This window comes from Garra rufa, chromosome 9, assembly GCF_049309525.1.
Source record: "Garra rufa chromosome 9, GarRuf1.0, whole genome shotgun sequence".
NCBI lineage: Eukaryota > Metazoa > Chordata > Actinopteri > Cypriniformes > Cyprinidae > Garra > Garra rufa.
In genome coordinates, this window is record NC_133369.1 from 25606701 (window position 1) to 25678331 (window position 71631).

The window sequence follows — 71631 nt, forward strand, 5'->3', positions numbered from 1 at the left end:
GGCGTTCTCTGTAGTGGACGGCGCCGAGAGTAGAGGTTACCTAGCGATACCTCCGGTGGAAGAAGCAATCGCGGCCCACTTATGCCCGCCCTCAGCTGGACGGCGTGCTAAGCCGGCGCTGCCGTCTAAGGCCTGCAGACAGACGTCGAGTCTGCTACACCGAGCTTTCACCGCGGCGAGACAGGCCGCCTCAGCGCTGCACACCATGGCCACGCTGCAGATCTTCCAGGCAGACCTTCTCCAAAAGCTGGATGAGGAAGGCCCTGACGCGATCTGCGTACCGGATTTGAGGAGCGCCACGGACCTCGCACTCCGTGCCACCAAATCGGCAGCTCAGGCCATAGGACGCAACATGGCGGCGCTGACGGTTACAGAAAGGCACTTGTGGCTCACGCTCTCAGAGATGGCGGAGTCCGAGCGCACAGCCTTTCTTGATGCGCCGTTTTCCACGGCTGGTCTGTTCGGCACGTCGTTGAAGGACTTCACTGAGCGGTTTGCAGAAGTTCAGAAGACCTCTCAGGCGATGAAGCACTTCCTGCCGAAGCGGTCTAGCTCTACCGGTCGCCCAAAGCCGCCAGCGCAGAGCTCCAGACCCCAGCCTCAGCCCGCTGCAGCTGTCTCACAACGCCACCAGGAGCAGGGAGCGAGACCTCGTTCCCGCTCTGCAGGCCGCCGCCACAGAGCGCGCGCTCAGAGACCCAGGGTTGAGTTGAAACCTAACCCCCCGAAGCAGGCCTAGTACAGCTAGGAAAACGCCGGTGCGCGAGTCCCGCGGCTGCCAGACTCCCACCAAAAGTATTCGCTCGCTCAGTTCCAAGAAATGTGGCTGTTCCAGCATCATCCGCAGTCATCAGGCCGGCGCTGCAGCCCGCCCGTCTGCACTCAAAAGCCGTTCTCACGGCTACCCAAATAAATCCTCAAAAGAGTGTATTCTCGGGTGTCCCGGCCACAGCCGAAGGTGTTTTGTGTGTAGCACGCATGCCCACTGTCCAGTGCCCATCACTACACATAAGCACATCCTGTCATACAAACCCCGCGCACATAAAGTCGACCCAAATCGACTGCGCTTCACATGTGATATATGTGCCCACCCAAAAGTGCCCACACATATCATATCAGGCAGGTCTTAGGGTTTCTGTAAAAACGAAACCGGATGACGCCCCGTCTTCACGACTAAAAGCTGCATTGAGTGTGTTAAATGTGCCCGTTACTACGCAACCACATATACACACAAAGATAGCAGTCCCCCCGCGGTCAGCGTACCCCGAGCCTCGCATGTCACAGACACGTGTGTGTCAAAACGCACCGAAGCGGCCCCGTTATTAACAAATCGGAGCGCGATTCGCACCCACCCCCTTGCATTACATGCAAATGCATTGGAAAAGCTCCCGGGGGTTTCACAATGGGTGCTGGACATCATAAAAAGAGGCTATTCGCTCCAGACCACTATACAGGCAGATGCAGCACACCTGCTACGAGCCGAAGTGACCACATTATTGAGCAAAGGAGTCATAGAACCCCTGTCTCAAGGTCAGAGCGAAAGAGGGCTATACAGCAAATACTTCCTGATACCGAAAAAAGACGGGGGAGTCAGGCCCATACTAGATCTAAGACAACTGAACAAAGCGCTGGTGAAGCGAAAGTTCAGAATGCTCACGACCAAGAAAATCCTCGCGCAAGTGTGCCGAGGAGACTGGTTTGTGTCAGTGGATCTGAAAGACGCGTATTTTCAAATACAGATAGCGTCGCGTCACAGGCGATTTTTGAGATTCGCCTTCGAGGGCCAAGCTTATGAGTACACAGTCCTGCCATTCGGTTTGTCCCTAGCACCCCGTACGTTTACGAAGTGCATGGACGCAGCGCTCGCCCCGCTCAGACTGAAGGGAGTGCGAATACTGAATTATTTGGATGATTGGCTGATTTTAGCGCAATCTCGCTCAATGCTTAGGGAGTATACGACCATGTTACTCGATCACCTTGAGAATTTGGGTTTGAAAGTCAATTGGGAGAAAAGCTCGCTGAACCCCAGCCAGAATATCTCCTTCCTGGGCATAGAACTGGATTCGCAGTCAATGACAGCGAAGCTATCGCAAGAGCGCGCGCTGAACATTCAGAGAGCAGTGAGCGCGCTCTGCTGCAGCACGTCTGCCCCGCTCAAGACCTTTCAAAGAGTGTTAGGTCTTATGGCCTCAGCATCATCAGTTCTACAGTTAGGGATGCTCTGCATGCGCCCACTGCAGTTCTGGCTGAGAGCGCGAGTGCCGCGCCGAGCGTGGGCGTCCGGTCGACTCCGTCTCACGATCAATCAGAGATGCGTTACAGCCCTGATGCCGTGGAGAACAGCCGGCTGGTACCAAACAGGTGTCACTCTAGAGAGACCCTCGAAGGTGAAAGTAGTGTCCACGGACGCGTCCACCTCGGGATGGGGAGCGCTGCTAGACGGCAGACCGTCGTTCGGCCAGTGGTCAGAACGCGAGAAATCGTTGCATATCAACTGCCTCGAAATGATGGCAGTGGAGAATGCGCTGACATATTTTCTTCCCTTATTGAAGGGAAGTCATGTATTAGTCCGCTCCGACAACATATCGGTAGTAGCTTACATAAATCGCCAGGGCGGTCTCAGGTCCAGAAAACTACATGCACTTGCAGAACGCCTTCTGGTATGGGCTCATCGCAACCTGCGCTCGCTGAGGGCAGCGCATGTGCGGGGGACCCTAAATGTAGGACCAGACAGACTGTCCAGGAACAATGTTCCGGCGGGCGAATGGTCGCTGCACCCTCAGACGGTGCAGCTATTATGGAAAACATTCGGCAGAGCGGAGATAGATCAATTTGCATCTCAGGACAACGCTCATTGTCTAGAATTCTTTTCCAAAGCCAAGGACGCGCTAGCCCATGCGTGGCCCCGCCGTCCTCTTTATGCTTTTCCCCCAGTCTCTCTCCTACCTCAGGTGATAGAGAGGGTGAAGGAGGAAGGGTGTGCAATACTGCTAATAGCGCCGTTTTGGGGGAACCAGCCTTGGTTCCCAGCGCTGATGCAGATGACGAGCATCGCACCGTGGCCAATACCTGTGAGGAGAGACCTCCTCTCGCAGGCGGGCGGCGCGATTTGGCACCCTCACCCCGAGCTGTGGTCCCTTCATGTATGGGTCACCAGGGAATATATGATGAACTCCCCACAGGAGTGATATCAACGATCACACAGGCTAGGGCTCCATCTACTAGACGGCTCTATGCCTCGAAGTGGTCGATATTTGCGGACTGGTGCACAGCCCGCGGATCTTCACCCACAGACTGTGGAGTGACAGATGTACTTTCCTTCCTACAAGAGCTGCTGGACAAGGGCAGGTCCCCGTCCACGCTCAAAGTTTATGTGGTGGCCATAGCAGCGTTCTCGAGGACAACGTTAGGTCAGTCAATAGGGAGGAACGATTTAATCATACGCTTCCTTAGAGGAGCTAAGAGATTAAATCCACCCAGACCGCCTTCAGTCCCAACGTGGGACCTTTCTGTGGTGCTGGACGCTATGAAGGGCGGACCATTCGAACCACTACAGGCGGCTGAATTAAAATATCTGTCTCTTAAGGCTATATTCCTCCTAGCGCTCGCTTCAGTGAAGCGCGTAGGAGACTTGCACGCGCTCTCCGTGGGCGCGACATGCATGGAGTTTGGACCTAACGACTCTAAAGTTATACTCAAACCCAAGCATGGATATGTGCCAAAGTCTATTAACACACCGTTTCGAGCACAGGTCATCGCACTGTCTGCTCTGCCGGTTGTGGATGAAGAGGCTGACGCGAGACTCTTATGTCCAGTGAGAGCGCTAAGAGTCTATGTGTCTCGCACGTCTGCTTTTAGACAGACAGAACAGCTGTTTGTCTCGTTTTACGGGCATTCTAAAGGAATGGCTGCGTCAAAACAGACTTTATCCAGATGGATAGTGGATGCTATTGCACTGGCGTCTGAGTCCAAGGGCTTGCAATGCCCGCTGGGTGTCAGAGCACATTCCACGAGGGGCGTGGCCTCGTCGTGGGCTTGGTCGAGTGGGATTAACTTGCAAGACATTTGTACGGCGGCAGGCTGGGCCTCTCCGTCTACATTCATAAGATTCTACAACTTGGAGATTCCCGCCCTGCAGGCCAAGTTGCTATCGGTCTAGATATTAACAGATATCTAGACCCATGTTCCAAGTTTATCCAGGTCGTTTACCTGCCCGGATACACCAGGAGCCAGTGTTTCTAGGGTCCTAATCCCCTTATACGTTCAAGCACGTTCAAGCACTATATGAACCCCGGGCTATCGCCCTAGGGTCTATGGTATCAGATCTTGGCATGCACGGCGTTTTACATGGGGTCCCCAAGCAGTACGAGAGACCTCTCGTAAGAGAACGTACTCGGTTACTAACGTAACCTCGGTTCTCTCAGAAAGGGAATGAGTACTGCGTACCTTGCCGTGCAAGCGCGTGCTCTGGGCGCTTTTATGATGAAAAAACCAGAGTGTAGCTGCCTTCGAGCGATATTTATAGGCTTGGATCACGCCACTTTCGGCGGGAGATGACGTATTAGGCGCGAAATGCCCTCATTGGAGCTGGTTTCGCGCCAAGCCTCGCTCGATAAGTGCTGCAGTTGCTGCAGAGCAGCCAATAGGCACGCAATGGCCTCGCCTATGTCTGCTCACTGCGGCAACGCGTTTTACATTAATACAAAATTAAGGATAATTTTTTGGCTTCAATATCTCTCGCGGAAAGGATTTTCCCCCAAGCGTAAGCTTACGCTTACGCAGTACTCGTTCCCTCTCTGAGAGAACCGAGGTTACGTTAGTAACCGAGTACGTTTTGTGTATCATTCTGATAGCGCCTCCTGCTGGAAGAGAATGATCTGACATTTTTAATCAGCTCGTAGGTCTACGTTGTCAAAAAGACCAATGTAAACAAATCAGCCCATTGTTTTAAGCACCAAACACGTTGAGTTGTAAATGTTATCTGATGGATCGACAAGATCATGTGTTATACAAATTTAAACAATTAAGGCAATAAAATGTATGTTAATTAATATAATACTTGATTGACAATAATTGTTTAAATTAATATAAGAATTGATACTTTTGACTCTTGAAGGCTGGAATGCGAATTTTATAATTTAAGAAATCTTTTTTGTTTTGTGAAATCTGCATCTCAATTGTAAATCATGCTTTTTACAGTCATTTTAATAATTTATTTATTAAATTTTGTTCAGGTCTTTAAAAAAGTATTTAAATGTGTAGAATTTAAGATAAAATATGCTGCAGATACCCTGGTCTCGCGAAAAAACTAAACATAAATAGTTTTTTATATATAATTGTCTGGACCTCTGCTGGTGCGTAGGGTTCATTTACTGGACCTCGAGCTGTTTTAGTTGAAGACCCCTGGATTAGATGATCGATTTTGAGTGATTTTCTACTATGGCAGGTTGTTTAAGCTGCATTAACATTAACTTACTTGTATTTGCTAGCTATTAGGGGGGGTTGATATTAATTTAGTCCCCTTAATATGTTTCTTGTGCCCTGAACATGGTGGGGGAAAAAAAATAAAAAAGAAACGTATTTTGTGTAAGGAAAGACTTAAATAAAGCTCTTAATTTTCATTGATGACTACAGTTTAATTTAGGGGCTAAGAAAGTTCTTAATTATGATTTCAGGTGGTCTTAAATGTGGGGACTGAAAGACAAGAATTGCGATGAAACTATCCATTGAATAAATATGAGTGCTGCACGTTTCAAAGTCATTTGCTGCGCTGCTATGTGTAATATTATTCTGAAGCGCCTCCTGCTGGAAGAGAAGCGCATAGAGTTGTGAATGTGAACTGATGGATCCACAAGATAATGTGTTATAAAAATTTAAACAATTTAAAAAATATATATGTATATGTCATTTAATTAATATAATATTTGATTGATAACAATTGGTTAAATTAATATACAGTAATTGATTTATTCTTTGAAACTTTAATATACACCGCGTTCGGTATTTGGCCTTCGGCCTTCGGCCAAGCATTTCATTATTATTCGGCTTCGGCTTCGGCCAAGAATTTCATTTCGGTGCATCCCTAACACTAACCACTAGTTTACTATGGTTTTACCACTGTAACAGTAGTTTTACTGTGGTATTTGTAGTATATGTACAGAGCAATCCGCGGACTCCTCGTCTAGTGTGTGTCGTAGTCAAGTCCAAGTCAGTGGTTGTGTTACGGTGTGCATGTCTACTTGTGTATATACCTGTAATATGTACTTCTGTGATACAGTTGAGGTTAAAAGTTTACATACACCTTGGGGAACTTGCAAAATGTTAATTTATTTAACTAAATAAGAGAGATCATACAAAATGCATTTAATTTTTTATTTAGTACTGACCTGAATAAGATATTTGACATAAAAGATGTTTACATATAGTCCACAGGAGAAAATAATAGTTGAATTCATAAAAATGACCCTGTTCAAAAGTTGATTTTTAATACTGTGTTGTTACCTGAAAGATCCACAGCTGTGTTTTTTATATATTTTTTTTGTTTAGTGATAGTTGTTCATGAGTCCCTTGTTTGTCCTGAACAGTTAAACTGCCCACATTTCTTCAGAAAAATCCTTCAGGTCCCACAAATTCTTTGTTTTTTTCAGCATTTTTGTGTATTTGAACTCTTTCCAACAATGACTGTGTGATTTTGAGATCCTTTTTTCAAGCTGAGGACAACTGAATGCTCACTGATGCTTCAGTAGGAAACACAATGCATTAAGAGCCAGGGGTGTAAACTTTTGAAGACTTTTCCTAATTTGCCTAAATATCTTTTTTTCACTTAGTACTGCCCTTCAGAAGATACTTACATGTTTCTCAGAAGATAAATAATTCAAATTTACCCTGATGTTCAAATTAAAAATGTTTTTTACAAATTTAGAGCATTGTTTTTCCTTCTGGAGCAGTTGTCCTCAGTGTGAAAAGATTGATCTCAAAATCAAAGTCATTGCTGGAAAGGGTTCAAATACACAAAAATGCTTATAAACCATAGAATTTAGAGTACTTAGAGGATTTTTGTGAAGGACAGTGGGCAGTTTAACTGTTCAGGACAAACAAGGGACTCATGAACAACTATCACTAAACAAAACACAGCTGTGGATCATTCAGGTCCCATCACAGTACTAATCAAGAGTATGTAAACTTTTGAACGGGGTCATTTTTATAAATTCAAGCTATTACCTTGTGGACTGTATATAAACATCTTTTATATCTTATTCAGGTCAGTTCTAAATAAAAAATAACATACATTTTGTATGATCCCTCTTATTTTGGTAAAATAATTAACATTTTGCAGAATCTGCAAGGTATATGTAAACTTTTGACCTCAACTGTATATACAACGGTTTGGAATAATTAAGATTTTAATTAAGATATTATAATCTTAATTATATATAAATAAACTTGAGGAATGTGCCCGAATAGTGAATCCATATTTGGAAATGCATGAAAAATGAATAACGCATTCTAGGGAGCCACTAAGGAGACATGGTTAGCTGCTTACTAGCGGTAGCCTAAGAGTAAGGAGTCCTGTTGTAAGTCCTGTGATCTTGAATCTCTAAAGTGAACGTAAAAAGTAAGCACGCATTCAAAAGCGATTTCAATGCCCCACATATTAATAGCGGCTCCCTGATTCCTGCAATTTATATACAGTATAATAACCAAACAATATAATTGCATATATTTTTTTTCCCTTTAGGGGGTTCCGTAGTACATGTCATTTCTTTTCCAAACATGGTATTCAGATTCGGACACATCTCTAGTTCTGTGATATATTCTAATCTTCCTTCAGTCAAGTGTTTAATACGTTTTTGTAAATGTTCAGGTGTCTGTCTGTCAGGAGATGTTGACAGAATTCCGTAACGCCGTTTCCTGCAAGAAAAGTTCTCGTCTTCGTCGGCGCCGACCTCTGTCTAGCTCTCTGGCCCTTAGACACCCCACCCGCAACACTTTAGGGGCCCCGCGGCCCCTGCGCCTGGTCCGAGAGATGCGCCTTAGCAACGGCAAGCTCTACAGCGGTACCGGACCTTTAACAGGAAGCTCAGGGCCAGGAGGAGGCCCCTCAGACATGGGTCCCGGCCCCCAGCGACTCCTAGAGGACCCGTTAGGTGCCAACAGCACCCCCACAGTGGCCCTGGGTCCACCCGCAGTGACAGTGCCTCTGCCGCGGGGCTGCACTCATGTGCGCATTTGCCAGGAGTGCCGGCGTATCCAGAGTCTCCGCACAACCTCTTGCACACGTATCCCTCCCTCCTCGGCCCCCCTGCCTCGTCTGGCCCCGCCCCCTCCACACTCATCCTCCAATACAGACAGCGAAGGCGGCGGTGGGCCTAGCCCGTGCCGGATAGGCCACTCCCCACCGACAAAAGGCTGCACTTTACCGCCACCTCAGTCTGGCAACAACACAGACCTAATGGGAGAGCAGAAATGAGAACAGAGAGACTGACGAAAGGTGGAGACAGAAGTGTGACATTTTTGCAATATTTGCCCTCTTGATCAAAGTCACAGACAAATGCGCTATCCATCTATTATTTGGTATGGGACAATTATCCTTTTCTTTTGGATAGCCATGTGTCACATCAATGATTCTTTTGTATTACTGAACGATGTACTATAACATTGACCTTGAAATGCGAGGGTAAAGATTTAACACCGTCAATCTGAGGATTTTGAAATGCTACACGACAGGCAGCAGAAATATTCAACTTCCCCGTGATTCTGATCTCCAGGCAGCACACAGACGTCTGCTTGCAATCAGAGGCAGACGGCGACAGATTCGCTTTTCCTTCACTGACTGAACTCGGTCTCTATTTTACGATAGAGGTCACACACAGGAAGTAGCACAGAGACAATGATACCATAGAGATCAGAGCCAGATCGTGACAGAATGAGAGCACATGCGTTAATGGAGGACAATGACGCTATGAAACACAAACTTGTTAATTAAAAAGATATTTATATTCTTACTTTTCTGTACTATACTTATTTTTAAATTCACTGTCTGTGTAATTTAATTCTGGGGTTGTGTTGTCTGAATTGGAAATTAAAAATAGAGATACTTTATTGACACCGAGACGATCAACTCTGACTGAAAATGTATGTTATTGGAAATGAGGAGCTGTGTGTTCATTAAAACGTGGACTTTGGTCTGTCTGCAAGAACTTGTGAGTTCGTAACCAGTGCTGGAAGTCACACCACATACCTCAACCCAAATTTGCACATTTCAGAGTTTTTAGAAACAGACAGTCAGACATCAACATCTGAATGTTGCGGTTCAGCTTAAAAAAAAGTTTCACACACATATCTATTCTCAGAAAATGACTAATGGAGGAAAGAAGGAAATAGAAAAATCACAAATGTTTCAAAATGGCACTGAACCTCTTTTTTATTATTATTTTTAAAAATATTTCAAAAAAAAGTGTATTGCATATAAAATGATGGTTATTTACATTAATGTTACATTACATCTTGAGGTACAGAGAATGTTTTAAATAAATGTATCGGCAGGTCAGTTTTATGGGATGAGGGGCTTTTCCAACCAGGTGATCATGTGATGTTAAAACTATAGACAAAGAAAATCCTTAGGAATAAAAATAATATATTATTTTGTCTCTAACAACATGCATTTTTTATTTTACTTTTTTTATTTTTTAAATTGTAACCCCTTATGCTGTGTACAGACTGGATTGTGTTTTTCTGCAGACAATTTTGTTATTCTAAATCTAAATCAAAGCCCACAAAGAGATGAAAATAAAGGGACAAATAGGAATAAATGTTCACAGTGAATATGTATTGAAATTGAAATGTATTAAAATCAGCTCATTTCTTTCATTTTAAGAAGTACTACGATTTGTGACTTTTTGCATAGACCACATACAGACTTAAAGAGATAGTTGACCCAAAAATGAAAATGTGATGTTTATCTGCTTACCCCCAGAGCATCCAAGATGTAGGTGACTTTGTTTCTTCAGTAGAACACAAATGAAAATTGCAACAAGAACCATTCTAGTATGTAAGTCATATAATGGCTGTCAATGGGACTCACGGCTTTGAGAGTCTTAAGACACAAAACAATCAGTTTGTGAAAGAACCTGAAAAGTATTTGCCATTATATGACTGACAGACTTTGTTTGTGCTCTACTGAAGAAACAAAGTCACCTACATCTTGGATGCCCTGGGGGTAAGCACATAAACATTTCATTTTTTGGTGAACTATCCCTTTAAGTCTATCTCTTAAAAGAGAACAAGCAAGTTTTTTAAAGTTTTTTAAACACTGTCAGTTTTGTGACCATTTTTGTTTGTTTTTAGTTCATTTTTAGTTCCTAATGCATTCATTCAAAGTGTAGCAGATGTGACGTTTGTACTCAAAATCAGTCTTTTTTCACCTGTGCGTACACAGTTTCCTGCTCTGCTGTGTGGAAATCCAAAGCCAGCTGTTTGGCTTGCAGTGATGCTGATTTTGACCGCCCACTGAAGGAAACTGCGGCATATTCAATCTCCCCCGATGACGAGGTGCTTCTGTTAGCTTTGACAGGTTTCCGTATTGTGACATCAGAATATGTGACATCCTAAAACAGGTAAAGAGAAGTTGAGTTATTTACTGAAGCTCATGGCCTGTTTGACACTTGTGAAATATCATATGACTTGTATGAATCATTCACTAAATAACTTTTTCTCCCACAGATAGGATATTATTCTCAGCAGCAGGAAGTCTCACCTGTTGTAGGTCACTGGGGCTCTGAGTTGTGTCTAGTAAAAAAGTAAAACACTGGTCAAACAGTAGTATGATACACGATTTCACAGAAGAGAAAAGGAGTTAAAGGTCTTAAAGGTGTGACTTAATAAAAGTGTAAGAGCAAAGAGGAAAGTAAAGAGCCCCCTAGACGACCATCGACTGAAAGTCCGTCCCCATGACGCTCAATTTTGCAATTTGTACTTACAGGTCATAAACTGCATCCTCAGGTTTGTAAAAGATTAATTAATTAATTTAAGAAATCTGTTCCTATTTACATTTAATCATTTAGGAGATGCTTTTATCTACAGCAGTTATAAGACTTATTTATCACGGAAGAATCTGCAACATGTTATACTTACAATAAAGGATGGTGCTGCTGGCTCGTCTGGCATGTGTAGCAAAACATAAAAAGAGAAATATCATAAAAAAAGAAAACATAATTCACAAGTGAAAATAATAGCTGAATTTATAAAAAATAAAGTTTACATACACTTGATTCTTAATACTGCTTTGTTACCTGAATGATCTACAACATTTTTTTTGTTTGTTTGTTTGTTTTGTTTGTTTGTTTAGTAATAGTTGTTCATAGAGTCCTATTTTTGTCCTGAACAGTTAAACTGCCTGCTGTTCTTCAGAAAAAATCTTTATGTCCCACAAATTCTTTGGTTTTTCAGCATTTTTGTGTATTTGAACCCTTTCCAACAATGACTGTATGATTTGAAGATCCATCTTTTCACACTGAGGACAACTGAGGGACTCATGAAAAAATTACAGAAGGTTCAAACGCTCGCCAATTCTTCAAAAGGAAAAATGATGCATTAAGAGCTGGGGGTGTAAACTTAAGCATTTGAACCTTTTGTAATAGTTTCATATGAGTCCCTCAGTTGTCCTCAGTGTCAAAAGATGGATCTCAAAATCATACAGTCATTGTTGGAAAGCATTCAAATACACAAAAATGCTGAAAAACTAAAGAATTGTGGGACCTTAAGGATTTTTTTAAAGAACAGTAGGCAGTTTAACTGTTCAGGACAAACAAGTGACTCATTAACAACAACAACAACAAAAACTGCTGTGGATCATTCTGGTAACAGCACAGTATTCCGGTCAGAACTAAGTGAAAAATAACATGCATTTTGTATGATCCTTCTTATTTTGGTAAAATAATTAAAATTTTGCAGAATCTGCAAGATTCTGTAAACTTTTGACTTCAACTGTGAAGTCAATTGCTAGCATATTATGTTGGTTTTACCTGTATAGCATATGTACAAATGCTTGATTAGTCATATGAATAAAAACAATACAAAGGGATATTAATTACTTGTATGAAAAAATACAGAACCTTTGAAAATAGATTGGATCATTTCAAAACCTTGTGTAATATATTTTGATGTTTTTGGTAATTGCTAAACGTTTTGTTGTGACATACCGTCTGTTGCGCAGAAATAAATACCCCACAGCAGCTATAATCACAGGGATGAGCACTACAACAGTCACAATCCCTACAGACTCAACGGTGGACAGAACAGGAGGACTGCCTGTGAACAGATCATCAAGAGGAGCATGTAATAATCCAGAAATGAAGAAAATCAATAGTAAGTTTGGTAGTGAAACACTGTTCATGACTGTAATGTCCACTTTCTATTTTTTATGCTTATTTTGTGCTTTCATTCACTTTTTTGTAGTAGTCAAACCTCACTATTACTTATGGTTAGGAGTTTGTTCTAGAACATTAACTCAGAGTATTAAACTTTGGTGACTCACACTACACCATTTGTGATACTAACAAGAATGACACCAAACAAGAATGATTAATTACGTACCTTCTAAAACTGTAAAAATGGTTTGTCCTTTAAGACTGCCACTAGGGAAGGTTGTGTAGTCACAGCTGTAAACTCCCTGATCATTCATCTTCACATCTTTGATGATGATTGGAGGCCTCATCGATCAAAGGAGAGCTCTTACTGAAGCTGACTCTGTCTTTCAGGAATGTGTCATGCAAAAAAAGTCCATGCTCCACGTTAAAGACCATGATTTCATATTTACTAGACTCGTTCTGCCATGACCACTGCACTTGTGTTATTTTGTCTTCTGTTTCCATTCATATATTGGCACAGTAGTGTGGCATCATGACCCTGATACCCAGTAACCTTAACATCAGTGACAACTTTCTGTCCATGCAGTACTGGAAAAAAAGAGAGCTAAATATATATAAGATACATAAGCAGCCATTTAGCCATCAATTGTACAAAATATGCCAAGATCGTAAAAGGGTCTAATTGTAATATGTTTGCGAATTTCATGCAAGTTAGATTTATTAGTTTAGTCTGTCTGTACAAGAAATTTCTCAAGAAAGCTTGAGAGGAAGTGCTTCATAACAGTAAAAAGTAGGGCACAAAAAGTGTTTAGAGCCAGCTTTCCTTATCTAATATACATAAAATGTCTAATATAACAAAAAAATTAGTTTAAAACAGCAATATTTGTAAAGATATTCTGTAAATGTTACAAGAGATAATGTAAATACTGTATGACAGCTGTTCTTTTAGCACTAATTAATTCACAAAGGATTTTGAGCTTTTAAATATATATTGTATTTGCAGTCAGGACACAAAAAAATCTGCATTAAACTTACTGCATAATTTCTCTACTGAATATTTAGGAGAAACAAAACTGCAGTATATGACATTAATTCAGTTTTTAAAATGTGAAAAAGAGGTAAAAATGCACTAACCTGTAAACATAGAGGTGCAAGACAGCAGTAGAGGAAGAAAAACGTCTCGGGTTACGTATGTAACCTTAGTTCCCTGAGGGAACGAGACGCCGCGTCAGGAACGCTATGGGGAACGCCATTGGCGGGCCGCACTCTGAACTATGTCTAACAACCAATGAAATGACGGGAGTGACGTCACAGGCGCGGTGACGTCATCGACCGGGAAGTATAAAGCGCGTGCGTTTGAAGCCGGCGGCAGCTCTTTAAGGAATGAAGCGAGCGCCGCAGGGTGCGGGAATTATGGTCCGAGACGCGGCGTCTCGTTCCCTCAGGGAACTAAGGTTACATACGTAACCCGAGACGTTCCCTTCCGGGAACTCGAGCCGCGTCAGGAACGCTATGGGGAACGAGACTACCAACGCCCCCATAATTTCCGAGCCCTGCGAGTGTCTGCTCAACCAGGGTGGAAAGGAAAGAGCCCTTGTCTAGCATTTCGCGGACAAGAAGGCCCTGTAGTCCTCGGCCCTCGGGCACACGAGGAATGGTAGTCTTCCTCTGTCTGGTCGCCAGCCAGAACGAGAGGTACTCCGCGGCCCTCAGGCACACGCAGAGTCTTAGTCCTTTGTCTGGGGGTTAGCCAGAACAAGAGGGACCGAATGACCACTGTCTAGCACTCGGCGGACAGATGGTGTAGGTAGTCCTTGGTCCAAGAGGACAATGCACTCGACCTCGAGAGTGCTCCCCGGCCCGCAGGCACACGGGGAATGGGGTTCTACCTCTGTCTGGTCTCCAACCAGAGCGAGAGGTGCTCCTCGGCCCTCGGGCACACGAGGAGTCTTAGTCCTTTGTCTGGGAGTAGCCAGAACAAGAGGGACTGCAACGACCACTGTCTAGCACTCGGCGGACAGATGGTGTTAGGTAGTCCTCGGTCCGCAGACCCACGAGGACAGTGCACTCGACCCCAAGAGTGCTCCTCGGCCCGCAGGCACACAAGGAATGGAGGTCTTCCTCTGTCTGGTCGCCAGCCAGGACGAGAGGTACTCCACGGCCCTCAGGCACACGCAGAGTCTTAGTCCTTTGTCTGGGAGTTAGCCAGAACAAGAGGGACCGAATGACCACTGTCTAGCACTCGGCGGACAGATGGTGTGGGAAGTCCTCGGTCCGCAGACCCACGAGGACGGTGAGCTTGACCTCAAGGCTCCTCGGCCCTCGGGCACACGAGGAGAGGGTGATCCTTTGTCTGGGGGTTCAGCCAGAACAAGAGGGATCCAAGGCTCGGCCTGGAGCTCCGCCAGGACGCGAGGGAATAAGCCATTGTCTAGCATTACGCGGACAAGAGGGCACTGCAATCCCCGGCCCTCGGGCTCACGGGGAAGACAGTAGGTGCCTCCGCCTGGTAGCCAGCCAGTGCATGAGGCACTCCTCGGCCTTCTGTGAAGGCAGACGAGGAGTCTTAGTCCTTGGTCTGGGGAAAGCCAGAAACCAGAGGGACCGGAGTACACTCGGTCTGATAGCATCCTGCGTCAGAACACGAGGAGAATTAAGCCATTGTCTAGCATTCCGCGGACAAGAGGGCTGTGCAGTTCTCGGCCCTCAGGCACACGAGAACAGTGACCTCTGCCTGGTTCGCCAGCCAGTGCGAGAGGTACTCCTCGGCCCTCTGGCTCACGAGGAGTCTTAGTCCTTTGTCTGGGGGTAACCAGAACAAGAGGGACCGGAAGCTCGGCCTGGTAAGCATACCGGGACGCGAGAGTATGAGCCTTTGTCTAGCATTACACGGACAAGAGGCTTTTAGGTCTGCTCCTCGGCCCTCAGGCTCGCGAGGATGCAGGGACACTCCTCGGCCCTCGGGCACACGAGGAGCGTCGTGGCGAAAACGACTTCTCTTCTTTCCGCAGAAAGAATGCGCCTTGAGAAGTCTCCTCCTGGCTAGGGAGGTGGCTAACCCTCTAGGCCTAGCGCACTAGGCCGAGAGTACAGCCGAGCCTGGAGCGGCTCTGAGGTCAAGCTCATAGTACCTGACGGATGTCAGGGGCGAGGACCAATTGTCAGGGGCGAGGACCAACCCGCAGCATTGCAGATGTCCTGGAGGGGGACACCTGCTGTCAGAGCTTTTGGAGGCAGGCAGCCTCAGAAGGAGTAAGTCTTGGCTCCCCATGGAGCTGGGAGACCAGAGGACTTGGAAGTAGTAGGAATGGCATCTGTGATCCATCTACTGATAGCTCTGAACGTGCCACATGCTTTCTTTGTGGCCGTATGTGCCCAGTGCGCATACTGGACAGATATACTTCCCATTGGTCGCACTCCAGGAATGGAGGTAATAGAGGCTTGAGACCCCTCAGGGTCTCAACCTGAGTGCACCACCGAGGAAACCATACCGACGAGCCACCACGAGGGGCGTGGTAGGCCAATAAGCCGCCACGAACACCCTCCGGATGGAGTGAGCTGGTTTTGTGGGTTTGCGAGGACTCAGCACTGTACCAACGGGTAGTAACTTGGTCTAGATGGTGTTCGTGACACCATGAAGCAAACAGGTTCCACTTAAGGTTTCCTCGTGAAGGGAGCTCTGGATAGGAGCAGGGTCTCAACAACCTCGGTTGAGAGACCCGAGTCTGGTGCACTGTGATCGGGAGAATGTGTACAGACGCAGCCTCAGCCATGTCTGTACTATGGCGTCCAGTCCGGGCGGACCTGGAGGCACTAAGGAGAACCAGAGAGAACCTTGCGATATCTATCGATTCGCCAGAGGTCCCAACTTCTGAGTCTCCATGCTTCATTACTTCCTGATGAAGCCTCGATCTCCCGACCGTGGAGGAAACGTGTGACCAGGGGGTACTTGCCCACTGAGAGGCCACCTAGAGGGGCGTGGAAGGCGTTTATAGCCGCCACGTAACCCTCAGGGTGGAGTGAGCTAGCCCTGCGGAAAGGCGAGACTGTAGGAACTCCAGAACTGTACCGACCGGGCAGTTGACTGGGTCCAGGTGGTGCTCGCGGCACCATCTCGCGAATAAGTTCCACTTAAGGCCATACAGTTTCCTCGTAGAGGGAGCTCTGGATTGGAGAAGGGTCTCAGCAACCTCGGTTGAGAGACCCGCTCCTATGAGTTGTGCCCCCTCAGGGGCCACACCCATAACCTCCACTTCTCTGGGTGGGGGTGGCATATTGCGCCCCCAGCCTGAGACAGGAGGTCCCTCCTGACGGGAATCTCCCACGGAGAGCCGTCTAGGAGAGATACCAAGTCGGAGAACCATACTCGTGCCGGCCAGTACGGGGCTACTAGTAGCAGCCGCACTTGAAACCGACGGACCCGTTCCAGAACTCCCGGGAGCAGAGCGATCAGGGGAAAGGCGTACAGACGCAGCCTCGGCCACGTCTGTGCCATGGCATCCAGCCCCAGTGGAGCTGGAGGAACTAGAGAGTACCAGAGGGGACAGTGCGGTGTCTCTTGAGTCGCAAACAGGTCCACCTGTGCCTGGCCAAATGTTCTCCAGATCTGCTTCACCAACTCTGGGTGAAGCATCCATTCCCCGGGCCTCAGCCCCTGCCTGGCAGGATGTCTGCTCCCACGTCCAGAGATACTGGACTGCTCTCTCAGGGAGAGAAGTTTTTCCTTAAGACCATAGGAGAATCCGGTACGCCAGCTTATATAAGGGGCGTGAGCGGATACCTTCTGGAAGGAAACACTTCAGGGCGTGGAACACGGCTAGCATCTCTAGGCGATTTGTGTGCCAGGAGAGATGGGATTGCTCCACAGGCCTTGGGTTGAGCGGCCACTCATGACCGCCTCCCCATCCGGTGAGGGATGCGTCCGTCGCTAGCATGACGCGGCGACGAGGAGCTCCCAGAACCGGACCCTGAGAGAGAAACCAGGGTTTCTTCCACATGGCCAAGGCACGTAGGCAGGGCCGCGTGACCTTGATCTTGCGAAACGGGTTTCCCCTCGGGGAGAACCGCCTGGTTTGAGCCACCACTGAAGTGGTCTCATAAGCAGCAGTCCAAAAGGAATCACGTTGGAAGCGGCTGCCATAAGACCTAACAGTACTTGGGACTGTAGACAGTGGGTGACGGGCCTAGCTTGACCGCATTTACTGCAGTAAGGATCGACTCGAACCGAGCAGGTGACATTCGTGCCTGCATCGTGGTCGAATCCTAGACTACACCTAGGTAAGTGGTTTTTAGAAATCACACCCTTCTTGGTGTTGAGTCTCAACCCCAATTCTTTCATGAGAGCGAGGACAACACCTCGATGTTGAGCCGCTAATTATTCTGAGCTGGCCAGAATCGACCAGTCGAGTATGCGGATGTCCTGGAATCACGGAGGAGCCAGAGCAGCATCCACACACTTCGTGAAAGTTCGGGTGAGAGCTAGGCCGAAAGGAAGTACTCTATATTGGTGAGCTTTGCCCCCGAAAGCGAGCCTGAGAAACTTCCTGTACTGACTTCCTGTTCCAGACCCTGCTCGGGGTTTACCCCGCTGAAAGGTGTCGGTTTAGCGCCGAACTGAATAGTGTAACCTTTCTCTACAGTACGCAGGACCCACTTGAAACATTTGGCAGTAGTTTCCACGCTGCCAGAGAGTTTACTTAGGGTACCAGCCTCTCGAGACTGGTGTCTGGATTTACTCGAGGAACTAACTCGGAGACCTGTAACAGCAAGCTGGCAGGAAGCTCCTGAACTAGCTCCTCGGAAGACCCCCGCGGGGGCTGCGAACTCTCCAGGGCCGCTACGTTTCCGGGCGGGACAGCTAGAGGATGTTCGCGGGAGATCGCCACGCCCTGTAACACTAGCAGGGTTAGCTGACTCATCTCCTGAGGGCCACGAAGGGGTCTGAAACCCGCACCCGGAGGTACGGTGCAAACCCCCTCGCGAGGGGCTGCCCTCAACGGCCCTGAGCCGTTTAGCCGAGGACTTCCTAGATTGGAGGACGACCCTCAGGTTGAACCTCTTCTTTTTCTTGGAAGCCCCCGACTTAGAGCGTTGCTTTCCGGGTCCTCTAGGCATAGCCGGAGGAACGCGGGCGGCAACGCTCTGTTTCTGCGCCTCTGATGTGGAGAGCTGGTACACGGCTGGGGTTTAAATCTTTCCCGTCAGGAACCCCAACACGTGTTCATTTGCTCATCAAACCTGATTTTTAGTTTTATTAGGCGGCCTGAAGAGCAAAGATGGAGCCTTCAAAAATGATGCCTAGACCGGGGAACAGAGGCTGATAGCGTCTGTTCAACACGCGGCGTCATCTTTACTTTCTAGTTTTTCCTAGATCTAAAACTCAATGTAAATCGGGAAGGACAGAAAGCTCCGTTTGGAAGTGCTGACTTAGTCCGCAGGAAGCAAAACGTTTGCTTTTCTGCGGCTCATGTTTGCTTATTTAGCTAATGCACAGTCAGCACAACCACCAGCTCATATACTGAGGCGATCAGGGGGGGGCGGTTGAATACTTTTGACAACGCACTTCACATCAACCTCCTCAGAGGAAGATATGGAAAGCGTTGGAAACCTTTCCTGGAGGGAAGTAACCGCATTGCGGGCTTCCTCATCCAGAAAAAAGGTTTACCGATCCACCAGATAGGAGAGGAGATAGGGTATTTTTATAACACCCGTCTCCAGTCCCTTTAATAGATCGAGCCGCGATCCCAGCGAGTGAAGCAACCGCTCCACCTCGGCGGAAGCGGGGCCAGACCCGCGAGAAACGCTGGCGAAGACTCTCTCCTTGAAGAGAGCCTTCTGTGGAGCACCCACAGTGGAGACATTTTTAAGCTCACACTGTGGACAGTCAGCCTTTTCGAGGGCTGACTGTGCGTGCTCTACACTCAAGCAGACCACACATAGACTGTGTGTATCCCCACCAACAATGATGCTTTGGCAGGGAGGAACACACTATCTATAGCCGCTTTTCCACTATCGGGCCGAACCGTTCTCAATGCGTAACCGTTCTGTTCCGTGCCGATTCGGGCCAGTCGGCACGGATACGGTTTGATTTTCCACTGCGGTGCAGATAACGGAACTATTTGGAATGTAAATACAAATGCGTCAGTCGTTGCCTTGGTAATGCAAGCCCCGCTTCTACTGTTATTGTCCTTTTGGACGCGATATGTATGTCTGAGGTTTTTTTTTTTTTTTCCCGACACTGTTTTGAAACTTTTCTTAATGCCCTTCTCTGAAAGACACTGCACTATAATAAAAAAAAAATAAATAATAAACTTTTTCGTTTCTCTTTGCACCCTCCAGCTGTTGTTGAATTTTTCTTTCTTCCCAAATATCAATATTAGAGCAAATGTTTCATCCACAGACCAAAGTGTCTCAGCCATTTGTATTTATATTTACCATATCTGTACCATACTGCGCTCCCGCTTTGCCATAGAGAAACTGGTAGCCAAGCAACAGAGTGGCGACGCCATGCAAACGCATTTTATCAGCCCGGTTCAGCACGGTTGTCTAACCGTGCCGAGAATTCCGGGCCGAGAACGGTTTGTAATCGTTCCGTGCCGTACCAGGCTCAGGTGGAAACACAACTGGAACTGTACCCGACCGTTCTAAGAACGGTTCGGCCCGATAGTGGAAAAGCGGCTTATGTGGCTGCTTGTACCGCCTAGTTTCGTAACACTTCTTTCCCCCATGGTTGCATTTTAAAGGTCATACTACTCAAATAAAAGCCGTGCAAACTGGCACGAAAAAACAGCATGACCGAGACAGACACAGAGCGCTCTCGCTGAATGACAAAAGCTGCCGCCTAGTGATGTCCGGTTCGCGAACGAATCGTTCTATTTAACCGGATCTTCTTAGTGAACCGGTTGAACCAGTTCACCAAATCGAACTGAATCGTTTGAAACGGTTCGCGTCTCTAGTAAGCACTAATCCACAAATTACTTAAAGGTTTTTACTTTTTAACGTGTCTGACACTCCCTCTTGAACGGCTGTGAAAAGAGAGCTGATGATGCGCATGAGCAGAGCAGCTGCCAGAGCGGTTGTCGTTCTCGAGACGAGTCATGAATCGGTTGCAGCGGTTGTCGGATCACCAGTACACTGAACGAGAACCGGTTTCTTTCGGATCACCGGTACACTGAACGAGAATCGCTTTCTTTCGGATCACCAGTACACTGAACGAGAACCGGTATCTTTCGGACGCGTCCGATTTGAGAATCGATGAGCTGATACTGTGCCCATGCGTGTCATTTTTCAAGCGGATGAAATGAAGCACGTTAGTCAAGTTGGTCTATTTTGTTAAACGTTTTGTTAAAAGTTTACTTAAGGATTCTGTTAGGTTATTGGCTAAAAGGGTTTTTATGATCTTGGTCAGGGAAGTGTGGTACCATAATAAATGAGATATTTGATTAAAAGAAAACATGTGATTTATGAAATAGCTGCACTGTAATAAAAGATAATGATGACATGCAAAAATTGTGTTTGTATTAAATAAACAATGTTTTAATGAAACTATACACAACTATAATTTGAACCATGTTCAAACCAAAATTATTATTAAAAAAATGTATTTAACTTTTAAACGGTGGTATAATGATAAAAATGACATAATCAAACTACTGCACAAGCAAACCAAGCGGCACGTTTCAGTCACTCTCTGTGTGAGTTCCCGAATCTCATTCTCAAGTCAAGAATCGGTTGCAGCGGTTGTCGGATCACCAGTACACTGAACGAGAACCGATTTCTTTCGGATCACCAGTACACTGAACGAGAACCGATTTCTTTCGGATCACCAGTACACTGAACAAGAACCGGTTTCTTTCTTTCGGACGCGTCTGATTCGAGAATCGATGAGCTGATACTGTGCGCATGCGTGACTCCTGCAGCTGCCAAACAAACAAGCTCCTGCTATGACTGACTCCATCTGAACCGAACTAGTTCTTTTTTTACCACTGTCTCTGTGCTAATACTATGAGCAGTTAACTGAGGACTTGAATGAGGGGATCTGGTGAAACGTATGGATTGTGCATGTTCAGTAAGCTGATCGTGTTTCTGATTAGAATTAATTTATTTTATAATTTATTAAATCAAGACTTGTAAAACTTACTCATATGATCACTGCATGTAACTGTATATGGGTGCGTGACGATAGTAATTACGTTAATGACGTCATTACGTCATAGCGTAAAAGAACTGGTGAACCGGTTTTTTGAACCGGTTCTTTGAAACGAACTGTCCGAAAGAACCGGTTTGCGGAAAAGAACCGAACTTCCCATCACTACTGCCGCCGGCTTCAAACGCACGCGCTTTATACTTCCCGGTCGATGACGTCACCGCGCCTGTGACGTCACTCCCGTCATTTCATTGGTTGTTAGACATAGTTCAGAGTGCGGCCCGCCAATGGCGTTCCCCATAGCGTTCCTGACGCGGCTCGAGTTCCCGGAAGGGAACACTATGTATGTCCATCATGAGCTTTCATTTATAGAGCAATGGCACACTGTGTAACACCAGTTCATCTTATAAAAAAAACTGTTCAAAGTTCAATCACATATAAAGGGAAGTTAAAACAGCTGTCTACTACCCTGACAACTTGTATGTGAAGTTGTTTCAAAACAGAAGCAAAAAAAGCAGAAATGATGAGAGCAGATATATTTTCTAAAGCTATACAATGGTGCAAAATGGTGATTTATACAATGCATTTATACAATAGATTCTGGTTCTGGTTTCACTTGTGATGTTTTGTTTTCCATTTGTAATAATTCACATTTAATAATTGAAATGTTATATATATATATATATATATATATATTAAATTAATTGAATACAAAAAATATTTTATCTTTGTGTTTTATCATTAAAAAATAGCATTAAAGAATCTTTATTTTTACATTAGAAAGTTGAATTGATTGGTTTGACATCTTAAGTCGTTAATTTTGAAGTTGATGGACACTTGTTAGATTTCACAAGATCAAGGGTTTACAGTAATGAAATGACCAAGGAAAATAAGTAATAAAAGAAGTGGAAAACATTGGCTAGTAAAACTATAACTAATCAAGTATAATTTTAGATTTCCATCGAGTTGCATTTTTTTTCTTTACCTTGAATAAATCCGTTTAATTCAGAAGTTACGTGATTGACATGATCAAATGTGAGTCTTGACTGGTGTTAATATCGAGCGCTAGGTGGCGCAGTGAACTCTCCACATTCTATAACACTCGTTTATTATTTACTGAAAACTGATGTAAATAGTTCGGATAATTTACGCAGCAGCTCCTGGCAGATGAGAGCTCGATCATGGTTTCTCATGGTTTGTACTGGACACTGTGGATGTTGTCGTGTTTTGGTGAGGCTTTTTAGAAATTCGTTTAGGGTGTTTTGGTGTTAAGTTTCTGTATAAAAGAACTAGTTAGTTGAGCATATTTCAATTATGTAATTGCAGAAAAATTACAAAATACAAATATAAAACTAAAAAATTAACTACAGTAAGTTAAATATTTATAGCTGAAAAACTGAATATTCCTCTTTTTGTCTTTCTTTCTTTGTCATAGGCCAGTATTTAGGTGAAGATCTGCAGTTTTCTGAGCTGACTAATGGAGCTGTAGGAGGAAGTGTGGTGTTTGCCCCTGATAACCTGCCCTCCACATCAATTGATACAGTTCAGTGGCATTTTGGAACAACTATTATATTGACAGCACTGCCTGATTCAACTATAATAGCCTCAGCATACAAGGACAGAGTCAGTTTAGACATAAACACTCTCACTCTGGAGCTCCGGAACCTGAGACTTAATGATTCTGGAATATACAGACTGACTGTAGTAACAAGTGCTGGAAATCAACTTACAGGAGAAACTTCACTACAATTGTTCGGTAAGTGTGTTGCTAAAAATGCTTCAGTATAGGCTATATTCTATATAGGCCTAATATATTTGTACAAAATTATTTAAATACATTTGTGAAAGGGAGAACAATAATTTAATATGCTGTAAATTAAATGTGTGTGTAAGTGGCATGCACAAGTACTAAAAAGAATGTAATACTGATAATAGTAATACTACAAATAATACTTATTTATGTAACGATAGGCGCATATCTGATGTTATTTGCAGTGATCTGTATGGATTTTTCTATTAAACCAGCTTTGCACAAATATTTACTAAATGTTAAGGATTCATTTTTAGATTCAGTGTCTTTGTTTTGTCTTTCATTTACACAGAAAGAATATCTAATGTCAGGCTTACTGGTCCAGAAGAATCATTAATAGAGGAAGAATCATCTGCTAATATCCTCTCTGATGGAACTGGCATCATCACCTCTGTGCAGTGGATGAAAGATAACAAACCTATGTCTCCAAGCAACAGCATCATCTTCTCATCTGATAACAGATCAGTGTCCATCAGTCCAGTGCACAGATCAGACACTGGGGAATATCGGTGTACATATACAAACCCTGTCAGCTCTGGGACGGCAAAACTCAGCCTGATCATCAACTGTGAGTGTAAAACATTCAAACATCAAGATGATTTGAGCTCAAACCTGATGAAATACAGACATTATTCAGTGCTCAGTTTGTTCCTCTAACAGTGAGTCTCTTGTCTGTGTTCTAGATGGACCAGATGATGTTTCTATTCAGGGTGAGGATGTGGTGGATTTAGGGGTTCGTGTGTCGCTTTCTTGCTCTGCAAAATCTCAACCTTCTGCCTCATTCAGCTGGAAGTTAAATGGATCAGACACTGGTGTGACCACAGACACATTCATCATAGATCAGACTGATTTCACACACAGTGGAGATTATGAATGCACAGCCTGGAATAATGTCACTTGGAGAAGCGCCACACGAAAACATACTTTACTAGTTAAAGGTAAGAATAGTTAAAACTAACCTGAAATGAGTTCTCAACTTTTGATTACTAATGGCTTCACCTTAATTTACTATAACAATTTACTGTAATATACTATTGTTTCCTGTGTCTTTGTCATAGTAGGTGGAGGTGGAAGTGGTGGAGGAGGAGGAGGGCTGACATCAGGGGCGATAGCTGGGATTGTCATTGGGGTTTTGGTGGCAGTTGCAGGCATTTGTGGCTTGATTGTCTATTTAACAATAAATAAGATGTGAGTAACCTGAAACCTTACAGATTTAACAACAATTAATAAATGAGCGTGAGAGTCACAGCTTTTATCAGGTTCCAACAGGTCTATGTAGGTCAAGATCCATGTGACCTGAATGATGAAAATCTTTTGAGACTACTGCATATCAAGTCTCTGAATTGTGTCAAGTTATGGTCTTTTTCTCTTAAAATATGTGTAAAATACATTTTGTGATATTTCATACATAGAGTACTAAAAAATGACCATAATCTCAGTGAAAAATACAACTGCCTATTCATGAGAAACATCGAGTTGTAACACAATGTCTGTCTTTATACTACAGTCCAGAACTAAACCTACGGCAAAAGAGACCAGCAAGTGGAGGTATGTTTGTTATTTATTCATAATTACATGAATATGATCTGATTGAACAACCCAACTTCAACATCAACAGTTATAACAAGATGATGATCATGACAATCTCATAATAGATTTCAGAACTGAGTGTTTTTTTCTTTAAACAGCAGCACAACAAGGACAAGAGTCTGTGAGTGACTTTCAGTTTTTGTTACCTTTTATTTCTCTGAATAACTGAACTAAAACTGTAAATCTGATGTCAAATTACACATTTGAAAGTAAATTTGCTTTTTAGTGGTTTTAACTGAAATTTAGTTTTTTAGCCTCTTCTGACTCATGATCTTTTATCTCATAAAAGGTAATTAAAGAGTTTATGGCTTTCTGGAAGGTGGCATGAGTTTACAGTCAGCTCAAATGGACTTTAATCTTTCAGATATTACTGCACAAAGACATATTTTGAAGTTTAAAGATTACATTTGAGCTACAGATACTGACAGATATCCAATCATTATGATATTTGGAGCTATTGACAAAGTTTAATAAAGGACTTTTTGTTTCACCATTTAAGCACTTTCAACCGATCATCATTGTGATGACTTTGTAAATTAACAAAAACAAATCACCTTTTGTAGGTCTATGAAGAAGTAAACAATTTCCAGAGGACTAATGGAGAGGGATCAGTTTTAGGGAATATGAGTGAATCTAGTCTTTATGTGAATCTCTATGAAAATGTAAGACATGGAGTTTCAAACAGGCCAAGGGCTCCTACTCCTCCTCAGGTGAGCAGTTTCATAATATTTAAGTCAAGTTTATCCCATTGTGGAGATGTATATGTGTTTTGATTGCATTACAAAATAAGTTCTATTTATTATGTTGTGTAGTTTAGCACTAAATCAATGAAAAATCATTATGGTTGGTTTATTTTATTACACACTGTGTAACTCCTCCATTCAAGTATCAATCCCTCCTCCTGTGCGCAGGTGATGAAGTGAAGACACTGAAATACTGATATCTACCAAACTGAGTCTTCCTGCATATTGCACATTTCACACATATTTGTAATATTTCTGTTCTTTATTTACATATCTACAGATCTGGTAATAACATGTTTATGTGCAGGTCCACATGGGATCGGTGCACACAGAGTCAGTAGAAAGTAGATATTTTGTCTAGTTTGATTGCTGTCAGTTCCAGTTAGCCCTGTTTAATACACATTGACCATTATTAAACCCATTCTGCAGATGCTCTCCTGAAATTACAACAAAAACTCTGACAAACATCCACAGATTCCAATTGGTCCTAATAATGTATAAAATATGATCTGTAATATCCAAGCAGTCCATGCACTCGACTCTAAATGTTTTCAGTATTTTTTTTTGTAACTGTTCATATTGTTCTCTGTTGCAAATGTGATTCAGCCAAAGGGTGTTTTTATATTTATAAGCTAATGTTTGATCACATACAGTCTACACATCCTCATTCTTTCTTTCCTGAACTGGGCAAACAGAAGCAGATAAAACTGTGATAGTGGGTGACACAAAACTACCTTTAGACCTGAACACCATGTCACTCAGGGAAAAGAAATGAGGAAGTGATATTTTGTTAATTTTTTCCAAAGAATTTGATACAGCTATTGCTCTGCCTTTTTTTTATTTTTATTTTTTTTATAAACTTCAGTGACAGATGAATATAATTTTTGCCAAATAAAGAGTTTATTACTGGTTCTGTTTTTCAGCTTATTTGTAAATGTGTTGTGTGACATTGCCAAGTCCCTGCAAAAACTCACTTCTCTTTGATTTTCAGTAGATTTGTAAAAGGACACTTCAAATATTTGTTTGTAGGCACCAAAATACATACAAAATATCACACTTAACTTGCAAAACAAAGTTTTCATGTAAATTATTTTAAATCTTAAAATTGTGCTTGCATCATAACTCTACACACAAACCATCAAATGATTATCCATAGAAAGAGTAACGTGGATGTGACAAATGTAAAACACTTCTATCTTGCGTCTTGTTTCATGTTAAGTGTACAGTGCAGTCCATAGCACAGCATTTAGTCATAGCACTCAAATGTACATGAACGTGCAGAAAGACTATATAGCCTCGTTATTCACTATGCATATTCAGTATGTATTTATATTATGATTAGAAAACATAACAATACATAATAAATAAATATCAACAACTTGTGGCATTTTATGTCCTAAATATTTAAAAATGCTAATAAATACACAAAATCAGACGATTAACTAGTATTTATTATTGACGTAATCAAATGCAAGTCATGATTCGTGTTAACATTCAGCCCTAGGTGGCGCAGTGAACTCTGTTATCTATATCATTACCTGAAAAGTGCATTTTAACAGTTCAGGTGAATTGAGGTGCAGCTCCTGGCAGATAAAACTCGATCATGATGGTTTTTAATCGTTTGTACTGGATGCTGTGGATGGTGTTGTGTTTTGGTGAGCCTTTAGAAAGAAATTAAATAATCTTGTGTGCTGATTTTCTATATAAAATAACTACAAAGTTTGTACAGTAGTTAATATTTAATGTCAGACTTTTTAAATGCAGAAACAACATGTCTGGTACTGCAATTGTTGTTTGTTGTTTATAATTTGAGTAACTGCAGGAAAAAAAAGTGTTTGGTCAATTCGTTTTCTTCACTTATTAATTGATTTATTGTTTGATTGACACAGGACAATATTTAGGTGAAGATCTGCAGTTTCCTGGTCCAGCTAATGGAGCAGTAGGAGAAAGTGTGGTGTTTGCCCCTGAAAACCCGCCTTCCACATCAGTTGATTTAATACAGTGGCATTTTGGAACAAATCTTATTGGTAGCACAGTCTGATTCAATTATAATAGCCTCAGCATATGGAGACAGAGTCAGTTTTGACAGAAACACTCTCGCTCTGGAGCTCCGGAACCTGAGACTGGATGATTCTGGACAACCCAGGCTCATTGGAAATACATTTCTGCAGAACCTGAAATACGTATCTCCAGGTGCAAATCGCTGCACTTTTCGGGTGAAACGTCCACTAGAGGCGCTGAGTGGTTTATTTTTTTTAACACGTTCTCATTCAAACTCGTCACATACTGTATTGACGTTTTGTCAGGACCCTTCACCCCTTCAGCGTCATTTTTCGACGTGCAGGGTCCTCCACACCTGATACGCGTACACCTTCAAGCAGGTAAGTGACCGCAACAATCTTTTCTTCTGTAATGAGATCATTATTTTAATTATTTTAGTGTTTCTGCATCACGATGTTTTACTGTGGTATTTGCAGTATAGACCAATTATCTGTTTGTAAACATCCGGGATGCGCGCGCATCTTGGTTGCAGAAAACCCGGGAGACATAGCGTTTACGAATAGGAAATTACACGGATATGGTACAAAACAGTTAGATTCTAAATTATTATAGATTATTTTGATTAATGTTATTTTAAAAATGTTTACCGCATATTACAACAGCTTGTCACCCAACGATAAGAATGGTTATTCAACGAAATTAACGTTAGTGAGTGGGATTGGTCTGACAGATCCGTTTGCCATAGAGGTAATCGTGTACCCAAATCAAGTCAAGTGCAAATTACATGTATAAAGCATGCCTCAACAGGCTTCACAACACAATGCAGACATACAAAAACGATCAATGTCTAACAAATTATCTTTACAAACACGATGTGACATTACTTGCCATAAACTCTCTGAATTTTGATGCCTGCAATTTAATCCCTCTTAGCAACTAAAGAGACAATATTTACCTCAAATATTTAAGTTTTGCATTGCTTTTGTTTATTTCACACTGGGTTGAGTAGGAAAAGACAGAAGTGACGAATGGATACCTCTCCCGTACAAAAAGTGTATTCTAACGTTAGTGATTGACAGTAGGATAGTTCGCTATAACTTATTAAGGTTACTAGCCAAGCTTACGAGACTAGCCAGTAAGGGCTGGCTCAAACTGCGGCATCGGCATCTCGCAGCGGCATCTCGCAGCGGCATCTAGCAGCGGCATCGGCATCTCGCAGCGGCAGCGGCATCTAGCAGCGGCATAGCAGCGGCATAGCAGCGGCATCGGCATCTCGCAGCGGCATCTAGCAGCGGCATAGCAGCGGCATCGGCATCTAGCAGCGGCATCTCACGCCGGCATGTCCAGCAGGCGTACTTTCTTCTTATTAAAAAAAAAAAAATACATTTCAACAAAATAACATAATATACTACAGGACTGTCATTTCTTAAGTATTTATCATATAATGTGTAATACTGATGCTGGATCAGAGCATGTGTGTGTGTATAGGACAACCCAGGCTCATTGGCAATACGTGACTCTGCCTACATTTCTGCAGAACCTGAAATACGTATCTCCAGGTACATTTGGCTGCACTTTTCGGGTGAACCGTCCACTAGAGGCGCTAATGTGTATTTTTTTTCCTCCGTTTTAAATACACGTTTATTAAAGGTTAGAAAGCAAATTAAACAGTGCTCTGTCTTCTCAGCATACAAAACGTTTGTATTAAACTTGTTAATTCCACATTTTTAAGGTGCCAAAGACACACGTCTCGTCTGGATTTATCCTTTAACTTCGATGGAGAGCAGTTGCGTACAAATACCACGCAGCATCTTCTACGGCAATTACGTCACCAGCCAGGCTCAGTTCGACCAGTCCACCTGATACGTGTACACCTTCAAGCAGGTAAGTGACCGCGACAATCTTTTCATTATTTTAATTATTTCAGTGTTTCTGCATCACTTCCATGGGGTCATGTGTTAAAACGGAAGCTTAGTGGAACAGTTAGCACGGCTGCTAACGTTAGCCTACGATTGACATTAGCCTAAGCATTACCACTGTAACTGTAGTTTTACTATAGTATTTGTAGGATATGCACACTAACCACTAGCTTACTATGGTTTTACCACTGTAACCGTAGTTTTACTATATTATTTGTAGTATATGCACACTAACCACTAGCTTACTATGGTTTTACCACTGTAATTGTAGTTTTACTATAGTATTTGTAGTATATGCACACTAACCACTAGCTTACTATAGTTTTACCACTGTAACTGTAGTTTTACTGTGGTATTTGTAGTATAAGCACAGTAAACACAATGCTTACTATGGTTTTACCACTGTAACTGTAGTTTTACTATAGTATTTGTAGTATATCTGCACACTAACCACTAGCTTACTATGGTTTTACCACTGTAACCGTAGTTTTACTATAGTATTTGTAGTATATCTGCACACTAACCACTAGCTTACTATGGTTTTACCACTGTAATTGTAGTTTTACTATAGTATTTGTAGTATATGCACACTAACCACTAGCTTACTATGGTTTTACCACTGTAACCATAGTTTTACTGTGGTATTTGTAGTATAAGCACAGTAAACACAATGCTTACTATGGTTTTACCACTGTAACTGTAGTTTTACTACAGTATTTGTAGGATATGCACACTAACCACTAGCTTACTGTGGTTTTAACACTGTAACCATAGTTTTACTGTGGTATTTGTAGTATAAGCACAGTAAACACTGCTTACTATGGTTTTACCACTGTAACTGTAGTTTTACTACAGTATTTGTAAGATATGCACACTAACCACTAGCTTACTGTGGTTTTACCACTGTAACCATAGTTTTACTGTGGTATTTGTAGTATAAGCACAGTAAACACTGCTTACTATGGTTTTACCACTGTAACTGTAGTTTTACTACAGTATTTGTAGGATATGCACACTAACCACTAGCGTACTGTGGTTTTACCACTGTAACCGTAGTTTTACTGTGGTATTTGTAGTATAAGCACAGTAAACACAACGCTTACTATGGTTTTACCACTGTAACTGTAGTTTTACTATAGTAATTTTAGTATAAGCTCAGTAAACACCATGCTTACTATGGTTTTACCACTGTAACTGTAGTTTTACCATAGTAACTTTGATTTTACGGTGTACTATTTGTAAAGCACAGTAACCACAATGCCTACCACACTTTTAAATGTTTTTTGTGAAGTAATTGTAATTCAGTATTTTTTTTTCTGTCTTGCAGTTATGTCAGATCACCTTCTCCAGCAGCTCTTTTAAGAAGCAATCTCTGGTAAAAGCCATCGCTGTATGAACTGTAATCCATAATTAATTTACACATAGTTTTGCTCTCTCTCTCTTTCTTTGGTTCATCATGACATTTTTAAAATCTCATAATTTTGACCAATTCTGTTAGAAAGCTGCTAGAATTAACAGGGAACTTGAACTCAAAGCTCCAAGTGCTGATCTTGAAGAAGCTGTGAAAGAGGCTGAAAAGTCCTTCTATGATTCAATCTTTCACAGTAATGTTGAAGACATTTAGCTATAACTGATTTGCTTTAATCAACGCATCCTTATTGTTAGTGTTAATAATACCTTTCCTTACAGTCCTTCCTCTCAAATATTTTGGTCACAGATTTTGTTTAGCACATTGTCTCAACATGTGTGTATTTCTCTTTGTTTCAGGGTAAAGGGAAGACCAAAGGAAGGCCTGTCATTGGATTTGAATTGGGCCATGTTGTGCATTTCTGGAAAAGACCAAAAGCAAAGGCAAACATTCCAATGGTATGTCAATGTTGGTCTGAGCACCTGGACTGAACTGTACTGCAGTTACATTTTGCACAGCATCTGTACATCTGTACAACAACCAACAAAGTGTCATGTCGAAGTATTAATAATTCATACAATTTACCAAGCCTTGCATGTCTACTGATTATTTTTTTTATTTCTCTTCTAGTCAACACTCACTCCCATCTCTAACTTGTCATGTGAGAAATCAGACCTTCAGTTAATTTGGCCAAATCAGATCACTTAAAGCTGTTCACACCAAGAGCAAGAATTATAATGACTATTTTAATTGTTTATTTTTCACACTAACAGAAAATAACATTTTTTTTATCATAAGCGTGTGCTGCAGTTATGTTGTCTGCATTTAAATGTTCAGGCTATTTGTGTGGTGGTTTTTGATTGGCTGTCAATGTTTTCATTGTTCAAAATCTGGAAAAAAAAAATTCTGAAAGAGATTCCAACCATATTGTTTCTGTGTCATTTTATGTCAAATACCTGCAGTGTGGACTCATCCTTGGTGTGAAGAGGCCTTTAAACTGCTTACAACAAAACCATCAGCAGGTAATCATATTTAAAATAATTCATTTTAGTTTGCTGTTAAATATTTATTTATTTTTCTAATGCTGCTTGCTTCTCATTCTGTTAAACTTACACAATTCTGCCTATTTCTCTTCATCTTATTTCTTTACTCCCTCACTTAACACATTATTTTGTGCTCTGTTGAAAAATAGAAGCTTAGAGTTTGCATGATGGCCTTTTCTCAGACTCTGAATCTGATGCATACAGATGAACTCAGGAGACTGCTAGAGTTGCCAGGGAACTTGAGCTTAAAGTATATAATTATAACTACTTAATTTATATGTTTAAACAACAATAATAATTAAAAATTGGGTCAATAAATATTGTATTGTTTTAAAGATGAAGACCAAAAAAAGCAAAGAAAATCAGTCCCGGCAAGCCAGTCCTGATGAATGAGGAATGAACATGGTCTTCTTGTGCCCAAACACAGAGCTGAAAATTTGCACATTTCTACTGGTATGTATGTATTCAAGCAATGTAGTTATATGGGTTGGGGTTAGGGTTATATGGGGTATAGCAATTGATGTTAATCTCTCAAAAGACAGCTGTTACCCTTTTTCACATGCACTTTTTTTTTTTATATAGCTCCTAGAATTGGCAAATCAACTGTGCTATCATCTCTGGAATTTGGGCAGGATTGGCCAAATATGGTGAGTACTGACACCTGCACCTATTCATCAACACTATTTCTCTGGAATTATTGTTGACTTATTGTTTTGTCTGTTTGTTTGAAGGAGGGTGAAGCCAGTTGACCATATCAATTCAATGGCCACCAGATGCAGCATTGCAGCCTGAAACCACCAGTTAACTGTGATGAAGACTGCATTCCTGAACAACTCTACTGTGACAGCTCAGATGTTACGGCCCATAAAAGTAAACTTCACAAATGAACAACTGCAAAATAGTTGTGAAGGGATCCTTTTGGCTCATATCTCCAACAAGAATCAATGGTAAGTCCAATGCAACAATTAAAAATAAAAATATATATTGTTTATTGATTTACAACACCCTAAGTACATGTTATGTCCCTCCAGGACATTTACATCAGTTGGTGTGTGAGGAAAGCACAGGACCATCAGAGACTCCAGCCACCAGAGCCATGGATTGCTCTCATTGTTACCATCAGGCAGAAGTTATTGCAGAACCTGCACCAGCAGACACATTTTTCCACTGGCAATTAGACTGCACTGAACTTATACCAGAAACAATACACAGCACATCAAGCTCATATGCACAGCACTCTAATAGATGCACTGTCTGGACTCTAACTCACTATTATTCTGCACCATGACATTCTGTTTGAACTGATTCATTCCACACTGCACTGCAAAGTACTGTGATTATTGTTTTAATTTCATGCTCTCTGTATAGCATACTATTTACCTTATTGTTCTCTACCTGTATTGAGTCCCTTTTATGTGTGTTGCCTACATTGAACATTTGTTGTCTATACTTTCATGCTGCAGTTTTCACAAAAAAAATGTCACCGCCTGTACACTTGTGATCATGGTATTGTGACAATAAAGTGAAATGATTTAAATTGGTCACATGTCTTTTGTTCGTCAGTTGTACTGCAGTGTGCTGGATAACAACTTCAAATTGTTCATGACATGGAAGGAGATTATTAAGATAGGGATATGGATAAGCAAGCAAGAGGAAGAAAACCAAGAGAGCTCTGAGCAGGAAACTGAATGTGATTCTATGATGCTCAAGACATTTAACCATGCATGCATTTGGGAGGTTTCATCTGGTTAAAATAATATGGTTTTAACATAACATATTTTTATTTCTCTTGAATATTATTTGTCTTAATAGGCTACTTTAGCTGTCTTTATGATGTAGCACAAAGTATTGGATAATAAAGTATGGTAAATATTCTTTATTAGGAATGTTTGGTAAATACACCATTTAATTGTGTAAACAATACACATAATTACCATGAGTGTTTTAATTAAGATGCGACATTTGGTCATATTAATGACATTCAATACATGAAGGGAAGGCTGAAAGATTCATTAGAAGAGACTGCATGGACTACAGTATATTGCTACAGGCACTTTATGCACAGCTGAGGGTGATGGACCAGGGAAAGATCAACATCAATCCTGTACTGTATAATGAATAAGATGAGCATGCACATTACTGATGTTTTGCAAAGATGGACAAAGATGAGGAATATTTGACAAAGATACAAATGATGTCTTTTATTGATCCTTTGCATTGCATGAATTGTATAGCTTTTGCATAAACCACACGGTCTGTACCTTGTCTTACTGAATGACACACTGACATTGTGTGATAGTACAAAGAAGTGTCACAATATGTATTGATTGTTTAAACTGGTGTCTTCATTTCCTGTCATCACTCAATTCTTGCTCCTGATCTAATGAAATAAATGGACACAATTCAATTAGGAAATGTCTATTCTTATTCTAAGAAAACTATGACTTTCAACTTACATATTGGCAAATTTTTGAAAAGACAATCTAAAAAATGTGACTCAGCACAGTGTGCTGTCCATGATGAGAATAGATTTGTGTGTTTTGACTGCCCTTCAATCCCCAGGGGCCCAGTAGAGTCCCATGGAAGAGCAAAAAAATGAACATTTCAAATGGCTGTAAATCAGTGTCTGATTATAATGTCAAAGAGAAAATTGGCAGGACAACTACTTATGCTATGTTAATTACATATTGTTGGAAACAGTTTTCAAACATTCATGGAAAGGTGGTATAAAGGTGTTTTTAAAAATGATCTTAGTAAAAAACCAAATTTCAGCATGCCTCTTAAATATGTCATAGATATTTGCACAGTGTACTTGTTTAGATAAACCTTTGTTCAAAAAAGATTGCATTTTCCACTATTTTAATAATAAACATTTTAAACTACATTACCCACAAACCTCTGCCATTCTATCTATAGAACACGAAAAAAATGGCGCTGTTATTTGTAGTTTAATTTAGATCTGCTTAGGGTTAGGGTTACGATCTCGGTAAATTAGGAAGTTCTCAAAACATAGCAACACTTCGTTGTTAACTGAAGGTATTACTGATGTAATAAGAGCAACACGGACTTTGTAACATTAAGCGTTGTTTTTCATTTGGATTAAAAGATAGTCCAATCACAGCGAGTTCCAAATGGCAACCAAATTGAACAGAGTCGTCTCGTTTGCTTGTCCAAATATGGTCATTTATGACATGATCTTCCGGGTTCTTGTGGCAAATACAGATAATCAGTTCAATATTTATTTGTCCCCACTCAACATAAAACTGGAACAACAGATTGGATAGTTTGGTTAACTTGATGCAGCAATAGATTTATTGATTACCAGGATTATTTTATTTTATTTTTTAAAATAAGGGCATAATGGTTCCCATAGTAAATTATGTTCACCCTAATTTAAATTTATGTACAATATTTAAACTCAAAACTTTGATATAAATTGCTGTGAACAATAATTCAAAATGTTTCATTTGCTTTCAAAACAAAAAACATGCACCTCTAATGATTAAACATGAAGCTTTTTTCTACTGTTTAATTGTGCTTCTGTAACATTTACAGTGTATAAAGGGTAAACAATTAATCACTTCTGTTTCCTGGAAATGGACCTTACAAAATTGCAATTCTTAGACCTGCCAGATGAACTATAAGAATAATAAAAAATAATGAATCACACATTTTGTAGTCATTTCCCAATGTTTATTGACATATCAAACTTTTCACAGATAAAAAGTGCCCAGAACAGCATTCTCTCTCTCCAGTTTGTGCCATTACGAAAAAAAAAAAAAGACAAAACAAGCAGTTGATTGTATTTGAAATGCATTTGCATAGAGGTAATTAAGAAATAGGCAATAGAAAACCCCTTAAAAAGATTGTCTAATAGTCAAAAATAAAAAGAGAATTTGTTTGCAGAAAACGTTAAGATGCCAAATAATATTCAATGCTTCTGTTTAACAAACTAATAGGCAAACAATGATTAGAACAATATTTCAATATTTTACAATTATTACCTTTAAAATATATCCGTCCTGTAATCGTTGTTTGCTTCTATTGTGACTAAATGCAAGACAAATTACTGGTTAATAACAATTATAATTTTATTATTATTTGACTCTCCTCTACAGTCAACACTCCCATCTCTACTGTGGGCACTCCTGTCACTATCACTATATGTATATATATATAAGTAGTCTGTGAGAAATCCTGCAAGACAGGAAGAAAGAGAATTTATCACATGATGAACAACAAAAACATTGACAACAGATGGCATATGACTGTAGCGTGTATAACAGTAAACAGAACGCTATCGTCCGTTGGTGTGGATGCTAAAATAGTTCTTATTGTTGTTCTTGCTCTTGGTAAGGACAGCTTTAAGCAATCTGATTTGGCCAAATTTACTAATGATCTGATTTGTGACAAGATAAACTAGCATTTCCAGACTTGTGCTTCTTAGACAGATGTGTTCAATAAAAATCAACATAGAAAGAAAGGCAGACTCTGAGGTGTGGGCAGATATCATGTACTGTTAGAACAGGAAGAGGCAGTGAAAATTTGTAAAGGTTAATATAGAGAGAATATGATGGACTTAATATAAACTGGATTGGTATAAACACTCTGACTGCTTACAATGGACACAATTAACATGAGAGTTGAGGCAATGGCCAATGACACAAGTACAAGTGAAAAATCATGGAATTTTATATGAGTACACTTGTACAATATCATATACATTTGCTGGCTTGGTAAATTGTATGAATTATTAATACTTCGACATGACACTTTGTTGGTTGTTGTACAGATGTACAGATGCTGTGCAAAATGTAACTGCAGTACAGTTCAGTCCAGGTGCTCAGACCAACATTGACATACCATTGGAATGTTTGCCTTTGCTTTTGGTCTTTTCCAGAAATGCACAACATGGCCCAATTCAAATCCAATGACAGGCCTTCCTTTGGTCTTCCCTTTACCCTGAAACAAAGAGAAATACACACATGTTGAGACAATGTGCTAAACAAAATCTGTGACCAAAATATTTGAGAGGAAGGACTGTAAGGAAAGGTATTATTAACACTAACAATAAGGATGCGTTGATTAAAGCAAATCAGTTATAGCTAAATGTCTTCAACATTACTGTGAAAGATTGAATCATAGAAGGACTTTTCAGCCTCTTTCACAGCTTCTTCAAGATCAGCACTTGGAGCTTTGAGTTCAAGTTCCCTGTTAATTCTAGCAGCTTTCTAACAGAATTGGTCAAAATTATGAGATTTTAAAAATGTCATGATGAACCAAAGAAAGAGAGAGAGAGCAAAACTATGTGTAAATTAATTATGGATTACAGTTCATACAGCGATGGCTTTTACCAGAGATTGCTTCTTAAAAGAGCTGCTGGAGAAGGTGATCTGACATAACTGCAAGACAGAAAAAAAAATACTGAATTACAATTACTTCACAAAAAACATTTAAAAGTGTGGTAGGCATTGTGGTTACTGTGCTTTACAAATAGTACACCGTAAAATCAAAGTTACTATGGTAAAACTACAGTTACAGTGGTAAAACCATAGTAAGCATGGTGTTTACTGAGCTTATACTAAAATTACTATAGTAAAACTACAGTTACAGTGGTAAAACCATAGTAAGCGTTGTGTTTACTGTGCTTATACTACAAATACCACAGTAAAACTACGGTTACAGTGGTAAAACCACAGTACGCTAGTGGTTAGTGTGCATATCCTACAAATACTGTAGTAAAACTACAGTTACAGTGGTAAAACCATAGTAAGCAGTGTTTACTGTGCTTATACTACAAATACCACAGTAAAACTATGGTTACAGTGGTAAAACCACAGTAAGCTAGTGGTTAGTGTGCATATCCTACAAATACTGTAGTAAAACTACAGTTACAGTGGTAAAACCATAGTAAGCAGTGTTTACTGTGCTTATACTACAAATACCACAGTAAAACTATGGTTACAGTGGTAAAACCATAGTAAGCTAGTGGTTAGTGTGCATATACTACAAATACTATAGTAAAACTACAATTACAGTGGTAAAACCATAGTAAGCTAGTGGTTAGTGTGCAGATATACTACAAATACTATAGTAAAACTACAGTTACAGTGGTAAAACCATAGTAAGCATTGTGTTTACTGTGCTTATACTACAAATACCACAGTAAAACTACAGTTACAGTGGTAAAACTATAGTAAGCTAGTGGTTAGTGTGCATATACTACAAATACTATAGTAAAACTACAATTACAGTGGTAAAACCATAGTAAGCTAGTGGTTAGTGCGCATATACTACAAATATTATAGTAAAACTACGGTTACAGTGGTAAAACCATAGTAAGCTAGTGGTTAGTGTGCATATCCTACAAATACTATAGTAAAACTACAGTTACAGTGGTAATGCTTAGGCTAATGTCAATCGTAGGCTAACGTTAGCAGCCGTGCTAACTGTTCCACTAAGCTTCCGTTTTAACACATGACCCCATGGAAGTGATGCAGAAACACTGAAATAATTAAAATAATGAAAAGATTGTCGCGGTCACTTACCTGCTTGAAGGTGTACACGTATCAGGTGGACTGGTCGAACTGAGCCTGGCTGGTGACGTAATTGCCGTAGAAGATGCTGCGTGGTATTTGTACGCAACTGCTCTCCATCGAAGTTAAAGGATAAATCCAGACGAGACGTGTGTCTTTGGCACCTTAAAAATGTGGAATTAACAAGTTTAATACAAACGTTTTGTATGCTGAGAAGACCGAGCACTGTTTAATTTGCTTTCTAACCTTTAATAAACGTGTATTTAAAACGGAGGAAAAAAATACACATTAGCGCCTCTAGTGGACGGTTCACCCGAAAAGTGCAGCCAAATGTACCTGGAGATACGTATTTCAGGTTCTGCAGAAATGTAGGCAGAGTCACGTATTGCCAATGAGCCTGGGTTGGTATAGGATCCAGCAGTAAGTGTGTATTAATTTTTCATTTTCAGTTCGTTTCAGTGCCAACAAAGTTAGTAGATCACAAACGATAATAAATAAAAAAATGCAGTGTTTTTAATGTATTTGTCTATTTCAAATACTGCTTTGAAATGTTACTACTTATGAATATAAAATGTTAATACAGAAATTAGTTTGTTATGCTGCACAAAACAGATATCGCAGCTCTTATAGCCTAAAATGTACTTAATGTCACTCGTTGTAATTGCATTTAGTAACAATTCATTTAGAGAGCTCTATAATTAAATTCCTACTAGTAACAATTCCAAACAAAGAGCTCTTTAAATTATATTTTACTATTTACAATTACAATTAAAGAGCTCTCTAATTAAATTCTTACTAGTAACAATTCCAATTACAGTGCTCTCTAATTTAATTCTTACTAGTAACAATTCCCATTAGGGAGTTCTACAAATGTATTTTTACTAGTCATATGTCTCCATTGACTTCCATTTATTTTTAATTACAGAGCTTAACAACATAATTTCTACTAGTAAGAATTTCAGTTAAAGAGCTCTACAATTGAATTCCTAGTAACAATTACAATTAGAGAGCTCTTTAAATCAATGTTTACTAGTAATAATTCCAATAGCTCTTTAATTCAGTTTTTACTAGTAAGAATTCCTATTAGAGAGCTCTCAAATTCAATTGTCACTAGTAAGAACTTAATTAGACAGCTCTTTAATTCAATTACAGAGCTCTGCAATTAAACATATCTTTAATGTGTTTTTTACTGGTAAAAATTGAATTGTAGAGCTGTGTAACTGCATTTTTATTAGTAATAATTAAATTAGAGAGCTCTCAAATTGGAATTGTAACTAGTAAAAACTGAATTAGAGAGCTCTGCAATTGGAATTATTACTAGTAATAATTAAATTGTAGAGCTCTGTAATTAAAAATGAATGGAAGACAATGGAGACATATGAATGGTAGAAATTAATTTGTAGAGCTCCCTAACTGGAATTGTTACTACTACGAATTGAATTAGAGAGCTCTGTAATTGGAATTGTTAGTAATACAGTTTTTTTACAATCGTTTTTGCACTAATAACAGAACTGTAATATCATTTTTCAAAACTCTAGATACAAAACTCAAAACAGTCATTATTTGTAACACAGGCTGTCCAGTGTTCAAAACTTTGCATATTGCATTCATATCTTTAAAGAAGCCTTGCATTAGCAGAAGCATTGTTTCAAAAAACGAATTTATAATGAAATATCATAGGAACATTACTTTAGATCACCCATACACGAGTTACCCATAGTTTCAATGTGTTTTTGCAAGTACAATCATTAAATATAGCTGTACAAAATATGTGATACAGGTTTCATTTTTTTTTTTTTTTTTTTTTACTGTAGACTGAGAACAGTACAGACACAGTGGTATCATTGAAATACTGTAATGTGGAATTTACTGATAAAATAAATCTCAGCATGACCAGCTAAAACCAGGCTGGCAAAAACAGCCAAACAGCCTAGGCTGGTTTTAGATGTTTTTTTTTTCAGCAGGGTTAGTTTGTGTACCAACATTCTTGATACATTATTTTTTACCAGGGTAGCCATTAACTCATTAAAAGCCCAAAAGCGATAACATAAAAATGACATCTTGCACTCAGTAATGTTAAATATGAAAATGTGTTCTGTAAAAGAGGCCATAGAAACAATATCTGATAAAGAATGAAATATGACATCCATAGATACACAGTAAAAAAAAAAAAAAAAAAAGGTACTGCAGAGGTTCAATTTTGTTCCTGGTCAACAAAACATATAAAGGTACCTTTAAAGGTACACAATGGGTCCTTATTGTACAATTATGTACCCAAAAAATTGTACCCTTGGTAACACCCCAGTGACAGCTACTTGTACCCTAAAAGGTATAGTTTTGTTCCTTTTTTTCTGGGAGTGTAGTCCATCTGGGTCATATTCTGTGGTAACTGGTGTCAAATGATCTTTCCTGAAACATGCACTATTTTCCAAAAAAGCTAATCTTCAAGGGTAATGCAACAGTTACTTATCATTTTAAGCAGATGTATCAACTGATAGTTTAATCTCTGAGATGCAATTAATGCACACTCATCTCAAGATGTAATTTCAATTTTCAAAACGGCTTGACATTGTATGTAATACAAATCATATATTTTATTAAGGAATGTGATCTTCTAACTTCGTTGGCACTGAATCATAACTGTGATATTGACACATACTTATTGCTGGAGATAGCCTATAGCCACACAGCCACAGCCAGCCAGCCACACACACAGCGCCACGCACACAGCGCCACGCACACGCACGTTCTGATCCAGCATCAGTATAAACACATTATATGATAAATACTTAAGAAATGACAGTCCTGTGGTATATTATGTTATTTTGTTGAAATGTATATATTTTTTTTTAATAAGAAGAAAGTACGCCTGCTGGACATGCCGGCGTGAGATGCCGCTGCTAGATGCCGCTGTGAGATGCCGATGCCGCTGCGAGATGCCGCTGTAGCGGCACCTGCCGGAGAAATACAGCGGCATCTCGACATGCCGCCGGAAGTGCCGCTGCGAGATGCCGATGCCGCAGTTTGAGCCAGCCCTCTCTCAGACTAGCCGTGTACCCACTGCACAATACAACATTTCCACGGTTGTCTTTTCTGATTTTTCTTTCGGGTTTTATGCTGCGTTCCAGGCAGGTTTTTTAACTCGTAAATCACGACTTCAAATCACGACTCACAACTTTGTAGCGTTCCAGGCAAGTCACCCCAAACTGCCTGAGCGCATTTATTATTATTACATTATTATTAATTTGTTTGCAATGCTATATTGTCCTAAAGTCTATTTTTTCACTGTGTACCTCTTGCATAAACACCGCACCCATAGGTGCTGACATAGTGGTTTCGCGGGCTATGTCACGTCAGAACTCGGAACCGGGAGCACATCGATCTAGTACGAGTTCACGAGTGGGAAGTCACAGGTTTGACTGTTGTTCGGGTGCACTTTCACTGGTAGAAGATCGGAAAACCATGAGTAACGGGTTGCCTGGAACGCGGCATTATAGCGGTTCCGGTCATCTTTTGCAACCGACATGCGCAGTTGAACCAGCGTGACGCATGTGTGACGTAGGCTGATAATTGGTCTATAAGCACAGTAACCACAACGCCTACCATGGTTTTTCCACTGTAACTGTAGTTTTACTGTGGTATTTGTAGTATATGCACACTAACCACTAGTTTACTATGGTTTTACCACTGTAACGGTAGTTTTACTGTGGTATTTGTAATATAAGCACACTAAACACTAGTTTACTATGGTTTTACCACTGTAACGGTAGTTTTACTGTGGTATTTGTAATATAAGCACACTAAACACTAGTTTACTATGCTTTTACCACTGTAACGGTAGTTTTACTGTGGTATTTGTAGTATATGCACACTAACCACTAGTTTACTATGCTTTTACCACTGTAACGGTAGTTTTACTGTGGTATTTGTAGTATAAGCACACTAACCACTAGTTTACTATGCTTTTACCACTGTAACGGTAGTTTTACTGTGGTATTTGTAGTATAAGCACACTAACCACTAGTTTACTATGCTTTTACCACTGTAACGGTAGTTTTACTGTGGTATTTGTAGTATATGCACACTAACCACTAGTTTACTATGCTTTTACCACTGTAACCGTAGTTTTACTGTGGTATTTGTAGTATAAGCACACTAACCACTAGTTTACTATGCTTTTACCACTGTAACCGTAGTTTTAATGTGGTATTTGTAGTATAAGCACACTAACCACTAGTTTACTATGGTTTTACCACTGTAACCGTAGTTTTACTGTGGTATTTGTAGTATAAGCACACTAAACACTAGTTTACTATGGTTTTACCACTGTAACGGTAGTTTTACTGTGGTATTTGTAGTATATGCACACTAACCACTAGTTTACTATGCTTTTACCACTGTAACTGTAGTTTTACTGTGGTATTTGTAGTATAAGCACACTAACCACTAGTTTACTATGCTTTTACCACTGTAACGGTAGTTTTACTGTGGTATTTGTAGTATAAGCACACTAACCACTAGTTTACTATGCTTTTACCACTGTAACTGTAGTTTTACTGTGGTATTTGTAGTATAAGCACACTAACCACTAGTTTACTATGGTTTTACCACTGTAACTGTAGTTTTACTATAGTATTTGTAATTTAAGCACACTAACCATTAGCTTTATGGTTTTACCACTGTAACTGTAGTTTTACTATAGTATTTGTAGTATAAGCACACCAACCACTAGTTTACTATGCTTTTACCACTGTAACGGTAGTTTTACTGTGGTATTTGTAGTATATGCACACTAACCACTAGTTTACTATGCTTTTACCACTGTAACCGTAGTTTTACTGTGGTATTTGTAGTATAAGCACACTAACCACTAGTTTACTATGCTTTTACCACTGTAACCGTAGTTTTAATGTGGTATTTGTAGTATAAGCACACTAACCACTAGTTTACTATGGTTTTACCACTGTAACCGTAGTTTTACTGTGGTATTTGTAGTATAAGCACACTAAACACTAGTTTACTATGGTTTTACCACTGTAACGGTAGTTTTACTGTGGTATTTGTAGTATATGCACACTAACCACTAGTTTACTATGGTTTTACCACTGTAACTGTAGTTTTACTGTGGTATTTGTAGTATAAGCACACTAACCACTAGTTTACTATGCTTTTACCACTGTAACGGTAGTTTTACTGTGGTATTTGTAGTATAAGCACACTAACCACTAGTTTACTATGCTTTTACCACTGTAACTGTAGTTTTACTGTGGTATTTGTAGTATAAGCACACTAACCACTAGTTTACTATGGTTTTACCACTGTAACTGTAGTTTTACTATAGTATTTGTAATTTAAGCACACTAACCATTAGCTTTATGGTTTTACCACTGTAACTGTAGTTTTACTATAGTATTTGTAGTATAAGCACACTAACCACTAGTTTACTATGGTTTTACCACTGTAACTGTAGTTTTAATGTGGTATTTGAAGTATATGTACACTAACCACTATTTTACTATGGTTTTACCACTGTAACCGTAGTTTTACTGTGGTATTTGTAGTATATGTACAAAGCAATCCGCCGACTCCTCGTCTAGTGTGTGTCGTAGTCAAGTCCAAGTCAGTGGTTGTGTTACGGTGTGCATGTCTACTTGTGTATATACCTGTAATATGTACTGTAATACAGTTGAGGTCAAAAGTTTACATACACCTTGGGGAACTTGCAAAATGTTAATTTATTAAACTAAATAAGAGAGATCATACAAAATGCATGTAATTTTTTATTTAGTACTGACCTGAATAAGATATTTGACATAAAAGATGTTTACATATAGTCCACAGGAGAAAATAATAGTTGAATTTATAAAAATGACCCTGTTCAAAAGTTTACATACACTTGATTTTTAATACTGTGTTGTTACCTGAATGATCCACAGCTGTTTTTTTTTGTTTTGTTTTGTTTTTTTTGTTTAGTGATAGTTGTTCATGAGTCCCTTGTTTGTCCTGAACAGTTAAACTGCCCACATTTCTTCAGAAAAATCCTTCAGGTCCCACAAATTCTTAGTTTTTTTTCAGCATTTTTGTGTATTTGAACTCTTTCCAACAATGACTGTGTGATTTTGAGATCCTCTTTTCATGCTGAGGACAACTGAATGCTCACTGATGCTTCAGTAGGAAACACAATGCATTAAGAGCCAGGGGTGTAAACTTTTGAAGAGAATGAAGATGTGTACATTTTTCTTATTTTGCCTAAATATCTTTTTTTCACTTAGTACTGCCCTTCAGAAGATACTTACATGTTTCTCAGAAGATAAATAAGTCAAATTTACCCTGATGTTCAAATTAAAAAAGTTTTTCACAAATTTAGAGCATTGTTTTTCCTTCTGGAGCATTAGTGAGTAGGGATGTAACGGTATCAAAACTTCACGGTACGGTAATACCTCAATATGAATGGCACGGTACGGTATTTATTGAATCATTTACAGGAAAAACAAAACTAATGAAGAGACTCAAAAAAAGTTCCAGAAGTGTTTATTAAACAGTTTACATGAACACTGAACATACCAATGGCATAAAAATTAGCCATCTATCTGTAAACTTTGAAACAGGAACTTCAATTTTTCAATTTTAATAACAAAAAAATATTAAACCATGTAACCACGTTACTTTTTTTCGCAGTACTTTAGCCTACTTTGTGTAATAACGAAAAACATTCATTTCAGTGGAAAAATAAGTCCAAAACTGTCTATTTTAACATTTTGAACAATAGGGCTCTACTATCTTTTGCTTTTTTTTTTTTTTTTACTTCTTATGTGTTTTAATTTGTCTGATAATCAAATGAAAGCATAAACATTTATTTATTTTTAATCAAATGAAAAATAAACCCTTTTAATTTTTGGCAAACAAACAGGTTTACTGTTAAAATCCATCCATGAAAGAAAAATTATATTCAGTTTAAAACGTTTAAATAATAATTGTAGTATTTTTTCTACAATTAAGTGGTTAATCTTCTTGTAATATTTATTTATTATTATATATATTGTTTTATGTAAATTATTTAAATAGGAATATATAAACACCTGCATTATACTGTACAAAAGTAATACAAGACTAATATTGTTCTGTTTCATGTTAAACCGTACTTTTATTTTGACAGGTTGCCGTGATGTTTCTGTGTGTCCATGATATGCGGATAGTTTTCTTAGATGAAAAAAACGGTAAAAGTGACACTAACAGCAGCTTTGGAGAATGAGTTTATCTGTTCATGTGAGATGCAAATGCCAAAAATTAGCGGGAGCATCAGCGTGCTTCAGTATGAGTGTAGTAAAGAGAAAAAAACGCGTCTCCACCATACAGACAGAGGCAAACGGAACATGCAGGATTCATATTAAAACAGTCTTTTTGCATTTCAGTTTTCACAGACACTAGTCCATATCGCGATTTGAATGAAGAAAAATCAACAAATTCCGTGGCATTCCGCGCTATAGTAAATTCCGTTTTTATGAATGGAGTCCTGTGTGTTTTCACGGAAGAGACATTGTAAACGCGCCATCATGTAGAGATAGAGATGACATGCCTTCGTGTAAATAAGATAAATAACATAAGGCAATTTAGTTTGTTTAATAAAAGAACAATGTATAGACCTGTTCTATAGGGAAGATAACCTTAAATGACTTCTATTGTGATCTGGCGCTATATCGAAAATAAAATGAACTTGACGTTCAAGGCGGGCGGGGAACAGACCGCAAAGGATTATGGCCACGCCTGGGCTGATGGGAATTGTAGTTCCCGCTACCTCCCGCTCGCTCCATTCGCCTGAGCAAACTTTTCTCAGAAGACCTTTCGTTTTATCGAGTCATGCGACCACGGTAGTATCGAAAAAATTTGCTATTGCGGTACGACGGTATTTACAATACCGTTACATCCCTATTAGTGAGCATTTGAACCTTCTGTAATAGTTGCATATGAGTCCCTCAGTTGTCCTCAGTGTGAAAAGATGGATCTCAAAATCAAAGTCATTGCTGGAAAGGGTTCAAATACACAAAAATGCTTAGAAACCATAGAATTTAGAGGACTTCAAGGAGTTTTGTGAAGGACAGTGGGCAGTTTAACTGTTCAGGACAAACAAGGGACTCATGAACAACTATCACTAAACAAAAAATTCAGGTAACAACATGTAAACTTTTGAACAGGGTCATTTTTATAAATTCAAGCTATTATTTTCTCTTGTGGACTGTATGTAAACATCTTTTATGTCAAATATCTTATTCAGGTCAGTTCTAAATAAAAAATAACATACATTTTGTATGATCCCTCTTATTTTGGTAAAATAATTAACATTTTGCAGAATCTGCAAGGTATATGTAAACTTTTGACCTCAACTGTATATACAATGGTTTGGAATAATTAAGATTTTAATTAAGATATTATAATCTTAATTATATATAAATAAACTTGGGGAATGCGCCCGAATAGTGAATCCGTATTTGGAAATGCACGAAAAATGAATAACGCATTCTATGGAGCCACTAAGGAGACATGGTTAGCCGCTTACTAGCGGTAGCCTGTTACTTTATAATACATAAAGCTTCACTTACCACTTAAACAGAGTAAGGAGTCCTGTTGTAAGTCCTGTGATCTTGAATCTCTAAAGTGAACGTAAAAAGTAAGCGCACATTCAAAAGCGATTTCAATGCCCCACATATTAATAGCGGCTCCCTGATTCCTGCAATTTATATACAGTATAATAATAACCAAACAATATAATTGCATATATTTTTTTCCCTTTAGGGGGTTCCGAAGTACATGTCATTTCTTTTCCAAACATGGTATTCAGATTCGGACACATCTCTAGTTCTGTGATATATTCTAATCTTCCTTCAGTCAAGTGTTTAATAAGTTTTTGTAAATGTTCAGGTGTCTGTCTGTCAGGAGATGTTGACAGAATTCCGTAACGCCGTTTCCTGCAAGAAAAGTTCTCGTCTTCGTCGGCGCCGACCTCTGTCTAGCTCTCTGGCCCTTAGACACCCCACCCGCATCACTTTAGGGGCCCCGTGGCCCCTGCGCCTGGTCCGAGAGATGCGCCTTAGCAACGGCAAGCTCTACAGCAGTACCGGACCCCTAACAGGAAGCTCAGGGCCAGGAGGAGGCCCCTCAGACATGGGTCCCGGCCCTCAGCGACTCCTAGAGGACCCGTTAGGTGCCAACAGCACCCCCACAGTGGCCCTGGGTCCACCCGCAGTGACAGTGCCTCTGCCGCGGGGCTGCACTCATGTGCGCATTTGCCAGGAGTGCCGGCGTATCCAGAGTCTCCGCACAACCTCTTGCACACGTATCCCTCCCTCCTCGGCCCCCCTGCCTCGTCTGGCCCCGCCCCCTCCACACTCATCCTCCAATACAGACAGCGAGGGCGGCGGTGGGCCTAGCCCGTGCCGGATAGGCCACTCCCCACCGGCAAAAGGCTGCACTTTACCGCCACCTCAGTCTGGCAACAACACAGACCTAATGGGAGAGCAGAAATGAGAACAGAGAGACTGACGAAAGGTGGAGACAGAAGTGTGACATTTTTGCAATATTGGCCAAAGTTGATCAAAGTCACAGACAAATGCGCTATCCATCTATTATTTGGTATGGGAGAATTATCCTTTTCTTTTGGATAGCCATGTGTCACATCAATGATTATTTTGTATTACTGAACGATGTACTATAACATTGACCTTGAAATGCGAGGGTAAAGATTTAACACCATCAATCTGAGGATTTTGAAATGCTACACGACAGGCAGCAGAAATATTCAACTTCCCCATGATTCTGATCTCCAGGCAGCACACAGACGTCTGCTTGCAATCAGAGGCAGACGGCGACAGATTCGCTTTTCCTTCACTGACTGAACTCGGTCTCTATTTTACGATAGAGGTCACACACAGGAAGTAGCACAGAGACAATGATACCATAGAGATCAGAGCCAGATCGTGACAGAATGAGAGCACATGCGTTAATGGAGGACAATGACGCTATGAAACACAAACTTGTTAATTAAAAAGATATTCTAAACAGATATTCTTACTTTTCTGTACTATACTTATTTTTAAATTCACTGTCTGTGTAATTTAATTCTGGGGTTGTGTTGTCTGAATTGGAAATTAAAAATAGAGATACTTTATTGACACCGAGACGATCAACTCTGACTGAAAATGTATGTTATTGGAAATGAGGAGCTGTGTGTTCATTAAAACGTGGACTTTGGTCTGTCTGCAAGAACTTGTGAGTTCGTAACCAGTGCTGGAAGTCACACCACATACCTCAACCCAAATTTGCACATTTCAGAGTTTTTAGAAACAGACAGTCAGACATCTGATGTTGCGGTTCAGCTTAAAAAAAAGTTTCACACACACATATCTATTCTCAGAAAATGACTAATGGAGGAAAGAAGGAAATAGAAAAATCACAAATGTTTCAAAATGGCACTGAACCTCTTTTTTATTATTATTTTAAAAAATATTTAAAAAAAAAAGTGTATTGCATATAAAATGATGGTTATTTACATTAATGTTACATTACATCTTGAGGTACAGAGAATGTTTTAAATAAATGTATCGGCAGGTCAGTTTTATGGGATGAGGGGCTTTTCCAACCAGGTGATCATGTGATGTTAAAACTATAGACAAAGAAAATCCTTAGGAATAAAAATAATATATTATTTTGTCTCTAACAACATGCATTTTTTCCATTTTTTATTTTACTTTTTTTTTTTTTTTAAATTGTAACCCCTTATGCTGTGTACAGACTGGATTGTGTTTTTCTGCAGACAATTTTGTTATTCTAAATCTAAATCAAAGCCCACAAAGAGATGAAAATAAAGGGACAAATAGGAATTAATGTTCACAGTGAATATGTATTGAAATTGAAATGTATTAAAATCAGCTCATTTCTTTCATTTTAAGAAGTACTACGATTTGTGACTTGTTGCATAGACCACATACAGACTTAAAGAGATAGTTGACCCAAAAATGAAAATTTGATGTTTATCTGCTTACCCCAATAGCATCCAAGATGTAGGTGACTTTGTTTCTTCAGTAGAACACAAATGAAGATTACAACAAGAACCATTCTAGTATGTAAGTCATATAATGGCTGTCAATGGGACTCACGGCTTTGAGAGTCTTAAGACACAAAACAATCAGTTTGTGAAAGAACCTGAAAAGTATTTGCCATTATATGACTGACAGACTTTGTTTGTGCTCTACTGAAGAAACAAAGTCACCTACATCTTGGATGCCCTGGGGGTAAGCACATAAACATTTCATTTTTTGGTGAACTATCCCTTTAAGTCTATCTCTTAAAAGAGAACAAGCAAGTTTTTTAAAGGTTTTTAAACACTGTCAGTTTTGTGACCATTTTTGTTTGTTTTTAGTTCATTTTTAGTTCCTAATGCATTCATTCAAAGTGTAGCAGATGTGACGTTTGTACTCAAAATCAGTCTTTTTTCACCTGTGCGTACACAGTTTCCTGCTCTCCTGTGTGGAAATCCAAAGCCAGCTGTTTGGCTTGCAGTGATGCTGATTTTGACCGCCCACTAAAGGAAACTGCGGCATATTCAATCTCCCCCGATGACGAGGTGCTTCTGTTAGCTTTGACAGGTTTCCGTATTGTGACATCAGAATATGTGACATCCTAAAACAGGTAAAGAGAAGTTGAGTTATTTACTGAAGCTCATGGTCTGTTTGACACTTGTGAAATATTATATGACTTGTATGAATCATTCACTAAATAACTTTTTCTCCGACAGACAGGATATTGTTCTCAGCAGCAGAAAGTCTCACCTGTTGTAGGTCACTGGGGCTCTGAGTTGTGTCTATAAAGAAATAAAACACTGGTCAAACAGCAGCATGATACATAGTTTCACAGAAGAGAAAAGGAGTTAAAGGTCTTTAAGGTGTGACTTAATAAAAGTGCAAGAGCAAAGAGGAAAGTAAAGAGCCCCCTACACGACCATCGACTGAAAGTCCGTCCCCGTGACGCTCAATTTAGCAATTTGTACTTACAGGTCATAAACTGCATCCTCAGGTTTGTATAAGATTAATTCATTCATTTTAAAATCTGTTCATATTTACATTTAATCATTTAGGAGATGCTTTAATCCACAGCAGTTTAGAAATGAGAAACAGAAATAATTTATCACACAAGAATCTGCAACATGTCAAGTTTCACACTGATTGTTTCCTTTTAAAAAGGGAGATTTTGAACAGCACATGCATAAAGTTTATACTTACAGTAAAGGATGGTGCTTCTGGCTTGTCTGCCATGTGTAGCAAAACATAAAAAGAGAAATGTCATAAAAAAAGAAAACGTAGTCCACAATAGAAAATAATGGCTGAATTTATAAAACTAAAGTTTACATATACTTGATTCTTAATATTTTGTTGTTACCTTAATGATCTACAACTATGTTTTTTTTGTTTGTTTGTTTAGTGCTAGTTGTTCATAGAGTCCCATTTTTGTCCTGAACAGTTAAACAGCTTGCTGTTCTTCAGAAAAATTCTTTAGGTCCCACAAATTCTTTGGTTTTCCAGCATTTTTGTGTATTTGAACCCTTTCCAACAATAATTGTATTATTTGAAGATCCATCTTTTCACACTGAGGACAACTAATGCAACTATAACAGGAGGTTCAAACGCTCGCTGATGCTTCAAACAAAATGATGCATTAAGAGCCGGGGTGTAAACTTTTGAACAGAATGAAGATGTGTATATTTTTCTTATTTTGCCTAAATATCATATCTTTTTCATCTAGTACTGCCATTTAGAAGCTACAGACAATACTTACATGTTACTCAGCAGACAAAATAAGCTAAATTTACCCAGATCTCCAAATTCAAAAAGTTTTCACCTTCTTTCTCTGAAATGCATCATGTTTCCTTCTGAATAATCAGTGAGCGTTTGAACCTTTTGTAGTATTTTCATATGAGTCCCTCAGTTGTCCTAGGTGTCAAAGGATGGATTTCAAAATCATACAGTCATTGTTGGAAAGTATTCAAATACACAAAAATGCTGAAAAAACAAAGAATTTGTGGGACCTGAAGGATTTTTCTAAAGAACAGTAGGCAGTTTAACTGTTCAGGACAAACAAGCGACTCATTAACAAAAAAAGAAAAAAAAAAAAATAATAATAATAATAATAAAAAACAAACAGCTGTGGATCATTCAGAAAAAAACACAGTATTCAGGACAAAACTAAGTGAAAAATAGCATGCATTTAGTATGATCATTCTTATTTTGGTCAAATAAATAATATTTTGCAGATTCTGAAAGATTCTGTAAACTTTTGACTTCAACTGTAAAGTCAAATGCTACCATATTATGTGGGTTTTACCTACAAATGCTTGATTAATCATATGTATCAAAAACAATAAAAATGGATATTAATTAATTATGAAAAATTACAGAACCTTTAAAAATGGATTTGACCTTGTGTAACATATTTTAATCTTTTTGCTTAATGCTGAATGTTTTGCAGTCACATACCGTCTGTTGCACAAGAATAAATACCCCACAGCAGCTATAATCACAGGGATGAGCACTACAGCAGTCACAATCCCTACAACATCAACCGTGGACAGAACAGGAGGACTGCCTGCGGACAAATCATCAAGAGGAGCATGTAATAATCCAGAAATGAAGAAAATCGGTAGGAAGTTTGGTAGTGAAACACCGTTCATGATTGTAATGTCCACTTTCTATTTTTCATGCTTCTTTTGTTCTTATATTGTGAGTTTGTTGTACGACATTAACTCAAAGTATTAAACTTTGGTGACTCACACTACACCATTTGTGATACTAACAAGAATGCCACCTAAAACTGTGCTGCTCACAGTACTTATTTTCACCTTGCACACACTAAAGTGGGTGATAAAATTTCATGGGTTTGACTGGATAAAAGTCAGGAAAAAGTCCCAGTGCTGTTGGACCATATGTGCCATTCAGCCAATCAAATTCGAGGACTGGGTTGGTGCAGAAATTTTACCCAGTCAAATCAATGCTTCTCTTAGTCCCAGAATGATTAGGTTTAGGGAAAAAGAAAAAAAGAGTTTTGAAAGATATTAAACAATTACAGTACTTAGTAATCAGGCTAATATACTTCTAGGCCTTTTAAATGAGCTGCATTTCTGTACCTTCTAACACTGTAAGAGTGGTTTTTCCTGTATGACTGCCACTAGGGTAGATTGTGTAGTCACAGCTGTAAACTCCCTGATCACTCTTCTTCACATCTTTGATAATGATGGAGGTGTCATTGATCGGAATGGAGATCTTACTGAAGCTGACTCTGTCTTTCAGGAATGTCTCGTGCAGAGAAAGGCCATGCTCCACGTTAAAGACCACAATTTCATATTTACTGGACTCATTCTGCCACGTCCACTGCACTTGTGTTATTTTGTCTTCGGTGTCTCCTTCATATTGGCAGATTAGTGTGACATCTTGACCCTGGTACCAAGTAACCTTACTTTCAGTGACAACTTTCTGTCCATGCAGTACTGGAAAAAAACAAATATATATGTAAGGAATAATTGTCGACTTGCCATTGAATTCTTATAAACTAATGGTGATGCGGATGTGCATTATTTTCATAGAATTCAATGGACCGAAGTCAATTAATCCACTTATACTACAGTCACCACACCCCAAGACATCGATCAGATGATATATTTCAAGACAATTGTAGTTTTTTTGTCCTTAAAACGCTATTGTGAGTAGGATTAATTTCTAGCTCATCCAATCCCTTCGTTACTAATTCCAAAATGTAATTTTAGACCTAGCAACGACATTTGAGCGTTTGATAGCAAACTAATGCAGTTAATAATGAAGTTTAGACAGACTGACAGACAAGCAGAGAGATGGCAAGAGAAAGGGGGAGAGATATTAAGCTGGTGAAGTACCTCTCTCAAGTCTGTGTGTCTCTCAAAAGCGATTGACAGCATTATCTCTACTAATAGTGAAACTTAGTTACTATTGTTTACTGTATTTATTTGTTCGGCCAGTGTCCTTGTGGGTTTTGGTTATTTAGCTGTTTTAGGCTGTTAGGACCTTTGAAATAACTTAAGTCATGTGTCGAAGTGATATGTAATGCGGCCAAGAGCTGCCTGGTACTACGTTCGCCGTACGTTTCCCTGAAAATAACACTGTCTGTAATGCACACCATTAGAACGATCGTCAGCCAATCAGATTCAAGCATTAAACACCCCCCTTGTATAAATATATACAGTATAGACGTTTTTCCTGAATGCAGAAGTCATGCCTGACTCTTAACCTGAAGAATGCTTTGCATTTCCGGTCTCCAGTGTTTCTAGTCACAGTATCGTGTATTCCGAGCTGTTAATCTAATGTTAAACCTAAGTTGTTTTTAAATAGGGTGAATTAAGGTGATTGGGACATTTTTTTATTTATTCTGCGTTATGTAATCATTCTTGCAATGAATTAAAAACATCAGCCCTATGTATGATATTTCTGTAACCCTACAGATGAAAACTTTTAAACCAACTTGGGTGAGCTAGAAACATTTTGTGAACTGTCCTCTGTTTCATTCCTAAAAAAGTTTGTCAAACACATTTAACTGAGGCAAAAATTTGCTTTAATCCATCAGACCAAAAACGCACAGCTAGCTATTGCACAAACCTTTGATAGCAACATGAATACGGTGTACTATTGTAAGATTTTTGTGGTTGATTAGGGGTTGCACAAATGAGGAGGCATACAGAGCATACACAATGATTTTCTATATAAAGCTTAATCTTTTTCTTGATTTGCATAGATTTTCAGCACTGTCCCAATCACCCAAAACCATGCTGTCCCATCCACCCAAATTGCGTTTGGGTGGATGGGACAAAATAAAAACCAGAAACCTAATACTAAAAATGAAAAACATTATAGTAACAAACTTTTTACTAATTTTGTTGCAGTAGTACATCATTAAAATAATGTTTCCATCAAAGGTTTCTGTAATATTTTAGATATAACAATTTTATTACCTTATTATGAAAACTAGCTAAAGCTAATGTCATTTTCCTCACCTCATGTGCTACAGCATCAACTTCCTGTTTGAGGCTTGCCCCGCCCAGTTAGATAATGTCATACCAATGACGGCATGCAATATTGATTAAATAGTCTCAAAGCAAGGACTTGGCCAAAAAAACATATATTTTCACTCATCAGGCAAAAAATAAATAAATAAAAAAAATCTGTATGGCCTTAATTCACCCTAGCACATGGCTCTATACAGTAGTGCCATCACTTTGCAATGTCGCAATGATTTGCCAGTGGCTTACTCCTCAAAGTTTAATGAGTGTGTAAAATGACACGAAGTTGACGATGGTAGCTACATTAAAAACAGATGGACGCTATTTAAATGGGTTCCTATGGGGACCAGAACAGAAGAGCATCCAATCTGATTTTAGAATTCGTAATGGTGGCGCTCATCGTTTACTCGGGAAAAAGTCTATAAGTAACCATTTTATAGCTGGCAAGGCTTTTTAATTTTACAAAATATTCCAAGATTGTAAAAGGGTCTAATTGTAATATGTTTGCTAATTTCAAACAGGTTTGATTTATTAGTTTAGTCTGTACAGGAAAGTATGACAGGAAGTGCTTCATAAAAGTAAAAAGTAAGGCACAAAATGCGTCAACTTTCCTTATATATATATATATATATATATATATATATATGTCTAATATACATATTTGCAGTCAAGACACAAAAATAATGCATTGAACTTACTGCATAATTACTCTACTGAACATTTAAAAGAAAAAAACTGCATGCAGCATGACATTAGTTCAGTTTTTAAAATGTGAAAAAGCAGTAAAAATTCACTAACCTGTAAACACAGAGGTGCAAGACAGCAGTAGAGGAAAAAAAACACTATTTAAGTCCATCATGAGCTTTCATTTATAGAGCAATGACAAGCTGTATAAAAAAACGTTCAAAGTTCAATCACATAAAGGGAAGTTAAAACAGCTGTCTACTACCCTGACAACTTGTAGATGAAGTTGTTTTAAAACAGAAGCAAAAAGCAGAAATGCTGAGAGCAGATATATTTTCTATAAAGCTATACAATGGTGCAAAATGGTGGTGGTGCATTTATACAATAGGTTCTGAATCTGGTTTCACTTGTGATGTTTGGTTTTCCATTTCTAATATTTCACATTTAATGATAATAAAAAAATCAAGGAAAAATATATATTCAAATTCATTGATTACAAAAAAATTATATTTTTGGGTTTTAACATTTAAAAATAGCAATAAAGAATCTTTATTTTTAGATTAGAAAGTTGAATTGATTGGTTTGACAACTTGATTGGTTTGATGGACACTTGTTAGATTTCACAAGATCAAGGATTTACAGTAGGCTAATGAAATGACCAAGGAAAATAAGTAATAAAAGAAGTGGAAAACATTGGCTAGTAAAACTATAACTAATCAAGTATAATTTTTAGATTCACCTTTAATAAATCCGTTTAATTCAGAAGTTACGTGATTGACATGCGAGTCGGTGTTAATATCGAGCGCTAGGTGGCGCAGTGAACTCTCTGCATTCTATAACAGTCGTTTATGTAAATAGTTCAGATAATTTACGCAGCAGCTCCTGACAGATGAGAGCTCGATCATGGTTTCTCATGGTTTGTACTGGACACTGTGGATGTTGTCGTGTTTGGGTGAGCCTTTTTAGAAATTCAAAAACGTTGTTTATGGTGTTTAGTTTCTGTATAAAAGAACTAGTTAGTTGAGCATATTATAATTATGTAATTGCAGAAAAATGTCAAAATACAAATATAAAACAAAAAATTAACTACAGTAAGTTAAATATTTATAGCAGAAAAACTGAATATTCCTCTTTTTGTCTTTCTTTATTTGTCATAGGCCAGTATTCAGGTGAAGATCTGCAGTTTCCTGAGGTGGCTAATGGAGCAGTAGGAGGAAGTGTGGTGTTCAGCCCTAATAACCCACCCTCCACATCAATTGATACAGTTCAGTGGCATTTTGGAACAGCTCTTATATTGACAGCACTGTCTGATTCAACTATAATAGTCCCAGCATACAGAGACAGAATCAGTTTTGACATAAACACTCTCGCTCTGGAGCTCTGGAACCTGAGACTGGATGATTCTGGAATATACAGACTGACTGTGATAACTGTTACTTCAGATCAATTTACAGGAGAAACTTCAATACAAGTGTTCGGTGAGTGTGTTGCTAAAAATGCTTCAGTATGTTTACCATAGGCTATATTGGCCTAAGATGATTGTACAAAATTAAATACATATGTGAAAGGCAGAACAGCAATTTAATATGCTGTAAATAAAACTTGTGTGCAGGGGCGTAGATTTAGGGTGGACGGAGGGGATGTGTCCCCACCAACATCCTCCGACCACTGAAATGTCCCCACCAATAATAAAAAAAATAAAAATAAAAAAAAACGCGCTGTCAACATTAACTTAGAACCTCAGAAAGGGATAAATCACGTTCTCTCCTTGAGTCCTCCCGTCCCCAAAACACATATGAACATTTTGATTGCTTGTGTCTTTCCCTGCTATTATGTGAGAGGCTATGGCTGCGTTCTGATATAAGCAGCGCTTAATGCAGTGGATTTTTCCCCGTGTAAGATGGTGTGTTGGGTGACACACGTGTGAGGATGGCGGCTGCAAAAAGAAGAAAAAAAAGAAGCTGGACATAAGGAGCTATTTTCATAGAAAATGGGGGGGGGGGGGGGGGTTAATTGTGACAGTTAAAGTATAGTAATAGTAAAATATGACTAATAATGATTTATGTAACGGCAGGCACATATCCGATGTTATTAGCAGTGATCTTTGTGGATTTTTCTAGTAAACCAGCTTTGCACAGATTTTTACTAAATGTTAAAGATTAATTTTTAGATTCAGTGTCTTTGTTTTGTCTCTTACCCATACAGAAAACATAACTAATGTCAGGCTTACTGGTCCAGAGGAACCATTAATAGAGGGAGAATCATCTGCTAACATCACCTCTGATGGAACTGGCAGCATCATCTCTGTGCAGTGGATGAAAGATAACAGACCTCTGTCACCTAGCAACAGCATCATCTTCTCATCTGATAACAGATCAGTGTCCATCAGTCCAGTGCAGAGATCAGACACTGGAGAATATCAGTGTACATATACAAACCCTGTCAGCTCTGAGACGGCAAAACTCAGCCTGATCATCAACTGTGAGTGTCAAACATTCAAGTAGCACCTACACTCCCCTCCCCTTCCTGGATCACAGAGATGTATAATTTAAAGCATTTATATGCTCTAAAAATACATACAACATAACACATCTACAACATAAAACACAAAAACACACATTCAAACATTCAAACATCTAGATGATTTGAGCTCAAACCTGATGAACTACAGACATTATTCAGTGCTCAGTTTGTTCCTCTAACAGTAAGTCTTTTGTCTGTGTAGATGGACCAGAAGATGTTTTTATTCAGGGTGATTATGTGGTGGATTTAGGGGTTCGTGTGTCGCTCTCTTGCTCTGCAAATTCTGAACCTGCTGCCTCATTCAGCTGGAAGTTTAATAGATCAGACACTGGTGTGACCACAGACACATTCACCATAGATCAGACTGATTTCACACACAGTGGAGATTATGAATGCACAGCTTTGAATAGTGTCACAAAGAGAAGCGCCACACAAAAACATGCTTTACTAGTTAAAGGTAAAAATAGTTAAAACTAACCTGAAATGAGTTCTCAACTTTTGATTACTAATGGTTTCACCTTAATTGACTATAATAATTTACTGTAATATACTATTGTTCCCTGTGTCTTTGTCATAGTAGGTGGAGGTGGAGGAGGGCTGACATCAGGGGCGATAGCTGGGATTGTCATTGGGGTTTTAGTGGCAGTTGCAGGAATTTGTGGCTTGATTGTCTATTTAACAATAACTAAGATGTGAGTAACCTTACAGAAACCTTACAGATTACAGAACAACAATCAATAAATGAGCATGAGAGTATCAGCTTTTATCAGGTTGCAACAGCTCTATGTAGGTCAAGATCCATGTGACCTTGAATGATATAAATCTTTTGAGACTACTGCATATCAAAGTCTCTAAATTGTGTCAAGTTATTTTCTCTTAAAATATGTGTAAAATATTTTTGTGATATTTCATACATACAGTAATAACAAAATGACCATGATCTCAGTGACAACTATAACTGCCTATTCATGAGAAACATCTAGTTGTAACACGTCTGTCTTTATACTACAGTCCAAAACTAAACCTACGGCAAAAGAGACCAGCAAGTGGAGGTATGTTTGTTATTTATTCATAATGACATGAATATGATCTGATTGAACAACACAACTGACATCAACAGGTATAACAAGATATGATTATGATCATGACCATCTCATAATAGATTTTAAAACTGACTGAGTTTTTCTGTCTTTAAACAGCAGCACAACAAGGACAGGAGTCTGTGAGTGACTTTCAGTTTTTGTTAACTTTTGTTTTTCTGAATAACTGATCTAAAACTGTAAATCTGATGTCAAATTACACATTTGAAAGTAAAGGTGCATTTTAGTGGTTTTAATTGAGATTTAGTTTTTCAATCTCCTCTGACTCTTTATCTTTTATCTCATAGAGGTAATTAAAGAGTGTATGGCTTTCTGGCAGGTGATATGATTTTATTTTTTACAGTCAGCTCAAATGGACCTTAATCTTTCAGATATTACTGCACAAAGACATGCTTTGAAGTTTGAAGATTAACTTTGAGCTATGGATATTGACAGATATCCAATCATTATGATATTAAGAGCTATTGACTAAGTTTAATAAGGGAGTTTTTGTTTCACCATTTAAGCACTTTCAATTTATCATCATTGTGAGGACTTTGTAATTTAACAAAAACAAATAACTTTTTGTAGGTCTATGAAGAAATAAATGATTTCCAGAGGACTAATGGAGAGGGATCAGTTTCAGGGAATATGAGTGAATCTAGTCTGTATGTCAATCTCTATGAAAATGTAAGACATGGAGTTTCAAACAGGCCAAGGGCTCCTACTCCTCCTCAGGTGAGCAGTTTCATAATATTTAAGTCAAGTTTATCCCATTGAGGATATGTATATGCGTTTTGATTGCATTACAAAATAAGTGCTATTTATTATGTTGTGTAGTTTAGCAGTAAATCAATAAAAAAAAAATCATATGGTTGATTTATTTTATTACACACCGTGTAACTCCTGTGCGCAGGTGATGAAGTGAAGACACTGAAATGCTGAAATCGACTGCACTGGGTCTTCCTGCATATTGCACATTTTACACATATTTTGTCATATTTATGAGCTTTATTTACATTTCTACAGATCTGGTATAAACATGTTTATGTGCATGTTTAGTTATTCAATATATTGCTATAGTTTGATTATGCTGTCAGACACTTAGCTCTGTTTATTGCACATTGATCATTATTAGATTCATTCTGCAGATTTTCACCTGAAATCATTGCAAAAACTGTCACAATCATCCACAAATTCCAACTGGTCCTGCTGATGTATAAAATACGATCTGTAATGTGAGCAGTCCATGCACTTTTTTTCTGTAAACATTAATTTTGTTCTGTATTGCAAATGTTTTTTTCAGCCAAAGGGTGTTTTTATATTTATAAGCTCACGTTTAGATACTATAGATCACATACAGTCTCTCAGAAATTGAGACACATCCTCATTCTTCCTTTCTTAAAAGGGCAACTAAAAGAAGATAAAAAAGTGATAGAGGGTGATACAAAACAAAGACCACAGTCATGACTAAATTCACCTTTAGCCTGAACACAACATCACTCAGGAGAAAGAAATGAGGAAGTGATTTTTTGTTATATGATCATAAAACTGAGTTTTGGTGAACAAATTAATACGTCTTATTTCTATGGAAATTATATTATCTGATTACTTAACTATATTGCTAATTTTCTTTTCCAACAAATGTGATAAAGCTACTTTGTTATTTTTCTTTATAATTTATAAACTCCAGTGACATTTGTGCCAAATAAAGAGTTCATTACTGGTTCTGTTTTTCAGCTCTTTTGTAAATGTATTGTGGCGTGGGATTGCCAAGTCATTGCAAAAACTTACCTTTTTCTGATTTTCAGTAGATTTTTAAAAGGACATTTCCAATATTTTTTTCTAAATAAAATCTAAAAATCTAAAATAATTCAGTTTCTGAAACTCTACAACTTTAGTTGTATTCCCCAAAATACACAAGTAAAACAGTACACTTATCTTTCAAAAGAAATGCTTTATTTATACTATTATAAATCTTTTTAATTGTGTTTTTGCATCATAACTCAATACTCAATTGTTTTACACACAAACCATCAAATGATTATCTTTATAGCGAACAACTCAGATGTTACAATAAAAACACTTCTATTTTGTGTCTAGTTTTACGTTCAGTATATACATGAATTATGTATTCAGGATTTATTTACATTATAAACAGAACACATAACAAGCATACATTATGAAATATCATATTTTAAGTTGTTAATATGACAAAACACAAGGAAATGGTGCTTTGGAAAAAGTTGAGTTTCTTTGTAAACAAAATAAATTTTACAGCTGTCTGAGACCATTGTTTTTTATTTCATGTTATAAATGAGTCTATTTATAAAAGTCTAAAATGTATAAATGAGTCTATTTGAAATATTTATTAATTTAAATGAATTTTGCAAATAAATAAATAATTAAATAAATAAATGAAGACAATGTTTCGTCCAGTTATTGAATCTCTTGAATGAATGATTTAGACACCAAATAAATTTTTTCACATCCCATTTTTGTTTAGCTAAACCTTTGTGGCTTGGAAACAGATTTAAAATTGACAGGGTTGTGCTGCACTTATGTGGATGTTTTGCCCTTCAGGTCGTCGAGCCAGTCACGTGACTGAAACCTGTTGAATATGCCCAAGTGCTGGCAACTTTACTGAATGATCAAAAGACTCGTGTTAATATTTAGCGCTAGGTGGCGCAGTGAGCTCTCTCTCTTCTATCTAGAACTGTCGTTAATCATTGACTGAAAACTGATGTAAATAGTTAAGATGATTTAAGCAGCAGCTCTTGACAGCTGAATCCTCGATCATAATGGTTTCCAATAAATTGTACTGTACGCTGTGGATTTTATCGTTTTTCGGTGAGTCTTTTTTTGTCATTCAAAATTTGATGTTGAAATTCTGTGTATAATAACTAGTTGGACCTAAATTTATGTCCGCCTTTTGCTACAGTAGTAGTAGCAATGAAAATGTATTTTAAATTTTTCTTTCTTTCTTTCTTTCTTTCTTTCTTTCTTTCTTTCTTTCTTTCTTTCTTTCTTTCTAACTTATTTTCTTTCTTTGATATAGGCCAGTATCTAGGGGCAGACTTGCAGTTTCCTGAACTGGCTAATAAAGCAATAGGAGGAAGTGTGGTGTTCGCCTCTGATAACCCTCCAAACTCCACATCAGTTAATACAGTTCAGTGGCATTTTGGAACATCTGCTATACTGACAGCGCTGGCTGATTCAGTCTCAATAGTCCCAGCATATAGTGGCAGAGTCCTTTTTGACAGAAACACTCTTGCTCTGGAGCTCCAGAACCTGAGACTGGATGATTCTGGAAAATACAGTCTGACTGTAGCAACTAATTCTGGAGGGACACTTAAAGGAGAAACTTCACTACAAGTGTTTGGTGAGTGTGTTGCTTAAGCTTGGTTCAGTATTTAAGCATTGGTTACAAAGACTTATGTAATTAAATTAAATGAATTTAATGGAAGGGGGAAAGCCAGTGGTGTAGTCTACGTGATATGCAGGTATACGCCGTATACCCACTAGAAAAGGTCAAGGATTTGCGTATACCCACTTTAAAAAGTGCGAGGATACGTAACAACATGATATTGTGACATAATTTTCACACTCCCATTCATAAATTAACCACGTCTGTCTTGCGAGGCGTATTGTTTGACTTGAACCGGCGATGTGTAGACCAATCGGCTGCTTCTATTTGAAGATTAATGACATATGAACTATTAAGGCTTCCATAGCCTGCTGTGACCTGGATCTAACGTCACCTATCAAGCTTAGTGGTCATTCTTGATGCGAGTTTGAAATCAAGTTACGCAAACCAGTAAATGAGATATGAATTATGAAACGAAAACACTCAGTGTTTTCACAAACCTGTCCGTCTCAATTTACTGTACAGTAGCCTACAACACGGCATACATTTACATCAAATGCTAACTCAGTGGCAGAGTTCCACTCACGCAAAGATGTAATTTCCACTGGGGACACGCTTTTCAAAATCCCGTTTGTGTCCTCCCACTTTCGAATGGTTTTGTTAAAATAATCTCTTGTATTGTAGAATGTACGCTCAGCGCCACAGAGAGTTTTGCGCGATCGTTAAAACGAAACCAAAAGTAAAACGCGCACGCGCATTCAAAAGCAATTTTAATACCCCACGTTTAGAGAGCGACTCCCCAATGTGTGAAAATTAGGCTACATAAAATATCTAGGCTGTTACTAGTATGTGGGCTATTATAGGTTGTGTAATTGTCTATAGCTCTAGATCATGCTCGAAAAATTCGGTCTCTATTAGCGCTTTGAATATTGAAGATGGTTTAGAAATGCAGTGGTTGTCCCTTGCTTAAGGCGTAAATAAAAAGGTTTTCAAAATCGGCCAATTTGCTTGTAAAGCATCAGCAATAAGAATCGCCCATGAAGAATCAAGATCGGCACATTACTAAAAAGAAATTGGGTGCTCCTAAATTTTTTTTGGTACTCCTAACTTTTTTTTAGTTGAGAGCACCAGTGCTACCAAGTAAAAAAGTTAATTTCAAGCCCTGAATTTATTGTTAATAATAGTTCCAACTTGCACCCCTAAATGTGCCTTGAAAATTGACAGCTCATAAAACTTGCTTAAAATAAATCAAAATGTTGATAACACATAAGCAGTGTTTCAGAATGCTCTCAATTACATATGGATGCATCCTGTATGCATTAATTAGTGTGGTGGCGTTTGGGGTGTTGCTCTGGGATGGGTGAATATGGGGCTGGGAGGGAAACATCACAGTATACTCAATACAAAAAACTAGACTACACCACTGGGCAAAGCAACTTAAAGCAATTTAATATGTTGTAAATTAAACATGTTGTGTAAAAATGGCAAAAGTGACAAGCTGGAGTACTAATGTGATTTATAGTAAAAGTGACATGCAGATGTACTTATGAGAGTATAACAATAATATTTTGTTATTTTCAGTGACCAAATGTTACTGAACCAGATTTGCACAAATGGGTGTTTCTTAGAGCACTTTCAGGTTGAAACTGTTAAAAATGTTTTTACAAGGAAATCACATTGAAACTGTCCTGAAAATGTGTAGCTTTATAATTTATTTTGAAATAACTTTAGACTTTTGACCATAGATTTTAATTGTTTTTCTCGTCTCAGACCTAGATTTTCAGTCTTTCAAAAGCAATGTAATTAAGAATATATTATACATGTCACAAACTATGACGATCTAAACAGACACAGAAATAAACAAACAATCTATAGGGCGCACATATTCAAAGGTTAAACATTCCTTTCATTGTTGTGTGGCCTTCTGTACCACCCTTGATCACAGTAAATGTTAAAGGGTCACTAAATGTGAAAGACTCATTTTAAATCTAATGTGTTTGTTCTTTCTCACTCATACAGAAAATATAACTAATGTCAGGCTTGTTGGTCCAGAAGAACCATTAATAGAGGGAGAATCATCTGCTAACATCACCTCTGATGGAACGGGCAGCATCACCTCTGTGCAGTGGATGAAAGATAACAGTCCTCTGTCTCCTAGCAACAGCATCATCTTCTCATCTGATAACAGATCAGTGTCCATCAGTCCAGTGCACAGATCAGACACTGGGGAATATCAGTGTACATATAGCAACCCTATCAGCTCTGAGACGGTAAATCTCAGCCTGATCATCAACTGTGAGTGTTAAACATTCAAACATCAAGATGATTTGATCTCAAACCTGATGAAATACAGATATTCTTCAGTGCTCAGTTTGTACTGTACCTCTAATAGTGAGTCTCTTGTCTGTGCTCTAGATGGACCAGATGATGTTTCTATTCAGGGTGAGGTTGTGGTGGATTTAGGGGTTCGTGTGTTGCTTTCTTGCTCTGCAAATTCTGAACCTGCTGCTTCATTCAGCTGGAAGTTTAATGGAACAGACACCAATGTGACCACAGACACATTCATCATAGAGCAGACTAACTTCACAGACAGTGGAGATTATGAATGCACAGCCTGGAATAATGTCACTGGGAGAAAGGCCTCAGAAAAACATGCTTTAATAGTTCAAGGTAAGAATAGTTGAAACTAACCTGTAACGAGTTCTTTGATAATCAATTCTTTGCCTTAATTTACAATTTGTTCAAAGGAACTTTGTTTTTAAAAAGGTAAATTAAATTTTTTTACCACTACTATTAATTATTATTTAAGATTTGATACATGTTAAAGTGTATTACAGTTAGTATTGTGTGTAGTAAATGGCCTTGGTCTGTTGATTGTTGTCTCTTTTCCATAGTCAGTGGAGGAGGAGGGCTGACTGCAGGGGCAATAGCTGGGATTGTCATTGGGGTTTTAGTGGCAGTTGCAGGCATTTGTGGTCTGATTGTCTATTTAATAAAAACAGATAAAATGTGAGTAATTTGGTAAATGGTTTATTTTGTAATCACAGCTTTGATTTAACATGTTACATACAACCAAAAAGTTTGAATACAACTCACAACTTCTATCAGCTTCAAACAGGCCTTTGTAAGTCAAGTTCTACATCTGAAGTGAAAATCTCATTCTTATCTGATACTATTTTATATCAAACTCTGTTTCTGAATTTCAGTAATTTGTTTAAACATTTGTGATATTTGGTATGTAATAAATTGACCGAATTGTAACTGTTATTAAGTGTGTTTCTGTGAGACAAAAATGTGGTAAAGATAATTAGTTGAAACAAAATATCTTTGTCTTTATGCTACAGCCCAAAGTTAAACCAACAACAAAAAGGAAAAGCAAGTGGAGGTATGTTTGTTATTCATTCATAATGTCAGCATTAATATAATTTAATTGAATAACACAACTGACATCAATTATATCTAGACTGACCTTGATAATTATATTGCATAATAGATTTTACACTAAATTTATATTACATATGATTCAATATTCCTTTATTTCCTTAAACAGCAGCACAAAGCAGACAGGAGCCTGTGAGTAACCTCTTCAATCTCTTCTGAAAGTATAAAAATAAACTCATAAACTCAATCAATGAGCTCTTTAATTACCTCTTAGATATAAAGAAATCAAAGAGTTTATTGATTAATAAGTTTATTTTTACAGTCAGCGCAAATGGACTTTAATCTTTCACATTTTACTGCACAAATACATGCTGATGATTACACTTAAACTATGGATATTGGCAAATATTCAATCATGATAGGCATTACCACTGTTTATAGTGGGCTTTCTGTTTCTTACATTTAATCAAGTGACTACATCATTGTGTCTGATGTTTTGATTATTATTTAAGAAAAAAAGAATTGTTGGACACAAACTATAAATTAATTATGGATTTGCAGAAGGCGAGAGAAAATGAAATGAGTCCCGGGAAGATGAGCGAACCTATATACGAAAATTATGAAGATGAAAATGTGTATGAGAATGAGTATGTAAATGTTTCAAAGAGGCCAAGGGCTCCTACTCCTCCTTAGGTGAGCAGTTTCATAATATTTAAGTCCAGTTGATCCCATTGTAGAGCATCATATCTGTGTTGTGGCTTCATTACAAAATAAGTGCTATTTATTCTGTTCTGTAGCTTTGAAGTAAAACAATAAGGAAGTCATTTGATTAGTTTATTTTATTACATGCTTGTGTAACTCCTCCATTCAGGTGTCAAACCCTTGTCCTGTGCGCAGATGAGGAAGACACTGAAACACATCTACTGCAAGATGATCTACCAGGCTGCATACATTTTCTTTTTTGTGTTTTTTTTTAATTAAAGATAAAAAAAATTGTATATGGAATATTACTGAAATATTATAAACTGTAGCTGTTTGTACTTGTTTGATCTCTGTGCTCTTTTAATTATAAACATGCGTTTCACAATGGACAAATTATTATTATTTTACTTAGATATTTCATTACAAAATCACAAATACACTGTTAAAAATTGCTGTAAAAAAAGGGCCAAATTTTGACAGTAACATGCTGTTTTCCATTAAACCAGTGCATTATGGGTATTATTTGTCAATTTCGAAAAGTAGGCTGCTGCTATGTATCGTGAATTAACAGCGTTCAAAATCGACACTCAGAGACTGTGTTTAAAATCAAACTCTACACCCTCATTCCCTATTGCCTACATGAGTTTACTAATATAGTCCACCTTACAGAGATAATGAAAACTAATGAGTGACTCCAGACACTGACGAACAGCAGCTGTTAATGAGCAGAATCACTGATTGACAGAGAAACAAGACAAACACAAGAACTATAGAACTGACTTCAGCCACAGCCTTAGATGAAATCAACTGAAAATTTAAACAACTCAACACACAGCTTTACCAACTTCACGCATTTCTAACCAGACAGATTTTATTTCTGTCAGATGTCTATAGAAGATCTTATTGAGAATGAACAGATGTTTAGATGATGATGTTTTGTTTTGTTTGACGATACCATTGGAGATCGGCGTTTGCTTTAATTTAATTGGGCTCCTGACTCTTGATATTTAAACATAGATATTTTTGCTGGGTTTTTATGATGCATTAGTTACAGTAATGCTGGTCAGTTGATGTTGGATATTTTTAGTTGAGCATGAAAATGATCTATAGTTGTTGTTTTTTTTTTCCACCAAGTGCGTTACAGCACACAGCAAAATCCCCAGTGTTAATTTAACACTCTGAGTGTGGACACATATACACAGTGAAGCAGTGTTGAAGTTAACGAGATAATTAGGTGATTAACAAAGTGATGATTGATCATTATTGAAGACACCTGATGTTAATAAGCAGAATCACCAAAGGAGAAAACCAAAAGTTTTAAGCAACCATTTTAGTGGTCAGTGTTTGCATTAGTTAGGCTCTTGACCCTTAGATCATCAATATTACAGCTTGTTTGGCTGCTGTATTTGAATTAAAACAGCCAGACATAAGCTCATGTCATCAGGTGATGATTATGTTTTAACATATTCATTGTTTGATGTGAATCACCTAGTGTCTAATCTTTTAGTTTTTTTTTTTTACTTATTGCAATAGCCCTGACAATTCACAGAAGCTCCAGCACTTCCTATACTTTTTGGAAAGATTTTTTTTTTTACATCCTGTTTAAAAGAAAGTGTTTCACATAGGCACACATAGACATGAAGAACCAGCCCATGAATCTCAACAATGGTGACAAACGGCATATTCAGATAATCAGATCAACTCTAAACTCTCATCATTTATTCATGCCGCAATGCATGATGGGAGTCATGGATGAGTTCTGATTGGTTACAACACGCTTTTTGATGGTCACCATTGTTGTGATTCTCACGCTGATTCTTCATGTTTGTGTGTCTAAATTAAAACAAACTATTTTTTTCATCATTTGTTTGATTATGCCAAAACTGATTGCCCTTTTGTTCACAGTTTCTTGTAGTTTGTAAGGAAATCCTATGTCAAATACTAAAGTCACTATATGATGATTATGTCAAGAACAGTCACTGCCACCTGATGACTTTTGCTCTTGGCTTGTCTGGCTGTTATAACTCAGTAATTGCAGTCAAACAAGACCTAATATTGAAGATTTAAGGGTCAAGAGCTCTACTAATGCAAACACTGACCACTATAATGGTTGCTTAAAAATGTTGGTTTTATCTAATTATCTCATAAACTTCAACACTGCTTCAGTGTCTATATGTGTCCACACTCAGAGTGTTAAATTAACACTGGGGCTTTTGCTGTGCAGGAAATTTATTTGGTATCTGGAAAAAAAAAAGATTTAATAATTAATATTTAAAATTACTGTAGCATTTTTACTCAAATGGAGACATGAAGAATCAGCACATGAATCTCAACAATGGTGACAATTCGAAAGCTTCATGCTGCAATGCATGCTGGGTATCAGCACAAAACCTCACCATTATTGAGACTGATATGTGATTCTTGATGTGTGTATCTAAACTATAACAATTTTTTGTGGTGTTTTCATAACTGCATGCTGAGTGTTTTTTTTTTTTTTTTTTTTTTTTAAATCTAGCATCAATATTCAATGAAAGAAAAGACACTGGATAAAACCTGTGTCTTTACCAAACCATAAACAACTCTAGATTTTTTTTTTTTTTTTTTTGCCATAACAAACATGTTGTAAACACACATAATTACAACAACTAAACACATAGCTTTAAAATGTCAAGGTTCAAGAGCCCAACTAAAGTAAACACTGATGACCACCATGGTAGTGAAGAAAAAAAAACATCTAAACCTCTGCAACTCTCTTCTGTAGAGGTCTGACAGAAATAAATTCAGTGTGGTAATAAGTGAAGCTGGTAATGCCGTTTTAGGAGTTTAGTCAGATCTTGAGAGATTTAATGTCTTCTTTTATTTCAGTTGATTTCATCTAAGGCTGTGCCTGAAGTCAGTTGTTTTTGTGTTTTTCTTCAGCAATTTTGTTTGTTAACAGCTGGTGTTCATCACTAATGCTCAATCAGAACGTGATCAATCATATAATTATCTCATTAAGTTCAGCACTAATTCAGTATTACTCAAACACTCTGTAGTGTTGACACTTTATAAGTGTTCATTTAAAACTGAGGATTTTGCTGTGGGTTTTAAAGGGTTAAAGATGCACGATGAAAAAAACAGCATGAAATGCAATTTAACAGTAAAAAACTGTAATTAATTTACGGCAACACACTGTAGAAAAACAGTAACATGCTGGCAACCAGAGCTGCCAGTAGATTACTGTTAATTCAAGAAAAAACAGTAATATACTGTAAAACACAACAGTCAGATTTACTAAGCAAATCAAGTTATTTTCACTAAAATATTAGTGAATGTTCATAGAAAAGCAATTATGCAAAGTCATTAACTGGTAAGGAGAGTAAATATTTAATTGTGCCTAACTGGTGTGTTTTTGTACAAGAGAGATCTGTTAGTTTAATTTAGTTTTGTGGGTGACCATTGTGCTGGAGAGTAGAGCTTGTGCTTCTGGCAATGATGAGCCGCAAGCACTGAGGTTTTGCTGCTTTATTTAAAGACAGTAATTGTGGAATTGCTGATATAGTGACAATCTCTTTACTAAGCACTTTATTACACAAATTTGGGCTTTTGTTAGTTAATGACAATCTATAAAGATTTGAGTAAAAGTCGATTGCTTCTTTATTACACTTTAAGTGTTTGTGGGTTTATATTAAGAAATATTTCTTCTTAGTGGACTCAAATTAAATAAGTTCACTGTACTAACACCATATAAACAATAGTTGTTGTTGTTTTTTTTAAACTGAATTGGTTTGAAGCAATTGGTTTCCAAAATAAAATGAGTTACCACATGGTATAATAACGGTAACATGCTGTAAAAATGAAGAGCTGTAAATTAACAGTAGAGCGCTATAAAATAACAGTATAATGCTGGCAATCACAGCTGCCAGTAGATTACTGTTATTTTACAGTGCTATTTTTTAGAGTGTTCGCTTATATTTAAAGCCTCGATGTTAGGCAACTATTTCAATTTGTTTAAAAAAAAAAATCGTCTTCATGACATAACGATCACATCCAACATATGTTGTGATTGCGTCCAAACCAATACAGTGCAGACTTTCTTCCGTCTCATCAGTTCCGCTTTTTTAGTCAGGCACGTAAAGCGAAACTTTTATTTAAATTCTGAACTGATTATAGCATTGAAAGCGAGCAAATATCCCTTTCATATACCCAGCAAACACAAAACGTTTTTACAACTTTCCACAATGTTGTATTTTGGTTGCAATTAGGTAATGTTGTAGTACAACGTTTTAAAAACGTTTTTAAAACGTTTTTTAAAATAAAAAAAATTATGTGACCAAAATAAAACGTTTTAGAAACGTTGTAAAAATACCAAACTGGAACGTTTTCTTTAGGTAGTCAAAAAAACGTAAATATCACGTTTGTCTACTACGAAAATAAAACTAGACCAAACTGCAACTTTCGAGGGACGTTTTATCCAGGTGTTAAAATAACGTAATATGCACGTTAGAATAAGAGTTCCAGATTAACCTTCCACACCAGACTTCTCATATGGATTGCTCTCTACTATTTGTTCTCAGTATATGGTGCATGCAGATATTACCAAAGTCCTTTTAAGACATGTCATGTCACTCGGCGGCCATCTTTGAAACGCCTCTCGGGCATCAAAGTGCAGCTCCTATCTCTTTGAATGGGGAAACATCAAATTCTCCAAAACTATTCGCCAAATTTACGATTAAATTTCATATTTGAAATCTCCAAAGAAATCCAACAAGAACTGCCTCATAAATATAGTTCCTTGTGCTTGAATAGCGTTAAAAAAACGCTTATTTTTCCGGCTAGATGAGCCAGTGTGCATGCGCAGTACTGAACGCACGTCTTGCGCCAGCTGTTTCTATAGCAACCGGGACTTCTAACGGCAGATGCAGTGATGCGCTGACTTTACTTATCAACGATTGGCTCTTTCACTAAGAAGGCGGAGCTTCGCGGCCATGATGACCGTTTCATTGTTCCCCATTCAAAACTACAGGAGTGACATGTCTTTGGTATTCTATAGTCTTTGATATTACTCAGGAACATGAACACAAATATTGCAAGAATAGGGAATGTGCCTTATTTAGGATATGAATGTTAATTGCTCTTAAGCATCAAATTATTATTATTTTTTTGTTTTATTTTACCTACTACTAAACCCAAACCCTAAAACCTTTTTTTGCCGTATTGATTACCATTTGTGTAACCATAGTTAAAACTATGTTTTTGTAGCAAAACCATTGTTAATTTGTGG

At 38.6% G+C, this 71631-nt stretch overlaps 4 protein-coding genes and 2 long non-coding RNA genes across 10 annotated transcripts; 4 read left to right on the forward strand and 2 right to left on the reverse strand.

Moving 5' to 3' along the window:
* The first annotated feature begins 22644 nt into the window (after positions 1–22644).
* LOC141342887 (cell adhesion molecule CEACAM20-like) lies at positions 22645–26746 on the forward strand. Its single transcript, XM_073847463.1, has 9 exons — positions 22645–22743; positions 22949–23269; positions 23616–23891; positions 24007–24261; positions 24382–24511; positions 24831–24871; positions 25012–25034; positions 25477–25623; positions 25825–26746. The coding sequence occupies exons 1-9, from the start codon at positions 22695–22697 to the stop codon at positions 25834–25836; spliced, it is 1254 nt and encodes a 417-aa protein (XP_073703564.1). The 5' UTR covers positions 22645–22694; the 3' UTR covers positions 25837–26746.
* A 459-nt stretch (positions 26747–27205) lies between these two features.
* On the forward strand, positions 27206–33516 carry LOC141343039 (uncharacterized). Of its 2 annotated transcripts, XR_012356707.1 has the most exons (11): positions 27206–27311; positions 27546–28037; positions 29390–29541; positions 30904–30951; positions 31344–31442; positions 31947–32006; positions 32177–32277; positions 32364–32480; positions 32610–32674; positions 32759–32974; positions 33059–33516. It is a non-coding gene; the product is annotated as an uncharacterized lncRNA (long non-coding RNA). The 2 variants fall into 2 exon arrangements; XR_012356708.1 differs by lacking the exon at positions 32177–32277.
* Positions 33517–35711: 2195 nt separating this feature from the next.
* LOC141343438 (uncharacterized) lies at positions 35712–38863 on the reverse strand. The gene is made up of 3 exons (XR_012356743.1): positions 38576–38863; positions 37382–37429; positions 35712–36989 (listed from the first exon to the last, which is right to left on the reverse strand). It is a non-coding gene; the product is annotated as an uncharacterized lncRNA (long non-coding RNA).
* A 10169-nt stretch (positions 38864–49032) lies between these two features.
* Positions 49033–55570, reverse strand: LOC141343000 (nectin 1a-like). 2 transcript variants are annotated; one of them, XM_073847594.1, is made up of 6 exons: positions 55431–55570; positions 52875–53093; positions 52087–52195; positions 50836–50861; positions 50386–50417; positions 49033–50236 (listed from the first exon to the last, which is right to left on the reverse strand). In XM_073847594.1, the coding sequence occupies exons 1-6, from the start codon at positions 55489–55491 to the stop codon at positions 50039–50041; spliced, it is 645 nt and encodes a 214-aa protein (XP_073703695.1). In that variant the 5' UTR covers positions 55492–55570; the 3' UTR covers positions 49033–50038. The 2 variants fall into 2 exon arrangements, with proteins under 2 accessions (XP_073703695.1, XP_073703694.1); XM_073847593.1 differs by having other exon boundaries at positions 52734–53093.
* A 624-nt stretch (positions 55571–56194) lies between these two features.
* Positions 56195–60644, forward strand: LOC141342888 (cell adhesion molecule CEACAM20-like). Of its 3 annotated transcripts, none has more exons than XM_073847464.1 (9): positions 56195–56268; positions 56474–56794; positions 57522–57797; positions 58042–58296; positions 58417–58531; positions 58851–58891; positions 59039–59061; positions 59510–59656; positions 59835–60644. In XM_073847464.1, exons 1-9 carry the CDS (start codon positions 56220–56222, stop codon positions 59844–59846), a joined length of 1239 nt encoding a protein of 412 aa, XP_073703565.1. In that variant the 5' UTR covers positions 56195–56219; the 3' UTR covers positions 59847–60644. The 3 variants fall into 3 exon arrangements, with proteins under 3 accessions (XP_073703565.1, XP_073703566.1, XP_073703567.1); XM_073847465.1 differs by having other exon boundaries at positions 59042–59061; XM_073847466.1 differs by lacking the exon at positions 58042–58296.
* Positions 60645–61644: 1000 nt separating this feature from the next.
* On the forward strand, positions 61645–66764 carry LOC141342889 (cell adhesion molecule CEACAM6-like). Its single transcript, XM_073847467.1, has 9 exons — positions 61645–61768; positions 61977–62300; positions 64305–64580; positions 64701–64955; positions 65180–65294; positions 65630–65670; positions 65836–65858; positions 66228–66359; positions 66538–66764. The coding sequence occupies exons 1-8, from the start codon at positions 61720–61722 to the stop codon at positions 66357–66359; spliced, it is 1215 nt and encodes a 404-aa protein (XP_073703568.1). The 5' UTR covers positions 61645–61719; the 3' UTR covers positions 66538–66764.
* Positions 66765–71631: the final 4867 nt, after the last annotated feature.

Bases quoted from the DNA above. Each gene is read 5' to 3' on its own strand.
- LOC141342887 (XM_073847463.1), top strand. From the start codon at position 22,695: ATGGTTTCTCATGGTTTGTACTGGACACTGTGGATGTTGTCGTGTTTT. The intron at 22,744-22,948 runs GTGAGGCTTTTT...TCTTTGTCATAG, and splicing joins GTGGATGTTGTCGTGTTTTG to GCCAGTATTTAGGTGAAGAT. The intron at 23,892-24,006 runs GTGAGTGTAAAA...TCTGTGTTCTAG, and splicing joins ACTCAGCCTGATCATCAACT to ATGGACCAGATGATGTTTCT.
- LOC141343000 (XM_073847593.1), bottom strand. From the start codon at position 55,491: ATGATGGACTTAAATAGTGTTTTTTTTCCTCTACTGCTGTCTTGCACC. The intron at 50,418-50,835 runs GTAAGTATAAAC...ATTTCTTTATAG, and splicing joins CAGAAGCACCATCCTTTACT to ACACAACTCAGAGCCCCAGT. The intron at 50,237-50,385 runs GTGAGACTTTCT...TACCTGTTTTAG, and splicing joins GCCCCAGTGACCTACAACAG to GATGTCACATATTCTGATGT.
- LOC141342888 (XM_073847464.1), top strand. From the start codon at position 56,220: ATGGTTTCTCATGGTTTGTACTGGACACTGTGGATGTTGTCGTGTTTG. The intron at 57,798-58,041 runs GTGAGTGTCAAA...TTGTCTGTGTAG, and splicing joins ACTCAGCCTGATCATCAACT to ATGGACCAGAAGATGTTTTT. The intron at 58,892-59,038 runs GTATGTTTGTTA...GTCTTTAAACAG, and splicing joins AAAGAGACCAGCAAGTGGAG to CAGCACAACAAGGACAGGAG.
- LOC141342889 (XM_073847467.1), top strand. From the start codon at position 61,720: ATGGTTTCCAATAAATTGTACTGTACGCTGTGGATTTTATCGTTTTTC. The intron at 65,295-65,629 runs GTGAGTAATTTG...TTTATGCTACAG, and splicing joins TTAATAAAAACAGATAAAAT to CCCAAAGTTAAACCAACAAC. The intron at 65,671-65,835 runs GTATGTTTGTTA...TTCCTTAAACAG, and splicing joins AAAAGGAAAAGCAAGTGGAG to CAGCACAAAGCAGACAGGAG.